The sequence below is a fragment of the Salvelinus alpinus genome, chromosome 7 (genome assembly GCF_045679555.1).
Source record: "Salvelinus alpinus chromosome 7, SLU_Salpinus.1, whole genome shotgun sequence".
Classification (NCBI taxonomy): domain Eukaryota; kingdom Metazoa; phylum Chordata; class Actinopteri; order Salmoniformes; family Salmonidae; genus Salvelinus; species Salvelinus alpinus.
In genome coordinates, this window is record NC_092092.1 from 43,387,909 (window position 1) to 43,448,856 (window position 60,948).

The 60,948-nt window shown below is 42.7% G+C and overlaps 1 protein-coding gene across 2 annotated transcripts; it reads left to right on the forward strand.

The window, feature by feature from the left end:
• The first annotated feature begins 15,228 nt into the window (after positions 1 to 15,228).
• Positions 15,229 to 60,680, forward strand: zdhhc9 (zinc finger DHHC-type palmitoyltransferase 9). 2 transcript variants are annotated; one of them, XM_071410437.1, is made up of 9 exons: positions 15,229 to 16,193; positions 35,499 to 35,659; positions 47,420 to 47,578; positions 49,180 to 49,317; positions 51,460 to 51,508; positions 52,218 to 52,320; positions 58,137 to 58,240; positions 58,698 to 58,785; positions 59,310 to 60,680. In XM_071410437.1, the coding sequence occupies exons 1-9, from the start codon at positions 16,030 to 16,032 to the stop codon at positions 59,514 to 59,516; spliced, it is 1,173 nt and encodes a 390-aa protein (XP_071266538.1). In that variant the 5' UTR covers positions 15,229 to 16,029; the 3' UTR covers positions 59,517 to 60,680. The 2 variants fall into 2 exon arrangements, with proteins under 2 accessions (XP_071266538.1, XP_071266539.1); XM_071410438.1 differs by lacking the exon at positions 47,420 to 47,578 and having other exon boundaries at positions 15,892 to 16,193; positions 51,460 to 51,506; positions 52,216 to 52,320; positions 59,310 to 60,090.
• The last annotated feature ends 268 nt before the right edge of the window (positions 60,681 to 60,948 follow it).

The following is a 60,948-nucleotide window of genomic DNA, read 5'->3' on the forward strand; positions in this document are numbered from 1 at the left end:
CCATGTGTATATACTGTACAGCTGAACACCACACACACACACACACACACACACACACACACACACACACACACACACACACACACACATATATATATATATATATATATATATATATATATATATATATATATAGACACACATATACATACATAGACAAACACACACACACACACAGTTGAAGTCGGAAGTTTACGTACACCTTAGCCAAGTACATTTAAACTCAGTTTTTCCACAATTCCTGACATTTAATCTGAGTAAAGTTAGGATCCCCACTTTATTTTAAGAATGTGAAATGTCAGAATAATAGTAGAGAGAATGATTTATTTCAGCTTTTATTTCTTTCATCACATTCCCAATGGATCAGAAGTTTACATACACTCAATTAGTATTTGGTAGCATTGCCTTTAAATTGTTTAAATTGGTCAAGCGTTTCGGGTAGCCTTCTACAAGCTTCCCACAATAAGTTGGGTGAATTTTGGCCCATTCCTCATGACAGAGCTGGTGTAACTGAGTCAGGTTTGTAGGCCTCCTTGCTCGCACACGCTTTCTCAGTTCTGTCCACAAATTCTCTATAGGATTGAGGTCAGGGCTTTGTGATGGCCACTCCAAAACCTAGACTTTGTTGTCCTTAAGCCATTGTGACACAACTTTGGAAGTAGGCTTGGGGTCATTGTCCATTTGGAAGACCCATTTGCGACCAAGCTCTAACTTCCTGACTGATGTCTTGAGATGTTGCTTCAATATATCCACATAATTTTCCTCCCTCATGATGCCATCTATTTTGTGAAGTGCACCAGTCCCTCCTGCAGCAAAGCACCCCCACAACATGATGCTGCCACCCCCATGCTTCACGGTTGGGATGGTGTTCTTCGACTTGCAAGCCTCCCCCTTTTCCTCAAAACATAACGATGGTCATTATGGCCATACAGTTCTATTTTTGTTTCATCAGACCAGAGGACATTTCTCCAAAAAGTACAATCTTTGTCCCCATGTGCAGTTGCAAACAATAGTGTGGCTTTTTTATGGCGGGTTTGGAGCAGTGGCTTCTTCCTTGCCTAGCGGCCTTTCAGGTTATGTTGATATAGGACTCGTTTTACTGTGGATATAGATACTTTGTGCCTGTTTCCTCCAGCATCTTCACAAGGTCCTTTGCTGTTGTTCTGGGATTGATTTGTACTTTTCGCACCAAAGTACGTTCATCTCTAGGAGACAGAACGCATCTCCTTCCTGAGCGGTATGACGGCTGCGTGGTCCCATGGTGTTCATACTTGTGTATATTGTTTGTACAGATGAACGTGGTACCTTCAGCCGTTTGGAAATTGCTCCCAAGGATGACGCAGACTTGTGGTCAACAATTTATTTTCTGAGGTCTTGGCTGATTTCTTTTGATTCTCCCATGATGCAAGCAAAGAGGCACTGAGTTTGAAGGTAGGCCTTGAAATACATCCACAGGTACACCTCCAATTGACTCAAATGGATGTCAATTAGCCTATCAGAATCGTCTAAAGCCATGACATAATTGTCTGGAATTTCCCAAGCTGTTTAAAGGCACAGTCAACTTAGTGTATGTAAACTTCTGACCCAATGGAATTGTGATACAGTGAATTATAAGTGAAATAATCTGTCTGTAAACAATTGTTGGAAAAATTACTTGTGTCATGCACAAAGTAGACGTCCTAACCGACTTGCCAAAACTATAGTTTGTTAACAAGAAATTTGTGGAGTGGTTGAAAAATGAGTTTTAATGAATTCAACTTAATTGTATGTAAACTTCAACTGTATATATATATATATATATACACACATATATACATATACGTACACACACAAAATAGACACACACACAGTACCAGACAAAAGTTTGGACATACCTACTCATTCAAGGGTTTTTCTTTATTTATTTTTCTTATTTGAGCTGTTCTTGCCTTATTACGGACTTGGTATTTTACCAAATAGGGCTATCTTCTGAATACCACCCCTACCTTATCACAACAAAACTGATAGAAATTCCACAAATTAACTTTTAACAAGGCACACCTGTTAATTGAAATGCATTCCAGGTGACTACCTCATGAAGCTGGTTGAGAGAATTCCAAGAGTGTGCAAAGCTGTCATCAAGGCAAAGGGTGGCTACATTGAAGAATCTAAAATCTAAAATCTATTTTGATTTGTTTAACACTTTTTGGTTACTACATGATCCCATATGTGTTATTTCATAGTTTTGATGTCTTCACTATTATTCTGGGCCACTCAATTGATGCCATTCCTACGTTGTCTTGTCTGTGTGCTTAGAGTCGTTGTTCTGTTGGAAGGTGAACCTTGCCCCAGTCTGAGGTCCTGAGCAGGTTTTCATCAAGGAATTATCTGTACTTTGCTCCGTTTATCTTTGCCTCGATCCTGACAAGTATCCCAGTCCCTGCCGCTGAAAAACATCCCCACAGCATGATGCTGCCACCAGCATGCTTCACCGTAGGGATGGTGCCAGGTTTCCTCCGTGACCAAGGCCTTCTACCCCAATTGCTCAGTTTGGCTGGGCGGCCAGCTCTAGGAAGAGTCTTGGTGGTTACAAAATTCTTCCATTTAAGAATGATGGAGGCCACTGTTTTCTTGGGGCCTTAAATACAGTATACATTTTTTGGTACCCTTCCCGAGATCGGTGCCTCGACACAATCCTGTCTCAGAGCTTTACGGACAATTCCTTTGACCTTATGACTTGGTGTAGATTGATGAAAAAGGCTTTAGAAAAGGCTGTAAATTAACAAAATATGGAAAAAGTCAAGGGGTCTGAATACTTTCCGAAGTAAATGTATGTGTGAGGACGGTTGGACGTACTGTCAAATTCTCTAAAACGGCGTTGGTAGAGAAATTAACATTCAATTCTCTGGCAACAGCTCCGATGGACAATACATTTTAGAGTATTTTTTTATAAATATTTTTTTAAATATATAATTTGGTTTTTGGAACTCAGATGGCGTCTCAATTTATTGTTAGTCTAACCAGCTATCATACTAACCAGGCACACAGGGCACGTGCCCAGGGGCCCCCACCTCCAGGGGGCCCCCATTGATTTTGTTAGTCACTCTCACTCAGATGTCATATGAACATGACATAAGTCATGGCATTCGCTTGTAACTGTAAACATTCCTCCCCACCACATGGCAAAATGTGTAGAATTGCAGGAAATTAGCTATAAAACTGCACACAACAAAAATCTGTAAAGCAAACTCATTTGTTTACTTTTTGTTAATAAAATAGTTTATTTCCTACACTGATCACTCACTCTGTACGTATTAAGTAATTGTTTTTAATCCCAGGGCTAAATTAATGTGAGTTAATGTGTAGCGGCTAATTGTATATAGCTAATAGGCAATGTGTTTGTAGATAGACTGAGGTTAATGAAGCTATAGCTACCGATGTGATATTGGCTGGGGTCATTTTACCTTGGTTTTGCTGTTCTCCAAATATCATTTTAGGTCCGTCCGGACCTCACTAAAACTCAGATCCTGGTTACGGCCCTGACAGGGTCCACGAACACACGCCCCTTCTCTTTCCCTCACAGCCTTGTCAGCAACGTCATGGCCACCAGTCCAAATCCCACAAGGTCTCCCTCTCTCTTGCCTCACAGCGGTGGTATATCACTCATCAGCATTGACATGTGTTGGCAGACAGACTGCTGGCAAGAGACCCAGGTGACAGAAGGAGAAGAGGGGGAGGGGTGGAGAGATTATTGGACTTGTGACAGGGCAAGTTTATTGGACAGCAGAGGCGGGTGACGACCTTCCACTCTGTCCCACACAGACCGGCCAAGCGGGAGATCTACAGCCACCATGGCCTCATCTCCAGCCTTTAATAAAAATGTCAATAATTCATTATTTCATGTTAATATCTATGCTGTCCTTCGTTATCGTTATTATCTTAGCTGTATGCATGCATATGCCCACTTCTCTAAACATTTTAAGCCTATTCAGATGGATCGAGCTACTCATAAACGTAAACCGTTTTGACCAGCTGTTTTGTAACAATGTTCATTGTATTTCAATGGTGCTTATGTGGTGCATACCCAGAACGTCAACCATTAGAGCAGGGTTTCCCCAAACTCGGTCCTGGGGTCCGTTTTGGGTTTTGTCCGAGCACTACACAGCTGATTCAAATAACCAACTCATCATCAAGCTTTGATTATTTGAATCAGCTGTGTAGCAGAGGAATGGACCCTTGTCAGTATGTCTTTTGAAACATGACAATAGAAATTGTAAGGGGACAAATCATTCCATATTTGTTATTGAATAGACTAACAACTAACTTTTGAAAGGTTAGTTCACAATCTCATCGGTTACTGGAAGCCATGTCCCAAAATACTCATTCAATTAGTATTAATATTGTGTGTGTTTGTGTGTATAGACAGTGTCAGTGCAGTTTGTGTTCACTTATCTGTTTCTTGCTGGCTGTATTGTAGGGCATTGAGGGATGCCATTGAATTTCAACTAGATTTCTAACCGTCGTGACATAACTGCAGTCTACGTACACTGACTAAATTTTTTTAAATGTTATTTACAACTATGGTTGTCAAAAATGGCTGTTTGTAGAACACAGTTTGTGTGGACAACTTTTCTGCACTGATCCAACACTAACACAGGCATAGACTGTATCCCAAATGGCTCCCTATTCCCTATGGAGCCTAGTGAAAAGTCGTGCACTATAGGGAATAAGGTATCATTTGAGACGCAACCATTATTTTTCATAAATTTTTCAGCTCCAACTAAGTCATCATGCAGTTTGGTTGTGGCAAGGATTCTCACACTAGAGCTCATAGCTGCCATCCAGAGATAGCAACCATTCATCAGCTAAATCAGCATTTCTTACACAGGAGGCTGCTGAGGGGAGAACGGCTCATAATAAATGGCCGGAACGGTGCAAATGGAATGGCATCAAACATCTAGAAACCATGTAATTGCTGTATTTGATACCATTCCACTGATTCCGCTCCAGCCATTACCACGAGCCCGTTCTCCCCAATTAAGGTGCAACCAACCTCGTGTGATTTCTTATGCCGTTTTTATACTGGGTAATTACAGTATCGATCACTTGATAACATCAAGCAGTACATCATCAAATAACATAGATGAAAATCATCAAATAACATAGATGAAGCTCTTTAAAACAGACTTGAGTGCTGGTTGTCTGGAAAGTAAGTAGGATATTATTTTTAAATTGTGCTGTTTTCCTAATGAAAAGCTGAAGCGTTTCAACATAGCTATTTTTCAAAGCTTGTGAAGCACCTTCTTGTGTCTGTGAGCACATGCCTGCATTCACCAGGTGAGCAGTATCAGGGATGTGTTCATTAGCCACCAAACAGAAGACAACTGACTGCAACATGGAGGTACTACTTGGACTTGTCCAAAATGGAAGTTTCATTTTCGTTTTCCGTTGCAAAACATTTTGCTACAGTTTGCCCTAATGAACACGACCCAGGTGTGCATCTGCGTAACAAAAAATAGTGCAGAGGGAGTAGACCACAGGAGGTTGTGGCACCTTATTTGGAGAAGACAGGCTTGTGGTAATGGCTGGAGCGGTATTTGTGGAATGGAATCAAATACATCAAACATGGTTTCCAGGTGTTTGATGCCATTCCATTAGTTCCGTTCCGGAAATTATAAGCCGTCCTTCCCTCAGCAGCCTCCTGTGGCGTAAACACAGGGCTGTCATCTGAAATTGACAGGACAAGCACACAAGTTGACAAGTCAATTGTAAAAAAAATATGACTGAATAACAAAAATAATTGGACAGGCTATGAACTGAATAAGCCACAGAGATAATACACTGCTCAAAAAAATAAAGGGAACACTTAAACAACACAATGTAACTCCAAGTCAATCACACTTCTGTGAAATCAAACTGTCCACTTAGGAAGCAACACTGATTGACAATACATTTCACATGCTGTTGTGCAAATGGAATAGACAAAAGGTGGAAATTATAGGCAATTAGCAAGACACCCCCAAAAAAGGAGTGATTCTGCAGGTGGTGACCACAGACCAATTCTCAGTTCCTATGCTTCCTGGCTGATGTTTTGGTCACTTTTGAATGCTGGCGGTGCTCTCACTCTAGTGGTAGCATGAGACGGAGTCTACAACCCACACAAGTGGCTCAGGTAGTGCAGTTCATCCAGGATAGCACATCAATGCGAGCTGTGGCAAAAAGGTTTGCTGTGTCTGTCAGCGTAGTGTCCAGAGCATGGAGGCGCTACCAGGAGACAGGCCAGTACATCAGGAGACGTGGAGGAGGCCGTAGGAGGGCAACAACCCAGCAGCAGGACCGCTACCTCCGCCTTTGTGCAAGGAGGTGCACTGCCAGAGCCCTGCAAAATGACCTCCAGCAGGCCACAAATGTGCATGTGTCAGCATATGGTCTCACAAGGGGTCTGAGGATCTCATCTCGGTACCTAATGGCAGTCAGGCTACCTCTGGCGAGCACATGGAGGGCTGTGCAGCCCCACAAAGAAATGCCACCCCACACCATGACTGACCTATCGCCAAACCGGTCATGCTGGAGGATGTTGCAGGCAGCAGAACGTTCTCCACGGCGTCTCCAGACTCTGTCACGTCTGTCACGTGCTCATGTGCTCAGTGTGAACCTGCTTTCATCTGTGAAGAGCACAGGGCGCCAGTGGCGAATTTGCCAATCTTGGTGTTCTCTGGCAAATGCCAAACGTCCTGCACGGTGTTGGGCTGTAAGCACAACCCCCACCTGTGGACGTCGGGCCCTCATACCACCCTCATGGAGTCTGTTTCTGACCGTTTGAGCAGACACATGCACATTTGTGGCCTGCTGGAGGTCATTTTGCAGGGCTCTGGCAGTGCACCTCCTTGCACAAAGGCGGAGGTAGCGGTCCTGCTGCTGGGTTGTTGCCCTCCTACGGCCTCCTCCACGTCTCCTGATGTACTGGCCTGTCTCCTGGTAGCGCCTCCATGCTCTGGACACTACGCTGACAGACACAGCAAACCTTTTTGCCACAGCTTGCATTGATGTGCCATCCTGGATGAATTGCACTACCTGAGCCACTTGTGTGGGTTGTAGACTCCGTCTCATGCTACCACTAGAGTGAGAGCACCGCCAGCATTCAAAAGTGACCAAAACATCAGCCAGGAAGCATAGGAACTGAGAAGTGGTCTGTGGTCACCACCTGCAGAATCACTCCTTTTTTGGGGGTGTCTTGCTAATTGCCTATAATTTCCACCTTTTGTCTATTCCATTTGCACAACAGCATGTGAAATTTATTGTCAATCAGTGTTGCTTCCTAAGTGGACAGTTTGATTTCACAGAAGTGTGATTGACTTGGAGTTACATTGTGTTGTTTAAGTGTTCCCTTTATTTTTTGAGCAGTGTATAATGCTTGTCACTTTGCCATAAGTATAAAAGCAGTGTCTAGAGACATCTAGTGGCCAAAGTGAAGCATGTTTCCAGAAGTCATTGACCTAATGCCAAAGATGTAGGACAGAGAAGCAATATCTCTCAGCCCTTTGGTTCGTCAATACACACAATAAAGTATGACTTTTGACTTATATTGCTACTTAGTTGTCATAAAACACTGCCTGAAGATAGTCAGTTCTAGAGATAAGAAACAGAAAAGAGAGAGCATTATAATCGGGACCACGTTCACTTTTGCAATGCGTTAAAAAAATGTATTAATCGTTCCGAGATTCATCTATTCATGTATTAATCGGCCCATAAATCAACGCAAGCGTTTTTGAAAACATACGAACAAAAGTCATAGCGACATTTTTGTTGTCAAATATTTGCTGCAAGAAATACACTGAGTGTACAAAACATTAAGAACATCTGCTCTTTCCATGACATAGACTGCCCTGGTGAATCCAGGTGAAAGCTATGATCCCTTTTTGACGTCCACTTCAATCAGTGTATATCAATGGGAGGAGACAGGTTAAACAAGGATTTTTAAACCTTGAGACAATTGAGACATGGATTGTGTATGTGTGCCATTCAGAGGGTGAATGGGCAAGACAACGGGGTATGGTAGTAGGTGGCAGGCGCATCGGTTTGTGTCAAGAACTGCAACGCTGCTGGATTTTTCACACTCAGCAGCTTCCTGTGTGTATCAAGAATGGTCCACCACCCAAAGGACATCCAGCCAACTTTTTTCTTTTTTTTTGTTTGAATTTTTATATTTTTTTTAGGGGTCCAGCCAACTTGACATCCAGCCAACTTGACACAACTGTAGGAAGCATTGGAGTCAACATGGGCCAGCATAGCTGTGGGATATTAGGAAGGTGTTCCCAAGTGGTCCCGTGTGGCTCAGTTGGTAGAGCATGGTGCTTGCAACGCCAGGGTTGTGGGTTCATTCCCCACGGGGGGACCAGGATGAATATGTATGAACTTTCCAATTTGTAAGTCGCTCTGGATAAGAGCGTCTGCTAAATGACTTAAATGTAAATGTAAATGTGTTCCTAATGTTTGGTATACTCAGTGTATAGCCTATTACTTTTGTCTCAGTGATCTATGTTGTTTTTGTCACGCCTGCTACCGGGCGCCAGGCTTCCCAGCATCACGCACTCCTTCACCATCATTACGCACTCCTGCCACCATCATTACGCGCATCAGCAATTATTGGACTCACCTAGACTCAATCCCCTGTGTCATTACCTCCCCTATATATGTCTGGTCCCCAGCTCTGTTCCCCGCTTCCGGATTAATTGTCGAATGTTGTTGTGTAACCGTGTGCTGACACTGGTCCTGTCTCGTTCCATGTCTGTTCCTTATTAAACGTTGACTCCCCATACCTGCTTCTCTACTCCAGCGTCGGTCCTTACAGTTTTCTTTCATTAGGTCATAGTTTTTGTCTTTTTGATCATAGACCCCAGCGAGCTCTGTAGCATTGTTTGTAAGATACAGCTGTGCATGTGCTGAATGCTAAATATGGATTCTATGCAACGGCAGATTAAATATATTTCATAACAAAAAAAACAAAAAATTCAGAACTGTTACATATATGAAGCAAAGGCACAAATGAAGATTAGCTGGGCGCTGTTTGACAAATCCAGATTACCATCTCACACAGAGATACTATTTTTGGATTACATGCATGCAGTATGTTATTTCAGTACAATTCTGCCACCTACTATAAAAATCATTAACCAAAACACATCTGTAGGCCTACATATAATACAGCCTGGTCTCATAGACTAGACGTAACATAGTAAATGTAAATCTGAAACACTCAAATGAGTATGATATGTTACGTTTGGTATAGTTAGATAGGCACAACAAATTGTAATTTGTAACATATCATAAAAAATGGATGATGGACATCCACGATTAATACATATCAACCGAAACATAACATATAATTATATGTGGAGTGTTGTATTACATTTAATATGTTACGTCTACCCCTGAGTCCATGTTGCATAATAACATAACAATGTGCACAATCAATTCAAAATAACATCATAGGCCTTAATTCATATAGCCCATCACCCTCCTGTAGTCTAAATCTGAGAAGATCTATAGATTTAAGCAATTTTGTAATTGAGTCACAATACCTTCTGATAGGTTGGTTGGAATTGTTTTGACATATTGCTTTAATAAAGCAAGATGTAAGTTGAGGAGACACTGCTGACCAAAACACAATGATTGATCTTCGTTTCCAGACAGAGAAATCGCCGTTTGCAGACAGTATCAATCCGCCCATCGAGTTCAATTTGATCATAGTTGACCTACATTACAGAACTGACTAGCCAGCCTACTGATGAACCTAATTTCACTGTCTGTGGGTCCTAGTTAGGCCTGTCTGTTTTAAGCATGAAAGTGAGAGTCAGAGGACCGGTGATGTCTGTGTATGCCTACATGTACTGTAGGCTACTTCAGAGACAGAGTAGGCCTCCTTAATGGGGTCCAACTTGAGCGCTGTTCTGACTCCTGTGTCGCCCAGCCCAAGCAAGTTAGATTATGTTCAGTTGATGGCGACAAATAATATGATACCAATATGAATATACAAATAGGCATGGCAAAGGAAAGGGTTCAAACGGACGCGGGCAAACCTCGGCATGTCAAGAGACTAGGCTACTCAATCCATCTCTCACTCTCATTTAACTGATTTCCCACCAATCCCTCACACTTGAGCAATCAAGCACCTGGCACCCAGCTTCTGCTGCCCATAGGGATGGGATACTTTAAAGACTTTAAAGCCTTCCTGTAACACATACAATGCATTTAAGAATTATTACATGCAATGTTAACCAGCATATAAACCCACCAGTCTTCCAACTGCAGTTCAGTGAGGCTATCCTGAGCTTCCCTGTACCATCAGAGAACCTGGACTTAGTCACATGAAACTCAAACCTGAAAGAAATTCCTAACATTTTAAGATAATTTGGACAAGAAGTGAGTATGTTAAATGGTTTTTTTTCCTGGGTCCTGAATTGTTATAACTATGTCTAACCACTAGAGAGAGCCACCTGACAAGGCCACAGAAGCGCTAGACACTTTTAGACATAGTTGCCTCCCACAGGTCAAAATTGGAAACGCACATCATCAGATTCCAGCCTCACACCCACACACATGGGAAAACCTCAATTGTTTTTGATCGCCTTCTGCCTCCTCTCCTCCGTCCTCTCCTAAAATGCGCTTTTATGAGAACTCTTCTCCCCTCCCGCTTCATCAGGCAAATGGGTGGAATCCCAAAATAAATGTGTAAATTGATCAAAACTAATGTAACTAGGCGTGGAAGACATTTGATAGATACAAGGATAAGTAGCGTACCGCTTTTAAATGTGTGCATGCTTTTCTCCTTTGAGAAAACAACAGCTGATTATGAGTGGGTGTGGCGGATGTTGAAACACTTATGCGCTAGCCGCCGGGAGGATGCTCTTGTGCGTCCTGTGCTGAAGTAGATCGAGAAGAGGAGGACACTCCTCTTGTTCGCCTACTCACGAATTTACACTCTCCTCAACAACTTGACCACTTCAGTTTCAGGGTCACGGAGGAGAGGAGGACGTAGGAGTCGAGGAGAGGACAGATTTTTCCCAATTAAGAATCTCCCATAGTTAAAGACAGTACAATGGTACATCCAAGGGTGAAAAGGTTCTACCTGGAACCAAAAAGGGCTCTCCTACAGGGACAGCCGAAGAACCCTTATGGTTCTAAGTAGCCTAGAGTGTAGCCTATGATGACATCATTGTCGTTACAAAAGGTCTACCCAATTAGATGGATATGTTAGCATCCTATGTAAGGTAACATTTTCAACAGACAGGTTAAGGGGTATATCAATAACCAACAGTATCATTGATATATCCCAGGAAATTAAGTTGAGTTGTTTTATGTAAATTGTAGTTCAGTAATCAGACACTAAATGATTGAATGTACAAAGAATATACACTGAGTGTACAAAACATTAGGAACACCTTACTGATATTTAATTGCACACCCTTATGCACTCAGGACAGCCTCATTCAATTCATTGGGGCATGGACTCTACAAGGTGTTGAAAGCATTCCACAGGGATGCTGGCCCATGTTGACTCCATAGTTGTGTGAAGTTGGCTGGATGTCGTTTCGGACCATTCTTGATACACACGGGAAGCTGTTGAGCGTTAAAAACCCAGCAGCATTACAGTTCTTGACATACTCAAACCGGTGTGCCTGGCACCTACTACCCCATTCAAAGGCACTTACATTCGCCCTCTGAATGGCACACATACACAATCCATGTGTCAATTGTCTCAAGGCTTAAAAATCATTGTTTAACTTGTCTCCTCCCTTTCATCTACACCAGGTATTCCCAAACCAGGGGTATGTGCAATGCCGTCGGGGGTACGGCAAATAAAAATGTGATTTACATTTTTTAAATTTTTATTCTTCACATTTTCAAACAGTACATTTGTATTTTCCAATGGGGCTATACATTTGGGTGAGGTTTTTTTCTCGCCTGAGTAGCCTCGTTTCACTACCAAAAATAAAATTAAACCATCTAGTGTTCAGCGAAATAACAACACAATGTCAAATACAGGTAGCCTAGTCAAATAATTAACATCCAATCACATTAACCGTTACTCTCTCGCGGGAAACCTTCACTCTTGCACAGACATTTAGAAACAAAATATAACAATTTGAAAAATAAGACACAGGAGTTTATTGAGCGACAATAAAGACGACTTTGAGTAGCAAGACATGTATAAAAGCAACAGATACCATTAATAATAAGGGGCTAGAAGTGTCTTATATGGTGAGCTACCAAGTGGCTAGGACAGGCAAGCCCCATACTATTGAGGATAACTTAATTATTCCTGCTGCCGCAGATATGGCTGGGACAATGCTGGGGGAAAAGGCTCAAAAAACTATACAGACAATGCCTTCATCAAACAACACTGTTTCACAACGCATCAGTGACATGGCAGGAAATGTTTTGAAACAATTACTGCTTCGCATACAAGCCAGTGAATTATATGCGTTACAGCGGGATGAGTCAACAGACGTGGCGGGCCTGGCACAGCTCCTGGTATATGTCCATTACATTTATGGGGGGTCAATTAAGGAAGACATCCTCTTCTGCAAATCAGGACAACATGAGAGGATATTTTTTAAGTACTGGACAGCTTTGTGACATCAAATGGACTTTGGTGGTCAAGATGTGTTTGTATCTGTACTGATGGAGCAAAAGCCATGACAGGGAGCCATAGTGGAGTGGTAAATCGCGTGCAAGCATTTGCTCCCGACACCACTTGGGTACACTGCAGTGTCCACCGAGAGGCTCTTGCTGCCAAGGGAATGCCTGACAGCTTGAAAGACATTTTGGCGACTACAGTGAAAATGGTTAACTTTGTTAAAGCAAGGCCCCTGAACTCTCGTGTATTTTCTGCATTATGCAATGATATGGGCAGCGACCATGTAACGCTTTTACAACATACAGAAGTGCACTGGTTATCAAGGGGCAAAGTATTGACACGTTTTTTTTTCATTGAGAGACGAGCTTAAAGTTTTCTTTACTGACCATAATTTTCACTTGTCTAACCGCTTGCATGATGACGAGTTTCTCACACGACTGGCCTATCTGTGTGATGTTTTTTCTCGCCTGAATGATCTGAATCTAGGATTACAGAGACTCTCCGCAACTATATCAATGTGCGGAACAAAATTGAGGCTATGATTAAGAAGTTAGAGCTCTTTTCTGGACAACACACAGGTCTTCCATCATTGTATGATTTTCTGTATGCAAATGAACTCAAGCTTACGGACAATGCCAAATGTGATATAGCAAAGCACCTGAGTGAGCTGAGTGCGCAATTACGCAGTTATTTTCCCAAAACAGACGACACAAACAACTGCATTCGTTCTCCCTTTCATGCCCTGCCTCCAGTCCACTTACCGATATCTAAACAAGGGGTTCTTTGAAAATGGAATTTAAACAGAAGCCACTCACAGATTTCTGGACAGGGTTGCGCTCAGAGTTTCTTGCCTTGGCAAATCGCGCTGTTAAGACACTGATGCCCTTTGCAACCACGTACCTATGTGAGTGGATTCTCGGCCCTCACTAGCATGAAACCTAAATACAGGCACAGACTGTGTGGAAAATGATTTAAGACTGAGACTCTCTCCAATACAACCCAACATTGCAGAGTTATGTGCATCCTTTCAAGCACACCCTTCTCATTGACCTGTGGTGAGTTATTCACAATTTGATGAACAAATAAGGTTTTATATGTAAGATGGCTAAATAAAGAGCAAAGTTATTGATTATTATTATATTAATATTTGTGCCCTGGTCCTATAAGAGCTCTTTGTCACTTCCCACGAGCCGGGTTGTGACAAAAACTCACACTCATTCTTATGTTTAACAATTGTATTGTATAGTGTGTGTGTGTGTGGCAGGCTTACAATGATGGCAAAAAAACTACTTTGAGAGTGCGCTGACCCTGATGCTAGAGGGGGTACGCAGCTGGAGGTTGAATGTTTGAAGGGGTACGGGACTATAAAAAGTTTGGGAACCACTGGTCTACACTGATTGAAGTGAATTTAACAGGTGACATACATACGGGATCATAGCTTTCACCTGGATTCACCTGGTCAGTCTATCTCATGGAAAGAGCAGGTGTTCCTAATGTTTTGTATACTCAGTGTACGTGGCATAACCTATTCCAGAGTATGTTTTCTGTTTTGTTTTGTGTTACATCAATTAACAGAAACATTATATATTCATGCCTGTTTTCACCCCACTGTTTGGAGAGGGTAAAACAAAAGCTTACAGGCTGACATCCAGTGATAGATTATGAATCAGAAAACAACTGTGTATGATGATATCGTAGTAAACATGTAACCTGAGTTGTATACCGCTCATCCATGGCAGCCTCTGACAAGTCATATATTACCTATGATCCTCTTGCGTGGATTGAAATAGACAGAATCCTGGCTGTGATGGTGGAGACAAAGTGGTTCTGGTTCTACTTGTTTACTGCCTCCGGAGGAAGGGGAGGGGGTCTGCCCAACCCCCTCCCTCCCATCTCTTCCTCTACTTCCTTTACAACCCTCTCATCCTCACTGGTGTTGCTCCTGATGCTCTTTAAGCATGCATTATGTCCTGCACAGTGGATCTCCGGAAGTGCTGCAAGGATTTGCTCATTTGCCCAAGTTGTGAAAATGGGGACTTTAAACTAAATGCTGATCAATAATCATTTCCCCCTATTTGTTGACCTTTGATACTATGTTTCCATGGACTAATTTTACTGTAAAGGATAGAGATATTCTACCTATGATATTATGTTCATGAGTAGGGCTAACATACATATGTGTGCTTTGCTCTCTATGGAGAATGCATATTACAGTCATAATTGCCCCAAAATGTTTTTTTTTAATGATTGACAATGATAAAAGACACTCTAGCCTAGAAAATAAACTAGATAATAGAATATAACACATTAGAAAACGATAGAATGGAGTGGAGTATAACACAATAGAAATGAAAAAAATTGAATTAATTATTCCTGGAAGACAAAACTTGCTAATATTTTGTGGCTGGGAATATTTTCATCATTACTTAATTCGAACATTAAGGATGTTTTAACGCTATACCGTAGCCTAACGCCAATGTTTCAGGGCACTCACGCTCCTTTGTTCGTTTCTATTTCACTGTACCTGTACTGCCTCTTTAAGAGAAAACATTTCAATCTAGGCGTGTTCTCTGCTCCCATTGATTAGGTACGAGCCAAGCTCGCATCCTGCGGTAAAGCACAGCGAACACACCTTATTTTTAGGCTACGATTATTTATATGCTATTTAAGATAGGCCTATTGTAGTTATTTATTTTGATTAATAATGAGACTTATTGAATAGCAACCATCATAAACCAAACCTGTGTGGTGCGCGCGTATGATCAGTGTTATCGAGATGGTATGAACGTCACTCGGTCAAGGTCCACTCCCGATGCGAGTACCAAGACTGGATTGCTTTCCTATGGGCCGAGAAAATCTGCCTCCAGTTGTTGGATAAAATTCAAACATATTCCATTATTAAAGGGATCATTTGTGAACCTGATTACTGTTCTATTCTACAATGGAAGCCCTCTGGCACTGGAAGGAGGTAGCCACACTGAAAAGAGAACTTTCATTGACGAAAATATGGATGCTTGGATTTTGTGAAAATGTATGACACAAACGACAAGTGATTCATAATCATCTCATTTCAGAGCAATTAACGCGGATTGCCGAAGAAAGAAATGCGTTGCATCAGACTGAATGGACTGTAGGCTTATTGATGGCGCTTTACTAGGCTACCAGATTTAAATCAACAAAACTTTTTTTTATCATAGGCATATTTGTGAGCTTCTGAATCATTTGGAATCGCCCGTTTCAGATGTAAAAAAAAAAAACATCTCGCGGATGTTGTGATTCTGCCTGTTACAAGGCAATTGACTTTACCGTATCATTGTCGTTTTGAAAGGCAAGGAAATATTGTCATTTGGGCTACATACTGTGGCCTTTACACATATGTCACTATACTGAGTTGAACGTAATCTGTCATTATGTCGGCGGTAATGATTGCAAGGAAGGTACGAAAATGGGAAAAGCTCCCGGGGAAAAACACTTTCTGCTGCGATGGACGCGTAATGATGGCCCGGCAGAAAGGCGTCTTCTATCTAACCGTTTTTCTCATCGTCGGCACCTGCTCCCTGTTCTTCGCATTCGAGTAAGTATAGTTGTATCTCCATTATTCATTTGGGCGATGATCAAACAATATGTAAATAATTAGGGCGTGTTTTCTCAAGAAATCCTGAACATGCACCATCAGTACAATTGTCATAAAATGTTTTCTAGGGTGAGGTGCAGGGCCTGCTCTACCCTTTTGGGGGCCCTAAACTAGATTTGGTTGACCCCCCCCCCCCCAAAAAAAATTATCCTTTAAAAGTGCATTTCCTGCAATTCTACACATTTTGCCATGACTTATGCCATGTTAATGATATCTGATTGAGCGTGACTAGCAAAATCAATAGAGGGCCCCCTGGAGTTCAGGGCCTGGTTGGTATTTGGCCATGATTACTATAAATTTAGTTAGCTGGCTAGACTAACTTACCAATTCAATAATTGTTAGCTGACATGGCAAAATTGAGTGACTGTAATATAACATGAGAAATATTGCTGATGCACAACCAAATTTCTGACTTGCACCTTGTGTATTCTACTATTCTTACTTTCAACAGTAAGTTGAGACCCCGACTGAGTAAAGGGGGGGGGGGGGGGGGGTGAAGACAGCTTATGCCTGGAGCCCAGATGAGGCGCTTTTCCAATAGGCCTGAAAGTCAGATGCAAATAATAACCTGTAGTAGGCCTAAAATATAGGTTATATTTACGCTGTACCAAGTTATGATTGAATAATGTATGATTATTATAATAATGTTATGGGTGCTTATATTTGTCCTGTTTCACAAATGTACAAGTGTGTATTAAAATGCATCTGTGAAATTGATTTGATAACATTTGCATATCCCAACTCCCCTGAGACACCCTCAGTGAGTCTGGTCACGGCCAGGGCCTGACATTATCAATGGAGACGCTGAAGCAATTAGGATTCAAACTAGCGACGTTTAGGTTACTGGCCCAACGCTTGCCTAAAACATCAGACTGTTACCATGGTTAGCCCATGGATATTCAGTCTGAAAGAAGTCTGCCTAAAAAAGACAAGGGTCTTGTTCATGCTGTTTCGTTTTGGCGGTAGGAGGTAGAGATACGGTATCCACAGGAAAGTGTTGTTTACCCACATTTTGTTTGTTTGTTTTTTGGCACCGGTAGGTTCTGTCACTTGTATTTTCGATCTCCTGAGGCATTGCACGTGATGCACAATATGTAAACTATAGCCGAATCTAACCAAACGTAGTTGACCGACACAGTTTCCTCGTAATCAGCTGGAAGTTTTTTTTTAAATTTGCCAGCTGACAGCATGGGACAACGTTCAGTTAGCCTCGGCCCTAGTGACGGTAGGGTTGAAAACGCTTCCCTGTGGATATTTTGTCTCAAATTACCTCCGACATAGGGACAAAATCAGCGCACAACAGGTAAAGTCATTTGAAATGAAGTATGTTCAACATTCTGACTTGTCTCTCTCAAGCTGTTGCGTGGCATGGTCTCTCTCAAGCTGTTGCGTGGCATGGTCTCTAGGCTTGCCATTGTGAACTACACACATTGTATGGTTGTACTCAGTGTCTGATTTTGATTCTCCGAATTATATACCATTTCCAGTCTTTCGTAATAAAATAGACCACAAAAAACACCCACAATTCATCATCATTACACTATTGTTCTAAAATCAATCATCCTTTTCACCCTCATCATTCAGATCAATCAAATTCAAATCACCCTCTCCATCATTCAGTTCTTTGAAGTCACATGCACCATTATCAGTTTGTAAATCGCACATTCATCCATTGATGACAGAACAAAATATTTGAATTTTAAGTGTATTTTGTTACTAGTTTTTGCTTAGTAGCCAGAGCAATGCTGCCGTGCGAGTGGTCATGTGCTGAATGCATGGAAGCACTGATATTCTTGAAATTTGGAAATAAAGCTGCACCACGAGGTGCAGCTATAACACACTGTTACATAAATCAGGTTTTTAAAGGACCAAAGAGTTTGTTTAATTCATGTTTTCATTTTTGCCATGGAAAAAATATTGCGATATAAAAAAACATTGCGATATGTGACCGACCAGCTCAAATAGGTCTTATGTAGCAAAATTTTTAATTTCGTTTTTTACATTGGATAGAAGTAGAGACTCAGAGCTACGAAATGGTATATCATACACTACAGTTTTGCTACATTTTGCTTTTAAAGTTGATAAACTTGTAAACTCACTTTTGAGAAAATGGCCTTTGAATGTTTTGGTACTACTACTGGAGAGTATGATAGAAAAATTATGTATTCTCCTTATTTATTGGACATGTAACAGTTATTTACTTAACAAACAGTAAGATATTTCTGTCCTGCTAATGCTGTGTTTTATGGTCTCTACTCAAGCACCCTGCAGCTAATCTGGGTGTATGGTTTTACTAGACATAGCTTGAGCTGACAATGACTTGGTGATAAAAACCTAAAAGCTGGCATTCCATAGACAAGATGTGGTGTGTGTGTGTGACCCGAGATATCCTGGAAGAGTTTAGAACAATGTCTCATTGTTTCATCTTCCTGGCATCTGGGAAACTTAGCCGGGTTGGGGGTAAAATACCAATCTGTGTAGATCACCAAGGTGGCTTATGGGAGATGGAACCATTGTGACTAAGCATTTTTATAATATAATATCAGTTATTTTCAGTTACTCTGTCCCGCTGTCAAGACTTTTGGGCTGACGGTTTCATTATTGCAATAATTAATCGATATTAAATAAAGATGATTGTTTGAAGAAATTCTCTCTCAGTACCGCATTTCCACGACAAGAGCCCTTTGTCTACATCCATTCAGCGTCGTTCACTCTTAAGCTTTAGCCCCATCTATTTAAGGGTTGACCCGAGCGTTCTGTACTAACAGCAGTCAAGCACCCCTGTAAAGATCTTTATTATACACAGATCCAAAATAGCTATTGATAACAAATGTGTATTTTGAGGTTGTAACCGAGACTCTTGACCATTTATTTTGGGACTGTTCTTATGTCAGAATATTGGAGTGAGTTAGAAGATTATTTTAAAATAAATGACTATTAATGTTAATTTGAAAGACTCTGATATTATGTTTTATTTTGATACACATTATATGGACCTTATTTAACTTTCATTGTTTATTTTTCATGGCAGAACCTTTATCAATAAAATAAAGTGGGCGGAGAACAAACCCCTCTACATTGTTTGAGAGAATTTAAATATGATTTAGAAATTCAGTACATGTAAAAACAAAAAAGCAATACGTACCATAACTTTTTGACAATTTGAAAATATATCTCTATGTAATACCCTTGTCTGTTAGGTTTAAGTATTTTTGTTTTTATATTTTTGTTCATAATAAAAAAAAAACATTTAAAAAAGCAGTCGGGCACCTAAGCAAACTTGCTAGCTTCTTCCAGACACAAATGAGAGAACAGCTCACTGTACATTACTCACCCTAGCAGAGCTGGTTAGGCTGTTATGTTATCCAGAGCATTGGTGACTGCAACTGTGCTGTCAGATTGCCTGTTTGTAAATGCAGAGCGTTTCGCTCTCAAAGCGTGCAAGCGTACACTGGAAGCTCTGGCCGCTAAGTAGGGTTGATCTGAGCGTTCTGACCTCACAACGGCAGTCAAGCACCCAAGCTAACATTGGCTAGTTTGCTAGCTACTTCTGGACACATAATGAGAGAACACCCCACTGACCATTTTACTCACCCTAGCACAGAGCTGGTTAGGCTGTTTTTATGTTATCCAGAGAGTTGGTGACTAACTGTGCTGCTGGCAACAATTTAATTACGCTTTTTTGTCGACGTTTACTGACACCGACCATATTCAACGGGTGTTGAGCGTTCGTAAATTCACCAGTTATTCTGCGCTCTCGCACACTCTGACGAGAGTCTTTTGTTAAGACATGTAGCTAGTCAAGTAAACAATTAACCGTAATCCCATGACGTTACTACCCTGCTTGAATCTGCAGGTAGCTCACCAACCAGGTTCAATGTTAGCTAGCTAACATTGGGCTATAACTAGTCAAGCAAATGGGTCTGAGATACAAAAAATAAGATCATACTCAACTTTAGCTGGTGAAACAGCTAGCTAGCTAACAGTACACTTTTACTTTAAAATGGAAACTTTCTGTCAAAATTATAAATGTATAATATATGAAAATGTAGCTAGTTAGACTATCTTACACATATACATCATTGATGGACGCGTCTCCTGTCAGATGCCATGGTTTCCCTTAGTTTGAAGATGTAATCCAGAGACAGGTGGTTTCTCCATCTCCTTAGCTATCATACTAGAATTCCATTGATTTCAAAACTCGGTCCTCCAGAAAGTGGAGAGCATACACGTAACGTTAGCTAGCTAACAGAACACTTTAACTTGACATTTAGGCTTATGCAGTTAAAAAAAAGCTGCGTTAGAGAGGATTACCTGACATACCGACCAACTCAAATAGACAAAAACCTTTCTATATGGCTGACCAATCCGAACTCCTCTCGGCATGTCCAGCCCACTCATTATCTCAACCAATCATGGCTAGCGGGAAGGTTGCTGTCTTTTTATGTGGCTAAACCAACTAGGCTCGTAACTTTTTTTATTTGTATTTACAGATGGCATAGTGGTTTGTTATTAAAGCACATGAAAGTACACATATTCGAAAAGGCATTTCTGCCAAAAAAATGCATTTTGATAAGAACAAAAAAGTTTACGTTCAAACGGCTCTCCTGCGACATATGCCTAGTTTACTGAAACGGGTCACATATTTTCCCGGCCCTAACCTATATGTATAGTGCCTTCGGAAAGTATTCAGACCCCTTGAGCTTTTCCCACATTTTGTTAAGTTACAACCTTATTCTGGACATGCTGTTTTCAAGGAGCGGGACTCTAACCCGGAGACTTTTAAGAAATCCCGCCATGCCCTCAGACGAACCATCAAACAGGCAAAGCATCAATACAGGACTAAGATCGAATCGTACTACACCGGCTCCGACGCTCGTCGGATATGGCAGGGCTTAAAAACTATTACAGACTACAAAGGGAAGCACAGCCAAGAGCTGCCCAGTGACACAAGCCCACCAGCTTCTATGCTCGCTTCGAGGAAAATAACACTGAAACATGCATGAGAGCATCAGCTGTTCCGGACGACTGTGTGATCACATCAGCCGATGTGAGTAAGACTTTTAAATAGGTCAACATTCACAAGGCCGCAGGGCCAGACGGATTACCAGGACGTGTACTCTGAGCATGCACTGACCAACTGGCAAGTGTCTTCACTGACATTTTCAACCTCTCCCTGTACGAGTCTGTAATACCAACATGTTTCAAGCAGACCACCATAGTCCCTGTGCCCATGAACACTAAGGCAACCTGCCTAAATGACTACAGACTCCTAGCAATCACTTCTGTAGCCATGAAGTGCTTTGAAAGGTTGGTCATGGCTCATATCAACACCATTATCCCAGAAACCCTAGACCCACTCAAATTTGCATACCGCCCCAACAGATCTACAGATGATGCAATCTCTATTGCACTCCACACTGCCCTTTCACACCTGGACAAAAGGAACACGTGTGAGAATGCTGTTCATGACTACAGCTCAGCGTTCAACACCATAGTGCCCTCAAAGCTCATTACTAAGCTAAGGACCCTGGGACTAAACACCTCCCTCTGCAACTGGATCCTGGATTTCCTGTCGGGCTACCCCCAGGTGTTAATGGTAGCCACGCTGATCCTCAACATGGGGGCCCCTTAGGTGTGCGTGCTCAGCCCTCTCCTGTACTCCCTGTTCACTTATGACTGCAAAGCCAGGCACGACTCCAACACCATCATTAAGTTTGCCGATGACAACAGTGGTAGGCCTGATCACCGACAACGATGGCAGCCTATAGGGAGGAGGTCAGAGACCTGACCATGTGGAGGACAACAACCTCTCCCTCAACGTGATCAAGACAAAGGAGATGATTGTGGACTACAGGAAAAGGAGGACTGAGCACGTCCCCTTTCTCATCGACGGGACTGTAGTGGAGCAGGTTGAGAGTTTCAAGTTCCATGGCGTCCACATGACCAACAAACTACCATGGTCCAAGCACACCAAGACAGTGTGAAGAGGGCACGACAAAACCTATTCCCAAAACCTAAAGATTTGGCATGGGTCCTCATATCCTCCAAGTTCTACAGCTGCACAATCAAGAGCATCCTGACGGGTTGCATCACTGCCTGGTATGGCAACTGCTCGGCCTCCGAATGCAAGGCACTACAGAGGGTAGTGCGTATGGCCCAGTACATCACCGGGGCCAAGCTTCCTGCCATCCAGGACCACTATACCAGGCGGTGTCAGAGGAAGGCCCTAAAAATTGTCCGACTCCAGCCAACCTAGTCATAGACTGTTCTCTCTGCTACCGCACGGCAAGCGATGCCGGAGCGGCAAGTCTAGGTCCAAGAGGCTTGTAAAACAGCATCTACCACCAAGCCATAAGACTCCTGAACATCTAATCAAACCCAGACTATTTGCATTCCCCTCCCTTCTACACTGCTGCTACTCTTTTATCTATACATGGTCACTTAAACTCTACCTACATTTACAGATGAAGTCGAAAGTTTACAAACACCTTACCCAAATACATTTAAACTCAGTTTTTCACAATCCTGACATTTTATCCTAGTAAAAATTCACTGTCTTAGGTCAGTTAGGATCACCACTCTTTTTTTAAGGATGTGAAATGTTAGAATAATAGTTGAGTGATTTATTTCAGCTTTTATTTCTTTCATCACATTCCCAGTGTGTCAGAAGTTTACATACACTCAATTAGTATTTTGTAGCATTGCCTTTAAATAGTTTAACTTGGGTCAAGCGTTTCAGGTAGCCTTCCACAAGCTTCCCACAGTAAGTTCGGTGAATCTTGGCCCATTACCCCTGACAGAGCTAGTGTAACTGAGTCAGATTTGTAGGCCTCCTTGCTCGCACACGCTTTTTCAGTTCTGTCCACACATTTTCTATGGTATTGAGGTCAGGGCATTGTGATGCCACTCCAATACCTTGACTTTGTTGTCCTTAAGCCATTTTGCCACAACTTTGGAAGTATGCTTGGGGTCATTGTCCATTTGGAAGACCCATTTGCGACCAAGCTTTAACTTCCTGACTGATGTCTTGAGATGTTGCTTCAATATATGCACATAATTGTCCTGCCTCATGATGCCATCTATTTTGTGAAGTGCACCAGTCCCTCCTGCAGCAAAGCACCCCCACAACATGATGCTGCCACCCCCGTGCTTCACGGTTGGGATGGTGTTCTTCGGCTTGTAAGCCTCCCCCTTTTTCCTCCAAACATAACGATGGTCATTATGGCCAAACAGTTCTATTTTTGTTTCATCAGACCAGAGGACATTTCTCCAAAAAGTACCATCTTTGTCCCCATGTGCAGTTACAAACTGTAGTCTGGCTTTTTTATGGTGGTTTTGGAGCAGTGGTTTCTTTCTTGCTGAGCAGCCTTTCAGGTTATGTCGATATAGGACTAGTTTTTACTGTGGATATAGATACTTGTGTACCTGTTTCCTCCAGCATCTTCACAAGGTCCTTTGCGGCTGTTCTGGAATTGATTTGCTCTTTTCGCACCAAAGTACGTTCATCTCTAGGAGACAAAATGCGTCTCTTTCCTGAGCGGTATGACGGCTCCGTGGTCCCATTGTGTTCATACTTGCGTACTATTGTTTGTACAGATGAACATGGTACCTTCAGGCGTTTGGAAATTGCTCCCAAGGATGAATCAGACCTGTGCATGTCTACATTTTTTTTCTAAGGTCTTGGCTGATTACTTTTGATTTTCTCATGATGTCAAGCAATGAGTCACTGAGTTTGAAGGTAGGCCTTGTGATACAGTGAATTATATGTGAAATAATCTCTGTAAACAATTGTTGTAAAAATTACTTGTCATGCACACAGTAGATGTCCTAACCAACTTGCCAAACCTATAGTTTGTTAACAAGAAATTTGTGGAGTGGTTGAAAAACGAGTTTTAATGACTCGAACTTAAGTGTATGTAAACTTCCTACTTCAACTGTTCATATTACCTCAATTACCTCGACACCGGTGCCTCCGCACATTGATTCTGTACCGGTAGCCTCACTATTGTTATTTTACTGCTGCTCCTTAATTATTTGTTACTCTTATCTTTTTGGGGGGGGGGATATTTTCTGAACTGCATTGTTGGTTAAGGGCTTGTGAGTAAGCATTAATGCATTACGGTGCATGTGACAAATACAATTTGATTTGATTATTCTAAAATTGTTTAAATAATTTTTTTTACCCCATAATGACTAAGCGAAAAAAGGTTTAAAAAAACAAACAAAAACAAAAACAGATACCTTATTTACATAAGTATTCAAACCCTTTGCTATGAGACTCGAAATTGAGCTCAGTTGCATCCTGTTTCCATTAGGCATCATTGATGTTTCTACAACTTGATTGGAGTCCACCTGTGGTAAATTCGATTGATTAGACATGATTTGGAAAGGCGCACACCTGTGTCAGAGCTACGGTGAAGCATGGTGGTGGCAGCATCATGCTGTGGGGATGTTTTTCAATGGCAGGTACTAGGACACTAGCCGGGATCGAGCAAAGTACAGCGAGATTTATTGGTACTCATTGTGTATTATTCCTCGTTATTATTCTTCTCTGCATTGTTGGGAAGTGCCTGTAAGTAAGCATTTCACTGTTAGTCTACACCTGTTTACGAAGCAAGGGACAAATAACATTTGATTTTGATGATACTCTAGCCGATGGACTCAAGTTTCACTATGTAATTCCACTAGACAGGGACCATTACTGCTAAGCTACTAGACATAATGTAATCATCTAGTGGACTGCTGAGGAGCTACGGTAGTGGCTGTAGACTGCAGCTTCCTGAAGCCTCTGGGCCTACTGTGAGTGCCAAGCCCTTCCCATCTCTGTGTGCACTCACTGGGAGTTTGGGTTGTGTTAATTAGGCACCACATGGAAGAAAGCGGAATGAAACTGGGAGGGACTTTCTGGACTCCAATCAATAATATTCTATTTTAAGTTGCAAAACGTCTTAAAAGATTTTTCCCTAATGAACAGACCAAGTTCTCAGCTGAGTCCCCACAGAGGGAACCGTTGTCCGCCCCAGGGCCGGAGTTGAGACTGATACCGATTCCACTAGCTTAGCGCCTGAGGTTGGACCAGGCCCAACAATGACTAATGGCGAGAGGGTTGTTAGCGGTTAGCACGCTACGTTCATATTACAATTGTCCCTCATGGGGGGACGCCTGAATATTAACATGGATATTGAGCTGGGGAACAGTAATTCAAAACTCTCCATTACGGAGCAATTTGAGACGTATCTAATCTAGCCCCTTGATGGGCTAATGGAAATTTGCTGGTGAAAGAGGCACAGTGGTTTTGATGCTTTTCAAGCGTCATGTTTGAGAGAGTAGCTCACTACCACTAACCAACAGCTACAGGCACTCCTCTATCAGAACCTGAGAAGTGATACCTGGGATTTTTCACTTGCACTATAGTATATATTTTAAGAGATTAAGAAATGTCTAACATGGATGTCTAAATCTTTTAAAATGGCATCGATCACAGGGCCAAAAAAAGTCCATCTTCACCTAAAGAGATGTCTCTACTTAGATTCCCATGGATCTAGCGTTGCCCCATGTGCTGTATGTGCATGTACAGTATGGCATGACAATAGAGGAGTTGGCGACAGCACATTATGGAACAAGGCTGCCATGGATTATCTATGGGACAGATTCTTCAGCTGGAAACAGGGAGCGTCTCTGTGATTCTGGTTGGTGTCTGGCAAAGGTTTGACATTCCTCATTTAGCAAGAATGTTACTGTCGGCTAAACTAGTCTAACGGGAGTAGAGAGCGTTCACGGAAGCTGCTTTTGGTGGCTGTGCTTTCATGGTTTACACCAATAAGACACTGGTCAGTATAATCATCATTGGTGTAGCATCTTCTCTGCACTGAATACATATACTCTTTCAGAGGGGAGACAGGTCTAATCCTGCATGAATTTATTAGACAACAGCAGAAGAAAACGGTGTGAAACTGAGGTCTTATCTGAACTTGTCCATTAAGAAATTCTCCTTTTTTTCCCCAAAAACATTTTTGAAAAGTTTTGCTTTGTGTACCCTAATGAACTTGCCTGACCACTCATCCTGAATTTAATTCTGCTGCTCTATCGATCACGCCATTGTCTGAAACTGCCATCCTAGAAGTTGTTTGTGCAGACCTCAAAATGAGGGGGCAATATCCAAAACAAATGAATCAGCGATTGGATAGTCTCTAAACAGTCTAACCATTTTAGAATATCAAAGTTCTGTTTCGAGGACCAATCAGAACAGTCAATGTGTTTGCATTCTTGAAAATGTCAGGGAGGAAAGCCAATCCAGACTCATCGTGGAGAAAAAAACGCTAGTTTGGCTGGAGCAATATGGATGGGAAGTCAGGTTACTAATAAACACAAACTAGTTCTGACGGCTCAAGGCCGAACAACTTCAGTGGAATTCTATGATTGCATTACTCTCTGACCTCCATCTTAGTTCTCCACCCACTCACTTTCCTTCCCTTGGGAATCAATTCACTGCATTAGGGCCCTTCTTTTAATGTGGATGTAGGATTAGAAAGAAGCAACAGGGCATAGATAGGGGAACAGAGAAGCAGTGTCCTCATGAGCGGGCTGGACTCAGTCCAACAACAACAACCAACCAACCGGGTAGCCCTCTTATTACTAATCTCCAACCATCAGCAGTCCAGAGAGAGAGGCGCTCCCCCTGAAGAGTAGCTGTGGAAATGAGCAACAAATACACAACAGATGAGCCTAATTGGTAGAAACCATTGGTAGGATGAAGCAGGCTTTTTCCAGCGTTGATTCATATAATAGGATTCACGTCTTGTTGTGGTCTTTGTATGTGGGCTTACTATTTCCTCGGTGACCCTGCTCAGTAACATTTCACCATTTTGTCATAATAGAATTTCAGACATGCACTTCAGTGGTGTTTGTGCTTTGAATGGGAGCTTACCTCTGTGGCAGAGAGCAGGGTTGTGTTTATTACGGCATGTTTTTCAAACATTTTGCAACAGGAAATGGAAATTAGCGTTTCTTATTGGACTAGGTTCCTCAGTTTGTCTGTTTTCTTCCATTTGGTACCGAATGAACAGGCTCAGGCTTTGATAGCAGTAGGGATGTGTGAGTAAAATCACCGGGGGAAGCCAATCCAGGGGGGAAAAAAGCAATATTACAACCTATGTGTTGTGATAATTGCGTTGTTTACTCTATAACCTGTTAGTACATATGCCTTGACACTGTAATGCACTACATGACTATATTTCTGTATGGACCAGGCTTTGTGCACGGGGGCATTGCCATGCGGAAACAGGAAAGGGCCTTCCCCAAACTGTTGCCACAAAGTTGGAAACACAGAATTGTCTAGATGCATTGTATGCTGTAGCGTTAAGATTTCCCTTCACTGGAACTAAGGGGCCTAGCCCGAACCATGGAAAAACAGCCCCAGACCATTATTCCTCCTTAGCCAAACTTCACAGTTGGCACTATGCATTATGGCAGGTACCGTTCTCCTGGCATCCGCCAAACACAGATTCGTCCGTCGGACTGCCAGATGGAGCGTTATTCATCCCTCCAGAGAACGTTTCCACTGCTCCAGAGTCCAATGGCGGCGATCATTTACACCACTCCCGCCGACACCATGTGCAGTGCCAAGCGATCTTAGGCTTGTGTGCGGCTGCTCGGCCATGGAAACCCGTTTCATGAAGCTCCCGACTAACAGTTATTGTGCTGAAGTTGCTTCCAAAGGCAGTTTGGAATGAGATGTTCGACTAACAGGTGTCCACATACTTTTGGTCATGTAGTGTACATTCAGCCCCTTGCGAATTGAAGAAAATGTGTGAAACAGAGATGAAACACAAAATAATAAAACATTTTCGGTACATTTTTTGGGTAAGCCTGGCTTCCCTTGGCATCCATGAATACATGCCAGTTTGCTAGTCATTTAGCTCTCTGAACTGAAGGCCTGGCTGTACGTGTCCTCATGGACCTGCTTACTGTGCCTGTGATGTTCCATGGCTCAGCTCTCCAGAGTGAGGGGGGAGGGTGTGTATGTGCATGCGTGAGTGAGTGATGAAGCAGGAGCATGGCACACAAGGGCAGTGTATCATCTGTGTTTGCCCATGTAACTGAGAAAGAGAGCGTGTGTCCTGTGTAGGTGGGTGGATGGCGTCCGTGGTATGTACCTAGCCTAGCAGAGCGGTGCTTGTCCGCTCCCTATAATATTTTGTGTGTGTGTGTGACGAGGAAGGAGGGCAAGAGAGAAGCACACTGCCAAGTGCTGACCTTGCAGTCTGACTCTGGCCAGAGGATCTAGTAACAGGCCCCCCAGGCATCCATTACTTTCTCTCTCTCTCTTTCTCGCGTGCTTGCTCATATATGCTATATATTGTTTTACCATCCTTGTGGGGACCAAAAAATGGATTCCTGTTCAAAATCTGATTTTCCCTTAAGCCCTAAAACCAAATCTAACCTCTCATTGTAACACTCTCCCTAATTGTAACCCTTCTGGATTTTCCCTCCGTTTCTCTGTTTTCATTCATTTGTCTGTTTTCCTGCCTAATAAACACGAGCCATGAAGTAAAATCCCTAATTTATATTCAGCTTCTTGGAAACCATTCTGCATCTAGCGCCCATAACAATGAGCACGGTTGTGTTCAGTAACAACAATGTAACAACATTTCTAAAACGGAAAATGAAAATGATTTGTCAAGGTTTTTGTGCCTAATGAACATAACCCAGTCAATGCGCTTATTTTTATTCAGCTGGGAAAACCTACTGTTTCTACTTCCAATAACAATGAAATGGAGTCTTTGTTGACTAAAAGCTTGCTTGTTAAAGGTTGTGTTTATGTGAATTTGAGTGAATTTCAGTGAAATGATCCTGTTCGTATCTGTACTTCAATAGAAGCAGGCGAGCTAGGGACGCACACTTAATACATATTTTCCTCCTCATCAAAGTGCTGTGTAATGGATGACAGCTGCCGCTATTCTCCCAAGAGATGTCTTCTGTCTGATGTCAAATTTTAAAGGCCTGGACTCAGGTGCGCGTACTGCCTCGTAGCCACTTTGGCAGGATTTTGGGTCTTAAGGTTTCAGTCCCTTCCCAATTTGCAGATCAATGTGTATTACATCCCAAATGGTCAGAAGTAGTGCAGTGTAGGGGATAGGGTGCTATTTGGGACACAACCCATGTATTGCAGTTGCTTGTTGGGCCCTTTTAGTATTGTGGAAAATCTGTTCCTTTTTCCTCTCTCTGTCAGAGGTCACTGGTGTGGTATTTCATGTTTCTGTAATCAAATCGTTATTATCTGACTAATTCAACACTTTGTTCTGCTCCACTGTGTTACAACTTTGTGTTGCTGATTCAACTTTTTTCTGACTACTAAGATCAGACCGTTTTCAATTCCAACCGCACATAAATTAAGATTGTCCTTAAGTTTACTAAACAATTGTAGTGTTTTAAGTTAATTATTCAGCTTTAATGTAATTTTATAGCACTAAACTGCACCTTTACTGTAGGTTGGGATTATTTATTATTGTTTAAAGGGGTGTTTGCAGCCAGCACTTTGTCTTGTGGCCATAGCTGAAAGTCTCAGTCTCAAGCAAATATGTCCGGAGGATAACAGGGCACACGCATTGTGGAAAGTTCATATAGAAATATACTATCTAGAACAAACATGACATGCAGAATAAGAAATCGTGTACTACTGAATGTGTTGAGATGACTGTGAATGAGAGATCACTGGGGCCTCTATTATGGAACTATTTCCTGTGGGCATCTGAAAGAGAGAAGCAGCAAATGTCATTTGTGGGCTCTCTGTTTCTCACCAGCGCCCAAGAAAGAGTGAGTGAGACAAAGGGACAGAGGGAGAAAGTTGTAGGCAGACATCCTTACAAAAGATATACGTTTCACAGCTGGCCCACTGCAGATCTGCTAGCGCAGCATTATGGTACATAATTCAATGGTATTGTGATTTCACGTCTGCTCTCCAATGGACGCCTAACGCCGACGTAAAGTTAAAAGACTGGGTAGGAAGTACCTAGGCATGACATCTCCCTCTGATGCTCAGGCACGGTGGTGTTGCTCAGCATGAGGACTACTAATATTTGAAGTCTGCAACATCTCTACTTTAGAGAGAGTTCCACTTGCGAAGTACATGATGGGCCAGTTTCCCTGACACAGATTTAGCCTAGTCCTGGGTTAAAATGCATGCTCAATGGAGATAAATAGTTGTTTTGTCCAGGAGTGGGTGTAATCTATGTTCAGGAGGTGGGGCAGATACAGTTAAAGTCGGAAGTTTACATACACTTAGGTTGGAGTCATTAAAACTCGTTTTTCAACCACTCCACAAATTTCTTGTTAACAAACTATGGTTTGGCAAGTCGGTTAGGACATCTACTTTGTGCATGACACAAGTAATTTATCAAACAATTGTTTACAGACAGATTATTTCACTTATAATTCACTGTATCACAATTCCAGTGGGTCAGAAGTTTACATACATTAAGTTGACTGTGCCTTTAAACATCTTGGAAATTCCAGAAAATGTAATGTCATGGCTTTAGAATCTTCTGATAGGCTAATTGACATCCATTTGAGTCAATTGGAGGTGTAACTGTGGATGTATTTCAAGGCCTACCTTCAAACTCAGTGCCTCTTTGCTTGAAATCATGGAAAAATCTAAATGAATCAGACAAGACCTAAGAAAAACATTTGTAGACCTCCAAGTCTGGTTCATCCTTGGGAGCAATTTCCAAAAGCCTGAAGGTACCACATTCATCTGTACAAACAATAGTACACAACTATAAACACCATGGCACCACGCAGCCGTCATACTGCTCAGGAAGGAGACGCGTTCTGTCTCCTAGAGATGAACGTACTTTGGTGCGAAAAGTGCAAATCAATCCCAGAACAACAGCAAAGGACCTTGTGAAGATGCTGGAGGAAACAGGTACACAAGTATCTATATCCACAGTAAAACGAGTCCTATATCGACATAACCTGAAAGGCCGCTCAGCAAAGAAGAAGCCACTGCTCCAAAACCGCCATAAAGCCAGACTACGGTTTGCAACTGCACATGGGGACAAAGATTGTAGTTTTTTGGAGAAATGTCCTCTGGTCTGATGAAACAAAAATAGAACTGTTTGGCCATAATGACCATCATTATGTTTGGAGGAAAAAGGGGGAGGCTTGCAAGTCGAAGAACACCATCCCAACCGTGAAGCACGGGGGTGGCAGCATCATGTTGCGGGGGTGCTTTGCTGCAGGAGGGACTGGTACACTTCACGAACAAATCTGACTCAGTTACACCAGCTCTGTCAGGAGGAATGGGCCACAATTCACCCAACTTATTGTCGGAAGCTTGTGGAAGGCTACCCAAAATGTTTGACCCAAGTTAAACAATTTAAAGGCAATGCTACCAAACACTAATTGAGTGTATGTAAACTTCTGACCACTGTGAATGTGATGAAAGAAATCAAAACTGAAATGAATCATTCTCTCTACTATTATTCTGACATTTCACATTCTTAAAATAAAGTAGTGATCCTAACTGACCTAAGACAGGGAATTCTTACTAGGATTAAATGTCAGGAATTGTGAAAAACTGAGTTTAAATGTATTTGGCTAAGGTGTATGTAAACTTCCGACTTCAACTGTAAGTCTCAAACTTTGATAATTGAGCCCGTTTCATCGACATCACAACACGAAGGGAACAGTTCTTGTTACTTAACGAGTCCTGTACATATCCTCTCCCCTGTGTGTGTGTGTGTGTGTGAAGTTCAATGGTTCAAAGTCTAGATTAGAGAGCCCTCATGCAAATGTTCCTTCCTCTCCAGTAGTTAAAAGTTGGCAGTGAACTTCTCACTCTGCATCAGTTAGCTATTATAATTGGTACCAGAGTGGCGCCTTTGCATTGCAAACATTTCCAGGGGTGATATGTTATCTCTGCTTTCAAGAATTGGCTGTTACAAGCTCAGGCTCATGTGTTAGGAAAGTGTGTGGTAACTTTTACAGCATGCATGATGGGCTCTTGGTCCAATTCTAAAGGGATAGAGCAGCGAAATTACAGATTTAGATACCGGTATCTTAAATGAATTGTGTTGCTCAATGACTTGATTAATTCAAATGTATGTTTTAGTGCGACGTTCCAAATGCCTGTATCGCAAGAATCAAGGATTTTATATATTTTTGGGTCCCAGTGAGGGAGAGGAAGAACAAACAAAATAATGTATTAAGGGAATATATTAAGAATTACATTAAATAATCTTGACATATTTCCCAGAGGCAAATAATACTGAACTCAGAATCTGATGAGTGTTGAGTCTGAACGTGATTTGACTACGCTGTTGATGTAATAAAAATACATGGCCATGCTTAAATTTGACTGGTTTATCGCATTGTTTTTTAATGATTGACACAAGAAGGAAAAATAACCACTAGAGCCCGACCGATATGCGATTTTTGGATCCGATTTTTAGAGTGGAAATATTTACCGATAACCATTATATCTGTAGATGTATTATTCTAGCTGGAATGGGGGGGGGGGGGGGACTATGGATTGTGCTTAAAACAGCCCTACAAAGATAAGCAGACATGTGAGGAAAGAACATTTTTTATGTAAGCACCACAAAAAAATTCGGATCGCCAGAAATACTTTTTTTCATTTTTGAAGAACTGTTACTCTAGTGAAAGGAGGATAAACCGCACGGATTCCAGCCAAAAAAAATGCCTAGGCTCTGAAGACTGAGCTGCCTCATGCTAGCCAGCTGGAAAACAACAACACAGGACACATTTTCAATGTATTGGTGTTTGGTGTTTTAATCAATAGTAGGGCTGTAGCCACTGAATTAGTTCACTTTCTTCTCCGACTGGTGTAGTTATGTTGGGATTATGTCCGGGCTTTTTTTCTCCACTTTTTCTCCGCATCTTATATCGGTCCTTTTCGGTGGATTAAACGTTGATACAAATATTATCGGCTAATATCGGCAGATATCGGTCAACCCATTTTTAAATCGGCCGGGCTCTAAGAACCACCCAAAGCCAAATGTATGGCTCTGGTACCACCCTGGTTTTGGCTACTGGTAATGTCCAGGAATTCCAGGTGATGACAGTGTGACTAGAATGCTCAACCAGTCATCAGTGCTGGAATTATACATAATTGACAGACTGCGAGAGGGCTGAGACCAAGCTTCCTTTTCCTGCCTGCCTCTCCGTTCTCTTAATTCACTTCCTGTCCTCTGTTGTCTGTGATGACTCTGCAGTAATTGAGCAAGCTCTAGGCAACTGTCTCGGGGCTTGAACCAGTGGAAATCTATATTGATTGGATGGATCTCTCCCTTTTTATAATTTTTTCCATTAGTGTAGAAAAGGTAGCCTGATCCCAGATCTGTTTGTGCTGTCTTGCCATCTCATATGGTCGTTGTCAAGGCAAAGGAGTTGAACACACCGTAAAAACAGATCTGGAACCAGGTACTGGGGGGAACTTATCGGACCTGTCCTGCAAGTATGGCACCAGTATGCAGACTTACCTGTCTAATCTACATAGTGCCTTTTGCTCTACTAAGAGTTAAAAGGAATAAGTCCTGCAATCAAGTCAATCTGCATAATGTGAAAGGAACAGGTGGACATTGTTACCCTGTTTTTTGTTGGCTCACTCTTGTACACTGTAGCTACACCCCTCCCTTTAACCTCTTCCTCCCTCTTACAGTATGTTCCCACTGGTGTAGGCCAGTGTTTGAGTCAGCATAAAATGGCACCCAAACAAAAAGAGGAAATTGAACATTTTAAATGGGAACTGAAAATGACAGTCGGTGTCCGGGGCTTACATCACAACAGCATTTGTACCAGACTGAGTGGGGAGAATGTTTGTTTTTGAACTAGAAAGTATTTTCTTGGATTGATAATGTTTTGGGATTTTGTAGGGAGATCTAGTCGTTATACATCTGGATCCACTAGAAATCTGGTGTTTTGAAAAAATGATTTCCTTTACCTCTTTCATAATCAAACCTATATCCTGTTACACCAGGGTTTCGCAAACTCGGTCCTCCGGACCTCAAGGTGTGCACATTTGAGGTTTTTGCTCTAGGACTACACAGCTGATTTTTCAACTAATCATCAAGTAGTGTTATGGCACAAAAAACCAAAACGTGCCCTTTGGGGATCCCGAGGACCGAGTTTGGGAAACTCTGCGTTACACCATTTGCTCACTGGCACTGATAAAAACAATCATGATGACTCATCACCCATGTGCTGTCTAACATGCAATACTCAGGATTTCTGCCCTGTATGACCACCTCTCCTTTCCAATGCTCCCTTCACAATGAATTCTATGTGGCATGTATAGCTCACAAGGTATTAGAAATGTGCTGATAATTCATTATGAAGATGGGAAATGTTATCGTAATGTATTACCCTTACATTATGGATGTGGGATCTCTTCGCACGGGGAAGGAGGAGAGAAGTGCAGCTTTTCTATTAATAGCTCAATGCAGTGGCCTGTGGCGCTTACCAATCTGCCGCAGCACTTTACAGACCACCTTCGCCACCGTGACGGGAAAAAGGCCTTTTTTTAGAGGGGCATCCTGGCTGCAGAATGGTATCCTGACTCTATTGTCAGTTTACACGTGCCAATTGGACTTATGTTAATGCATCCCCCCCCCCCCCCTACAGAGAGTGTGAGCATTCAGAAGAGTAAACACGGTCTCCGGCTGTTGTTGATTCTTGGGCCATAGCTGCAATGCGCGTGTGTGTGTGTGGCCCTAGGGGAAGGGTTGCAGACCAGACGGTCCGAACGGCACGTTGCAACAGTGACCTTCTGAACACTGCTCTACAAGAATGTGTACCGGCTTGTTTCTCAGTGCCGACTGTGCAGCGCTTTTGTTGACAATTATGGGACGCTAATAGCCTCTCGTGTATAAGCAGAGGGATTCTTCCACCCCTGGTGTAGTTGTTATCTCCGCAGCCATATTGTTGTGCTGCCATAAAAGGAAAAATAGATTAGCTCCTGGGTCATGTAAATCCATATTTTAGTTTTGGTATGAAATTGAATGAAAGAAATTGTAATTTTCCACTTAATTCATGAGAATTTGCATCAACATAACTAAACAGAATAATCACCATGGCACGAACTATCCTGCTTTAGCTTAACGTTTTATGGGTCAATCGCATTATAATCACTCAGGAAGGAGTATTAAGAGAACACATTGTGTGGTACTTGTGTGTTTGCTTGAATATTGCTATTAACCTATGGTCCTCTTATCACATCTGCAGATGCCCATACCTGGCAATCCACCTGTCCCCTGCCATCCCGGTCTTCGCGATTGTCCTCTTCCTCTTTGTCATGGCCATGCTGCTAAGGACCAGCTTCAGTGACCCGGGGGTGTTGCCGCGCGCACTCCCCGAGGAGGCCACCTTCATTGAGATGGAAATTGGTGAGTAGTTGACCCATACCTGTGTCATCATAATAATAATTCACACCCATGCCTCCATCATTCTTCCATAAGCCCTGTCTAGAAAACACCCTTAGGCGAGGGTTCCCCTACTGGTGGCTGAATTTGGCCGGCGGCCGAAATTATAGTTTTCGGATTTGAGCATATTAATGACCTAAGGCTCGTATTTCTGTGTGTTATTATATTATAATTAAGTCTATGATTTGATAGAGCAGTCTGACTGAGCGGTGGTAGGCAGCAGCAGGCTCGTAAGCATTCATTTAAACAGCACTTTCGTGCATTTGCCAGCAGCTCTTCGCTGTGCTTCAAGCATTGCGCTTTTTATGACTTCAAGCCTATCAACTCCTGAGATTAGGCTGGCAATACTAAAGTACCTATTAGAACATCCAATAGTCAAAGGTATATGAAATATAAAATGGTATAGAGAGAAATAGTCCTATAATAACTACAACCTAAAACTTCTTACCTGGTAATATTGAAGTCTCATGTTAAAAGGAACCACCAGCTTTCATATCTTCTCATGTTCTGAGCAAGGAACTTAAACGTTAGCTTTTTTACATGGCAGATATTGCACTTTTACTTTCTTCTCCAACACTTTTTGTTTTTGGATTATTCAAACCAAATTGAACATGTTTCATTATTTATTTGAGACTAAATTGATTTTATTGATGTATTATATTAAGTTAAAATAAGTGTTCATTCAGTATTGTTGTAATTGTCATTACAAATATTTATACACTGCTCAAAAAAATAAAGGGAACACTTAAACAACACAATGTAACTCCAAGTCAATCACACTTCTGTGAAATCAAACTGTCCACTTAGGAAGCAACACTGATTGACAATACATTTCACATGCTGTTGTGCAAATGGAATAGACAAAAGGTGGAAATTATAGGCAATTAGCAAGACACCCCCAAAAAAGGAGTGATTCTGCAGGTGGTGACCACAGACCACTTCTCAGTTCCTATGCTTCCTGGGTGATGTTTTGGTCACTTTTGAATGCTGGCGGTGCTCTCACTCTAGTGGTAGCATGAGACGGAGTCTACAACCCACACAAGTGGCTCAGGTAGTGCAGTTCATCCAGGATGGCACATCAATGCGAGCTGTGGCAAAAAGGTTTGCTGTGTCTGTCAGCGTAGTGTCCAGAGCATGGAGGCGCTACCAGGAGACAGGCCAGTACATCAGGAGACGTGGAGGAGGCCGTAGGAGGGGAACAACCCAGCAGCAGGACCGCTACCTCCGCCTTTGTGCAAGGAGGTGCACTGCCAGCGCCCTGCAAAATGACCTCCAGCAGGCCACAAATGTGCATGTGTCTGCTCAAACAGTCAGAAACAGACTCCATGAGGGTGGTATGAGGGCCCGACGTCCACAGGTGGGGGTTGTGCTTACAGCCCAACACCGTGCAGGACGTTTGGCATTTGCCAGAGAACACCAAGATTGGCAAATTCGCCACTGGCGCCCTGTGCTCTTCACAGATGAAAGCAGGTTCCCACTGAGCACATGAGCACATGTGACTCTCGGATGGTATCGCGCCGTCCCAACCTTCGCTCTCTCTCCCCCGCTACTCTCTCCTCTTCCATCCTATCATCTCTTCCCTCTGCTCAAACCTTCTCCAACCTATCTCCTGATTCTGCCTCCTCAACCCTCCTCTCCTCCCTTTCTGCATCCTTTGACTCTCTATGTCCCCTATCCTCCAGGCCGGCTCGGTCCTCCCCTCCTGCTCCGTGGCTCGACGACTCATTGCGAGCTCACAGAACAGGGCTCCGGGCAGCCGAGCGGAAATGGAGGAAAACTCGCCTCCCTGCGGACCTGGCATCCTTTCACTCCCTCCTCTCTACATTCTCCTCTTCTGTCTCTGCTGCTAAAGCCAATTTCTACCACTCTAAATTCCAAGCATCTGCCTCTAACCCTAGGAAGCTCTTTGCCACCTTCTCCTCCCTCCTGAATCCTCCTCCCCCTCCTCCCCCCTCCTCCCTCTCTGCTGATGACTTCGTCAACCATTTTGAAAAGAAGGTCGACGACATCCGATCCTCGTTTGCTAAGTCAAACGACACCGCTGGTTCTGCTCACACTGCCCTACCCTGTGCTTTGACCTCTTTCTCCCCTCTCTCTCCAGATGAAATCTCGCGTCTTGTGACGGCCGGCCGCCCAACAACCTGCCCGCTTGACCCTATCCCCTCCTCTCTTCTCCAGACCATTTCCGGAGACCTTCTCCCTTACCTCACCTCGCTCATCAACTCATCCTTGACCGCTGGCTACGTCCCTTCCGTCTTCAAGAGAGCGAGAGTTGCACCCCTTCTGAAAAAACCTACACTCGATCCCTCCGATGTCAACAACTACAGACCAGTATCCCTTCTTTCTTTTCTCTCCAAAACTCTTGAACGTGCCGTCCTTGGCCAGCTCTCCTGCTATCTCTCTCAGAATGACCTTCTTGATCCAAATCAGTCAGGTTTCAAGACTAGTCATTCAACTGAGACTGCTCTTCTCTGTGTCACGGAGGCGCTCCGCACTGCTAAAGCTAACTCTCTCTCCTCTGCTCTCATCCTTCTAGACCTATCGGCTGCCTTTGATACTGTGAACCATCAGATCCTCCTCTCCACCCTCTCCGAGCTGGGCATCTCCGGCGCGGCCCACGCTTGGATTGCGTCCTACCTGACAGGTCGCTCCTACCAGGTGGCGTGGCGAGAATCTGTCTCCGCACCACGTGCTCTCACCACTGGTGTCCCCCAGGGCTCTGTTCTAGGCCCTCTCCTATTCTCGCTATACACCAAGTCACTTGGCTCTGTCATATCCTCACATGGTCTCTCCTATCATTGCTATGCAGACGACACACAATTAATCTTCTCCTTTCCCCCCTCTGATAACCAGGTGGTGAATCGCATCTCTGCATGTCTGGCAGACATATCAGTGTGGATGACGGATCACCACCTCAAGCTGAACCTCGGCAAGACGGAGCTGCTCTTCCTCCCGGGGAAGGACTGCCCGTTCCATGATCTCGCCATCACGGTTGACAACTCCATTGTGTCCTCCTCCCAGAGTGCTAAGAACCTTGGCGTGATCCTGGACAACACCCTGTCGTTCTCAACTAACATCAAGGCGGTGACCCGTTCCTGTAGGTTCATGCTCTACAACATTCGCAGAGTACGACCCTGCCTCACGCAGGAAGCGGCGCAGGTCCTAATCCAGGCACTTGTCATCTCCCGTCTGGATTACTGCAACTCGCTGTTGGCTGGGCTCCCTGCCTGTGCCATTAAACCCCTACAACTCATCCAGAACGCCGCAGCCCGTCTGGTGTTCAACTTTCCCAAGTTCTCTCACGTCACCCCGCTCCTCCGCTCTCTCCACTGGCTTCCAGTTGAAGCTCGCATCCGCTACAAGACCATGGTGCTTGCCTACGGAGCTGTGAGGGGAACGGCACCTCCGTACCTTCAGGCTCTGATCAGGCCCTACACCCAAACAAGGGCACTGTGTTCATCCACCTCTGGCCTGCTCGCCTCCCTACCTCTGAGGAAGTACAGTTCCCGCTCAGCCCACTCAAAACTGTTCGCTGCTCTGGCACCCCAATGGTGGAACAAACTCCCTCACGACGCCAGGTCAGCGGAGTCAATCACCACCTTCCGGAAACACCTGAAACCCCACCTCTTTAAGGAATACCTAGGATAGGATAAAGTATCCTTCTAACCCCCCCCCCCCCCCTTAAAAGAGTTAGATGCACTATTGTAAAGTGGTTGTTCCACTGGATATCATAAGGTGAATGCACCAATTTGTAAGTCGCTCTGGATAAGAGCGTCTGCTAAATGACTTAAATGTAATGTAAATGTAAATGTGACAGACGTGACAGAGTCTGGAGACGCCGTGGAGAACGTTCTGCTGCCTGCAACATCCTCCAACATGACCGGTTTGGCGATGGGTCAGTCATGGTGTGGGGTGGCATTTCTTTGTGGGGCCGCACAGCCCTCCATGTGCTCGCCAGAGGTAGCCTGACTGCCATTAGGTACCGAGATGAGATACTCAGACCCCTTGTGAGACCATATGCTGACACATGCATTTTTGTGGCCTGCTGGAGGTCATTTTGCAGGGCTCTGGCAGTGCACCTCCTTGCACAAAGGCGGAGGTAGCGGTCCTGCTGCTGGGTTGTTGCCCTCCTACGGCCTCCTCCACGTCTCCTGATGTACTGGCCTGTCTCCTGGTAGTGCCTCCATGCTCTGGACACTACGCTGACAGACACAGCAAACCTTTTTGCCACAGCTCGCATTGATGTGCCATCCTGGATGAACTGCACTACCTGAGCCACTAGTGTGGGTTGTAGACTCCGTCTCATGCTACCACTAGAGTGAGAGCACCGCCAGCATTCAAAAGTGACCAAAACATCAGCCAGGAAGCATAGGAACTGAGAAGTGGTCTGTGGTCACCACCTGCAGAATCACTCCTTTTTTGGGGGTGTCTTGCTAATTGCCTATAATTTCCAAATTTTGTCTATTCCATTTGCACAACAGCATGTGAAATTTATTGTCAATCAGTGTTGCTTCCTAAGTGGACAGTTTGATTTCACAGAAGTGTGATTGACTTGGAGTTACATTGTGTTGTTTAAGTGTTCCCTTTATTTTTTTGAGCAGTGTATATAAAAATCGGCCGATTTTAATCGGTATCGGCTTTTTTTGGTCCTCCAATAATCGGCATCGCCGTTGAAAAATCATAGTCGGTCAACATCTAGTAGAGACCAGAGCTTCAGCCTGTTGTTTAATTCATGTTTGTTATGCTTTATATCGCTAAAGGGTCATCATCCATGCTGTTCTGAGCTCATCCCCTAGTCAGATTTTTTCTCCAATCTGAAGTGTACTGTTTCAAGCCTTGACGTGGTTTAAATTAATCCGTTTGGCCCTACAGTGACGCATTGTGACGTTCTCATTATCTAAACAACAGTAGCACAGGCACTAATTATGAAGGCACAACCAAATAGGAGGGTTTTGCAGACAATCTTCCTATGTTACTTTGTATAACCTAGCCAGATGTGGGTCTGAATGAACTTGCTGCACATGCATGTAATGGCTTTTGTTTGATTACCTGACCACTCCCTAGTGGACTATCCACAATTTTGCCATTATTTCAGCCAGCTTCTCTTTCCTATCTCTTGAGGAAAAAGGCTGTCTGCTCTGCAATAGCCATGCCACAGCCCAACCCTCCCTCCCTCTCTAGCTGTTCAGTGTGCAGCCTCTCTGTCTGGGCGGTGAAGATTCACATTGCCCTCCGTGTCTCCATTCTCTCTCGTTACGGTCTAGAGGCGTGGGTGGGGGACTGGTAAGAGGTCCTCTCCAGATGACAGAAGAGGGCTGTAAATGATTGCCACTACTGCAGGTGGTCCACTGGAAGTGCCTGGGCTGGCAGCACTCCCTTTGTCACGGCATTGACTCGAGTGTTCCAGTCAGAAAACACTGAGATGCATGCTAACAGCTATTGGGCTAACATGCTATTGCCTATTGGGACAATATGCTCCCTTTGTGACGGCTCTGACACAGGCCTTCCAGTCTGACTCCATAGAGATACATGCTAATGGTTATTTAGCTAACATGCTATTTACTGTTGGGCTAACATGCTATTTACTGTTGGGCTAACATGCTATTTACTGTTGGGCTAACATGCTATTTACTGTTGGGCTAACATGCTATTTACTGTTGGGCTAACATGCTATTTACTGTTGGGCTAACATGCTAATGAATTTGGGATAACGTTCTCATGTTTGGGCTAATAATGGCCGCAATGGCACTACTTAGAACAGCGAGGCCGTTCAGTTTGTGTGACATTACCTTGTTTAGCATATGGAGTATGTTGAGCCACAGATTGTGTTTTGTTGGCGTGCATCGATCTTTCCCTGATAACAGATTTTTCGCTCCTCCCAAACTTGTCTTCGTCATTGTAAACTAGTACAGAGCTCACACACACACCACACCTTCGCATAAAATGACAAGAGATAAATCGCTCAAATGCCAAAAATAAATCACATCCTCATCAAGCTGTTCAAACGTGTTTGTACAAGAAAAAGAAACCACCAACTTCATTTCAGCTTGCCTTTAATTATCAAATCTTATTTGTCACATGCGCCGAATACAACAGGTGTAGACTCTACCATGAAATGCTTACTTACGAGCCCTTTCCCAACAATGCGGAGTTATAAGTAAGAAAGATTTGGACACAATAAAATAATGAGGCTATGTTTTCATGCACACTAATAATAATATTAAACTGATTATGGCAGTAGGCAGAGAAAGGAAATAGTCATGTAAAAACCTTACCCTGCTTATCTTAAAATTGAAGTAAGCATACGCTGATTAAAACACCTGGTTTTCTGAGCAATCTTTTGAATTATTAGGACATGTAAACACCTTAATCACCGTTCCAGTCCTATATTCGATCTGCACATGTGCCAGCAGTGGTAGCCTCTATCTTATGCGCGAGTAAAGTGAGTTCAGAAAAACTGAAAGTATTCATCTTAGAAATAGATTTCACATCCAAACTTTATATGTCCGAACAGACTTCGCAATAATATGGTCACTGTAGTAAAACGTTTATTTTCCGCATTTATCAAAAGTCCCGTCAAGTAGTCTGATTTTGATGTGTCCATGTAAACAGGATTATTAGGGAAATTGTTCATCTTGCAAAGCATGTTTTAATTAAGCATGTTTTAAATATTTTAAACTATTGCATTAATCTGACTATCCACCATAATCATATTATTGTGTGCATGTAACTGTGCTCACTGAGTGTACAAAACATTAGGAACACCTTCCTAATATTGAGTTGCACCCCCTTTTGCCCTCAGAACAGCCTCAATTTGTCGAGGCATGGCCTCTACAAGGTTTTCGAAAGCATTCCACAGGGATGCTAGCCCATGTTGACTCCAATGCTTCCCATAGTTGTCAAGTTGGCTGGATGTCCTTTGACCATTATATATACACACGGGGAAACTGTTGAGCGTGGAAAACCTGGCAGCATTGCAGTTCTTGATACACTCAAACCGGTGTCCCTGGCACATACTACCATAGTGCGTTCAAAGGCACTTAAATATTTTGTCTTGCCCATTCACCCTCCGAATGGCACACATACACAATCGATGTCTCCTCCCCTTCATCTACACTGATTTGATTTGAAGTGGATTTAACAAGTGACATCAATAAGGGACATCCAGCTTTCAACTGGATTCACATGGTTAGTCTGTCATGGAAAGAACAGGTGTTCCTAATGTTTTGTACACTCAATGTACAAGGAGTACTGGTACCGGGTACGAGGTAGTTGAGGTAATATGTACATGTAGGTAGGGGTAAAAGTGACTAGGCAATCAGGATGGATAACAGAGTAGCAGCAGTGTGTGGGTGGTGTCAATATACGTGTGTGGTGTCAATATACGTGTGTGTTGGAGTGTGTGGGTAGAGTCCAGTGAGTGTGCATGAAAGGGGGTCAATGCTTGCGCTCCAGTACCATTGTAGCAGAGAGTGGCTTGGTTGGCTGTAGTGTTTGACAATTTCTAGGGCCTTCCTCTGACACTGTCTAGTATAGAGGTCCTGGATGGCAGGGACCGTCCCCAGTTATGTACTGGGCTGTACAGTTGGATGCCAAGCAGTTTCCATACCAAGCAGTGATGCAGATAGGCAAGATGCTCTCAATGGTGCAGCTGTAGAACTTTAAGAGGATCTGAGGGCCCATGCCAAATCTTTTCACCCTCTTTAGGGGGAAGAGCCCTCAGCCCTCCTTTTCCTGTAGTCCACGATCCGCTCCTTTGTCTTGCTCATGTTGTGAGAGAGGTTGTTGTCCTGGCACCATACTGCCAGATCTCTGATCACCTCCCTATAGGCTGTCTCGTCATTGTCGTGATCAGGCCTACCATCGGCAAACTTTTATAATGATGGTGTTGGAGTCGTGCGCGACCACGCAGTCGTGGGTGAACAGGGACTATGCACACACCCCTGAGGGGCCCCCGTGTTGAGGGTCAGCGTGGCGGGTGTGTTGTTGCCTACCCTCACCACCCAGGGGCAGTCCATCAGGAAGTATAGGATCCAGTTGCAGAGGGAGGTGTTCAGTCCCAGGGTCCTTAGCTTAGTGATGAGCTTGGAGGTCACTATGGTGTTGAACACTGAGCTATAGTCCATGAACAGCATTCTCACAAAGGTGTTCCTTTTGTCCAGGTGGGAAAGGTCAGTGTGGAGTGCAATAGAGATTGCGTCATCCCCCCCAGAATGTGTGCGGTTTAATGTGCTATCTTTTGCTAGTGTGGCAGGCGGTGGCATTTGTGATGGAACGTGGGGGTGTGTTAGTGGGAGGCAGATGGGCACGGATGTTTTGAGCCCAATGATGTGTATAAAACCCCTGACAGGGAGCGCTGTAAGATGGCTACACGCCACTGGCTACAGACACCTTAATGTATACTTCTAAATTATATTATGTGAGCAAAAATAAATGAAAATATGCCTTTATAAAATATTCACACCCTGTGAGTTTTTCCACATTTTGTTGTTAGTGGGATTAAAATTATTTTGACATTTTGTCAACGATCTACACAAAATACTCTAATATCAAAGTGGAGGAAAATGTTGTACATTTGTAAAAATATTGTTAAATAAAATATACAGTATTTAGGCTTGCCATAACAAAGGGGTTGAATACTTATTTTAAATACATTTGTAGAAATGTATAAAAACATTGACATGAGTATTATATGTAGGCCAATGACAACAAAACTTTCGATTGAATCCAATTTAAATTCAGGCTATAACACCAACAAATGTGGTTGTGAATACTTTGAAGGCACTGTATATATACAATACATTTTTGGAGAGTACTAATGTTACTGTCCCCACTACAACAATAAAATACTTAAATACATGTAATTTTGTCCTTGAAACATTTAATTGAAATACTGTAGAATTCCATGGAGGACTGCTCCATGGGCTTCCGAGTGGCGCAGCGATCTAAGGCACCGGATCTCAGTGCTACAGGCGTCACTACAGACCCTGGTTCGATTCTGGGCTGTATCACAACCGGCCGTGATTGGGAGTCCTATAGGGCGGCACACAATTGGCCCAGCGTCGTTAGGGTTTGACAGGGTAGGCCGTCATTGTAAATAAGAACTTGCCTAGTTAAATAAAAATGCCGACCAGTGGTTTCAAACCCTCTCAATGGCCAATACATAGCATCAGCAATCTAATGTTTTATATACATCATTGGTTGAGGTTGAGCTCTAGAAGCCAATATTGTGATCAATGGCCAGCTGCGGTGCTGTCACTTGGCCCGTTAGTGGCTAGCTCCTAGAGGAATGCTAACAGTATAAGATCCTCCTGGAATACATAATGAAATTGGGCCGATGAAGATCGGGTTTTCCCAAGGGACCGCATGTATGGTCTCATTCCCCACTGTTGTGCTAGTGTAACCGATGTGAAATGGCTAGCTAGTTAGCGGTGTGCGCGCTAATAGCGTTTCAATCCGTGTAGTTGAAGTAGTTGAGCGATGGGTAATGATGCTTCGAGAGTGGCTGTTGTCGGTGTGTGCAGAGGGTCCCTGGTTCGAGCCCAGGTAGGGGCGAGGAGAGGGGCGGAAGCTATACTGTTACACTAGCTAGCTACATTAATTCACAAAGCAATGGTTTTAAGTAGAAAGTGGTTTGATTCACTTGTGATTCGATTTGTTAAAAGCCTGGTGTTTCTTTTAAATGTTTGTTCACAATGTGAAGAAGACATTTGACCGCCATCTTGTGTGCTGTACACTATTGATTTGGCCTGTTCAGTGTTGACTTTTTTTCATCAATGGCGGTAGCAAAATCCTTAAATATATTCTGCTTCCTTACTAGCGTCTTGCAACTTTAACCATGCAAAGACTTTGGAAGTGTTATGAGGTGGTATGGCCTCAATGCTTTCGAACTGTAAATGTTCTATTTGGGTCAAGTTGTGCTGTCTCTTCACCTATCCTAACAGTAATTCCTACTGGCAGTATTCAGTCATGTTATTCCATTTATTAAAATGAACCATAAAGGAAAGGTTCAACCATTTTGAATGTATTATAATGTTATATTTTCTGATTGATCTATCGATTTTCTGGATCAATTCATGTTTTCATGTGTATCTGAGTTATTGACGTAGCAACGTGATAAAGTCGCTCACACTGGATGTTAATAGGAATACGACTTTTAGATCGCGAAAACGTCTAATACGTGTCAGATTTCAATACTGGCTGATTTTCATAACTCGGGAGGATGTCTTCTCTCGAATGAGCAATTTATCAATACATGTTTTTATTTAACGTAGGGTATAGCACATTTTTCCTATTTTTCTGTCTCTAGTCTAGTGACTTGCATGGTGTCGTTGCCAGAGATATTATAGAAAGGCGATAGGAATCCAATGAACAGAGGAAGGTGTTACGCCCCACCAGGCATGACTGACCAATCGCGTTCACGTTGTCATGCTGCGTCTTGCGGTTGCTAAGCTATTCGGCACGCAATCCCTTCTCAACGTGTATATGTCGAGAAACGTGCCTATCACGATTCCAACGCTATACGATACTACAGATAGCAAGTTCATTATTTCACATCTCACATCTCATGTTTTATACTTATTGTTGACGAAATTCGTGTTAATGTTGGGGTTTTGAGCTAGCGCCCAATAGACTCACATTGAAGGGGAGAGCTTCTTGTCCCAGAATCGTCCAGAATGCACTGAGCGGCCCATTGACGTAGCATGGCAACGTTTTCCCATCTCCTCAAAAGTATATAAATTATGCTGTTGAGCATGTTCGACTCCACTCTGAGGCACATCGATATTCAGGTTGAACATGGTGAGATTGTAGACTCCTAAATTGATAGTGCAGTTTGGTTAGGCGATTTTACAGTTAACCAGCAATGTTACATGCGGATATTGTCTTTGGTGTTATTGGCTAGCCAGCCCATAGAGAGCATTGCAACAGATTCCCACAGCTATTTCTCATGTTGCTATCAACGTCATAACCCCAAAATGAAAAATTTGTGCACAATAAGTGTTATTTAACACTGTAAATTTAAAGGAAGAAGTGGATTTTTCCTTTACAGTAACATGAATCTCTTAAACAGGTTTACATACCCTAACACAACAAGACCCATCGTCCCAGGTCCAGGTTAATAAGTAAAAATAACAGTCCTGCTATGATAAAACATGGTAAATAACTGACCGGTGTGTGTGGAACCTTGGGCTGTAGCGACTGTGTTATTCACTGACATTCTCAAGGTTCGACGATTCACATTTGTGTGTGCTTCCAAAGCCCTTCATTTTTAACCTCCATTTTGGCTTTAAACTCACGGCTTCACTATGTAGATATTCAACCCAATTGGAACCTCGATTTCCACCGGCTTTGAATACAATACTTTGAAGTGTGGCGATGGAGCTAGCAACAGGCAATGCAATAGAATTGATGCTCGACTATATGATTATGTGTGTGGTAGCGGCACTCTGGGTCAATTGTATTTAGTTGACTTAATGTAATTGTATTTAGTTGACTTAATGTAATTTGCCTGTGGTCGATCTATGACTCCTAACTTGTTAAATGCGGATCATCATCATCCATGATTAAGACATGTCTGAAGCCAAATGATCATTATTCTTGGTTTAAAGGCAATTTAGGCTTAACCTGTATGTGAAACTTGCACTACACAGTATGAACATGAATAGATATGACTCCATTGTTAACTGAGTATGATCCCAAATGGCCACCCTTTTGTTGTCTCAGAGGCGGCTAATGGGAACGTCCCGGCTGGGCAGCGGCCTCCACCTCGGATCCGCAACGTCCAAATCAACGGGCAGATCGTCAAACTGAAGTACTGCTACACCTGCAAGATCTTCCGACCGCCTCGCGCCTCACACTGCAGTATCTGTGACAACTGTGTGGGTAAGAGCGAGCACTCTTCTCCCTTCAGTCAATTCATCTTATTCTTGTCATGAAAGAGACTCGGTCTGAAAATAACATACACATTTTACACATACATTTCAATTCAATCAGAGACGGGGTATTGTTTGAAAACGAGCTTTTTTTTATCAGCGTGTGAAGGACACATTCTGCTGATGTTTGCTCAAGCCTTGACCTTACCTACATTTATTTTTCAGTGTTTTAGAACATTTTATTGGAAATAGTTTTAATCTGAAGGTTTATTGATAAGTTCTATATCCGGAGATGGACATTCTATAGCTGAATGGGTTTCCATTGGGGATTTGGAATGCTGGCGTATTTTATTCGTTCTCCCCAGTTCTCTACAAAGCACTCTTTGGATTGTTGCTTGAGGATAGTTTTTCACGTGTGTGCATGAACATGTCAAGCCTTCGGCAGAATAACAGTATTTTGGCTAGTCATGATTGAACCATGCATTTGGCCTTTAAACATCAGTTATTGTGTATGACCCCCCCCCCCCCCCCAATCTGTGTGGGGCCAGTGCACTTGCTGCAGTCTGTATCACACACAACCAGCATGACACAGCAGCCTGGGCCAGCCAGCCAGCCTCCTTATGGGAAAGGTGGGGCTCAGGCCCCTCCACTCTGCAGTAAGGGCTCAATATGATCAATGAATTAATAAAGGCTGTCGGTTTAATGGTCATCCAGTCTTTGCACAGGAGTTGGACAAAACAAAAGACATGACCTTTCTTCAATGCAATTAAGTCTGTTGCAGTATTGTAGTGAATAAAAATATAGATTTTTCACATATTGGAGTAAAACTAGTGGGTGTGGTTAATAGCTGGAAGGAAGGTGTTTTCAATGAACCTGTGTGTGTGTGTGTGTGTGTGTGTGTGTGTGTGTGTGTGTGTGTGTGTGTGTGTGTGTGTGGTGCGTTGTGCCATACAATATTTAGTAGTTGATTATACACACTGGGCTCCTTTCTATATACAGTACATCAACAGATCATATTTATGGTTTTTCCTCATTCCAGATATGCTTCAATGCAGAAGTGCCCCACCTGCATGCTGTCATCATATATATTTGAACGTGTACGTGTTGTCTGCCACAGGGAGAAAAGTGTAAAGCAAGATTTTTTTCCTCTGTAAAGCTGTCTGACCCTGGATAGCTTCACTCTGGCTCTGGTCCTAGTGTAAATGAAGAAACAGTGGTCACTATATTTAGATCAGTGAAAAAGGAATTATAGGGAAACGGCTCTTATTTCCTGTCAAAACTGTGTGCATGTCTTTGAGGGATTGTGACCTATTGTAGCAGAGGACATGGGCTAATAGCTACTTTACCTTTGTTGAACTTGGTTCTTATTGTCAGAATTCGTTTTCAATGACTACCTAGCTAAATTTAAAAAATAAAAATTTCATTTTTGTTCAGCCTTTAACCAGCAGAACTTTGGGGAAGGGTCTATCCAACGCACTCATTTACATCTCCAAGTTAAATTGAACTTAGTTTGTTTCTGTGTCTGTTGAAATGTGCATTTGATCCCGTGGCCACAGAACCTCTTCCCTCTCCTCTCCATCTTTGACCTCCTCCCGCTTCTCTTTTCTACAGATCGTTTTGACCATCACTGCCCCTGGGTGGGCAACTGTGTGGGCAAGAGGAACTACCGCTACTTCTACCTGTTTACTCTGTCCCTGTCCCTGCTTACCATCTACATCTTCACCTTCGCCATCGTACACGTGGTGATGCGTGAGTACTGTTGTTCCTTCATAGTTTACAATGAAGAATACAATAACAAAAAGCAAATGTAGATTCAGGTCAGTTTCAGACCATGACAGTACTTTAAGACTGTGTTTACAGATTGGGCGATAGGAAATTCACAGGTGTGTGCGGGAAACCGTCACTCTTGACAGTTGAGAGAATGTAATCGATCTGGAAGGGTCAGTGAGAGAGTGAGGGATGCGGACTAAATATGATGAAAAAGAGACCTAGTTCAGCTGAGGCTTGACTGGAGCGTGAAGTGACATGCAACAGTAACTGCCTGGATGACCCACTTACACACACACACTTCCCTTTGGTCTGTTCCTATATGTGGGACTTTACAGACAGCGAGATGGCAGGGAAAAGCAGAGAGTTACAGTCAGGATAATTGGCTCCAGGCTTGTGATCTTAATTCAAGCCACAAGCCAAGCCACTGTCAATGACATTCCTAATTTTAATGAATAGTTTCTTTTTTTAATGGTGGAGCGAGTGAGTGAGGGGAACATGTAAGTGTATGTCTTGGAGCTTATTAGGAGAGTATGTGTGTGTGTGTGCGTGCACACTCTTGTACCGTGCCTTTGGAAAGTATTCAGATCCCTTGACTTTTTTCACATTTTGTTACGTTATTCTAAAATGAATTAAATAAAAATAAATCCTTAGCAATATACACTCAATACCCCAAAATGACAAAGCAAAAACATGTTTTTAGAAATTTTTGCTAATTTATAAAAAACAGAAACCTTTACATAAGTATTCAGACCCTTTGCTATGAGACTTGAAATTGAGCTCCGGTCCATCCTGTTTCCATTGATCATCCTTGAGATGTTTCTACAACTTGATTTGGAGTCCAACTGTGGTAAATTAAATTGATTGGACATGATTTGGAAAGGCACACACCTGTCTATATAAGGTCCCACAGTTGACAGTGCATGTCAGAGCACAGATCTGGGAAAGGGTACCAAAACATTTCTGCAGCATTGAAGGTCCCCAAGAACGCAGTGGTCTCCATTCTTAAATGGAAGAAATTTGGAACCACCAAGACTCTTCCTAGAGCTGGCCGCCCGGCCAAACTGAGCAATCGGGGGAGAAGGGCTTTGGTCAGGGAGGTAAGCAAGAAATCGATGGTCACTCTGACAGAGCTCCGGAGTTCCTCTGTGGAGATGGGAGAACCTTCCAGAAGCACAACGATCTCTGCAGGTTTCCACCAGTTAGGCCTTTATGGTACGGTGGCCAGACGGAAGCCACTCCGCAGTAGAATGCACAGAAAAGCCTGCTTGGAGTTTGCATAAAGGCACCTAAAGATTCTCAGACAATGAGAAACAAGATGCTCTGGTCTGATGACACCAAGATTGACCTCTTTGGCCTGAATACCAAGCATCCCGTCAGGAGGAAACCTGGCACCATCCCTACGGTGCAGCATGGTGGTGGCAGCATCATGCTGTGTGGATGTTTTTCAGCGGCAGGTTCCTGGGAGACTAGTCAGGATCGAAGCAAAGATGAAGGGAGTAAAGTACATAGAGATCCTTGATGAAAACCTGCTCCAGAGCACTCAGGACCTCAGACTGGGGAGATTTAGGTTTACCTTCCAACAGGACAACGACCCTAAGCACTCATCCAAGACAATGTAGGAGTAGCTTTGGAACTAATCCCTGAATGTCTGAGTGGCCCTGCCAGAGCCCGGACTTGAACCTGATCGAACATCCCTGGAGAGACCTGAAAGACCTGTGCAGCGACGCTCCCCATCCAACCTGACAGAGCTTGAGAGGATCTGCAGAGAAGAATGGGAGAAACTCACCAAATACAGGTGTGCCAAGCTTGTAGCGTCAGACCCAAAAGACTTGAGGCTGTAATCGCTGCCAAAGGTGCTTCAACAAAGTACTGAGTAAAATGTCTAAATACTTATGTAAATGTGATATTTCAGTTTATTTTTAATATGTTTGCAAAAATGTCTAAAAACCTCATTATGGGGGTATTGTGTGTAGATTTATGAGGGGAAAAAACAATCAATTTTAATCAATTTGAAAATAAGGCTAACTAACAAAGTGGAAAATGTCAAGGGGTCTGAATACTTTCCGAGTGCACTGTATGTGCTCCACAGAACATTCTTTAACTATGTGCTCCTCTCTACAGGCTCGGTGGACTCTGGGTTTGTGAAGACACTACAAGACACACCTGGGACATATCCTTTCAGTTCCACATAAATCTACAGTTCATAATACCATCTGTTTATAGACCCATAGGGCCACCGTAGTTTACTTTTTAAACCTAAAATAATCAGACATTCATAATTATCATAAGATAGACAGATTTTAGTTTGAGTCAAATCATGTTAAATGGAGTCATCCCTGAGGCATTTAACATAAAATGATCTAATAAATCAGTAGTGATTGCATGTTCGACAAAGACCTATCATTGACCTGTGGACTTACATGCTGACCAGACCGGACACGTTGCGTGCGCGAGCATCGCAAAATAAATTTAGAAATCCATGTTATTCAATTATTGCACCCACACTGGTCGCGCGCCAACGAGCGTCTGCGATGCCAAGGGCTAAAATAGAACTCCTATTTCTGACGCATACCCACGTGGGTGATTGAAAGACTAAATGCAACAGCAAGCTAGCTAAATAGGACCAATTAGCTAGCAAGTGCAAGCTAACTAGCTAAATTGCCATACATGTTTTAAATGCTTTTCGACCTGTCCCCAAATGAATGTCATTGGTTCAGAGTATGTTTTGATATTTTAACCTGCGTGTCGTAATCGCGTTTGATGTAGGGGGACAAAATACATTTGTGCACGATGGCGCACGCGCGCAGCCAGTTTTGGTTCCGTGTTAGAGCTTGTATTACTGTTACTGTATCTGTCCTGTTTCTTTAACCCCATCCCACTGTGCTGGAAGTGTTGGTCTGCTTCTTCACCTTGTGGTCAGTAGTGGGACTGACGGGCTTCCATTCTTATCTTATCTCCCTCAACCAGACCACCAATGAGGATGTGAGTATATCTCTTCTCTACCATTCACTACTCTTATTACAGGGGCTGTGTCTCAACAGTTTAAACTGTCTGCCTTTCCTCTTTTATCCAGCACTGGTGATTATGGAGATAAGGAAGGACGTTTTAGATTATTTACACAGCTGGTAGTCTCAGAAATCATGAGGGATTCTCTTGGTAACTTCGAAAAGGGAAAAAAAATCCAGGAAGGGTCCTCCTCAGACTGACAACTCTCCCAACAAATCATGAGATTGGGTAGGCGGGGCTTAAAATGCAGACAGCAATTGTGCTTATGAAAAAGTCTTACCATAGCCTGTAGGCAGATGACAGAACGTTGCAATTTGAAACCAAAGTTTGCAGGCCAAACCTTTGCAGTAGTTTTATTCAAGGTTGACGCAAACTAGCCACTTGCGAAATGCACTTATTCAAAATATTCGAGATACTATTTTGTGTCTGGGGGATGTTTACGCTAGGGCAACAAGCGGATAAGGCAGTGACGTAAGAAGGATGTCCCACCTTTCCTCTGTGCTAAACTGATGTTGTCTAAGTACAGGCGTGCATGCTGGAACATTGGCACGTTGTAGGAGGCAGCTCGTCTCTGTAGAGACTACAGTCGGGACTCGAGTTAAAGTTTTTACATTCCCACAGATCTGGGATCAGATTAACGCTACCCCTAATCCTAACCTTAACCATAATGCAATAAGACCTGACCCTGTGTCAGTTGTTAGGAGCTGCTTCACGCCAGGGTTCTGTTTAAATGCTGAAAGTGGAGTGCTGGCATGGCTGGAAAGATAAATATACACTCAGGGTGGGTGATGTAAACACTCCAAAGTTCTCCAGTCAGCTGTCACCTTGGCAACCACACACCCTTTTTTTCCCTTTATAGCCTGGGGGGGGGGGGGGGGGGATTCAATCAAATACACCATGGCAATATTTACTTAGTGTCTTTGTTTTCAAATGCAGACACAGACTTCTTATTCTGATGAATGCAAGGCTCTGAGGGAAATCTACCTGTACTAGTCGTAGGTTTTTATACAGTACCCAAGACCAGTGTGATTTTATGACCATGGGGGGAAAAGCTTTACTGCCTAAATATGGCAATGCAGAAGTGATTCAATTCTAATTTCAAGTTTGATTAATAACTACATAGCAGTCTTAGACACTCAAATCCATTGGTATTACATAAACAATAAATCATCAAGTTTACAAAAACATATTGAATAGTGAGGGCAATTCCATGGTAACATAATGACAAAACCATTAAACAAACGTTTAACAAACCATACAACTCTATGCACAAGGACTACTTTCAACCATTTCCAATGAAAATTGTACAAAAACACATTTACTTGAACAACTGTGCAGATGTACATTTCTGTAACAGAATGATGGTAAAAAATGTTTTTCCAAAAACTCAGTTAAATATCTATTCTGAATTAAGATTCAAAGATGTCCGCAAAAATAATGGGATGTAAAAGCTATGATATGACACCTTGAGTTTGAAAAAAATCTATTTTGGTAAGTGAAGTGGATTAACACCTGATAACAGAATGACGGTAACCGAATAGGTCCTGATTTGTACTATACAGAAATGCATCATGATGGATATGCGATGCGTTCGTTGATGTATCCTGAATAGGTACACAAAGGTAGAAAAATGTAATTTCCTCCTTTACATGTTTGGGTATTTTTTGACACATTAGTTATTGAGGTATTTGTATTGTTTTGTACATTCAGTGTATATCTGAGGTCTAACCTCCTGAAAGGACCTGTCTAGTATATTTCTGAACACCCTTAAGGATTTCTGTTTCCATTACATTCACCAGCAGGTAGGGTTTCAAAGGTAGGGTATATTACTGGAAATCTAAGTTTACCAGTAACAACCAGAATTTTGGTAACTTGTGGCGGGAATTTTATCAATGACATCTACTGGCCTTTTTGGGTACTTCAGGTTATCCCAGGAGTCTGTAATTATCTCTGGCCCCCTGTGTGGCCTTATCACCTGTAAAATATATAAAATAAGATTACTTTAAAATAAAAAATATAACAAAGCTGTAAAGCATCATCCTAACTATAAACCATGAACATAGTAAATACTATTGATGTCTAATATGAGGGTTTCAGCATGAAATATTCTTTATATATTTTTTACACATTTATTTTACTATGTCAATAGGTTATGTTGTAAATGTTTTGGTGCCAATCTGGTTGCAGTTGTGAAAAAATTCAATAGCTAGAAAAGTTGCAGAGTTCATTGAAATGAATGCCATTGTTGATTAGATGCTTTTTGTCATTAATTAGGCAATTTTCTCTTGAACCATATGGTCTGTCTACTAGAAACTCCTGGACAATATGTGCACTACATGACCAAAAGTATGTGGACACAGCCTCCACTTTCTGGGAAGGCTTTCCACTAGATGTTGGAAAATTGCTGTGGGGACTTGATCTTACGCTTGTGTGCGGCTGCTCGGCCACGGAAACCCATTTCATGAACCTCCCAACAAAGTTATTGTGTTTGGAACTCCGTAGTAAGTGTTTCAATCGAGGATAGACTATTTTTATGCGCTTCAGCACTCGGGGGTCACGTTCTGTGAGTTTGTGTGGTCTTACCACTTCGTGGCTGACCCATTGTTGCTCCTAGACGTTTCCACTTCACAATAACAGCACTTACAGTTGACTGGGGCAGCTCTAGCAGGGCAGAAATTTGTCGAACTGACTTGTTGGAAAGGTGGCATCCTATGAAGTTGCCACGTTGAAAGTCACGGAGGTCTTCAGTAAGGCCATTCTACTGCCAATGTTTGTCTATGGAGATTGCATGGCTGTGTGCTCGATTTTATAAAACTGTCAGAAACAGGTGTGGCTGAAATAGCCGAATCCACTAATTTGAAGGGGTGTCCACATACTTTTGTGTGTGTTTTTGTCTTGTTTTTGTTCAAGTATAAATTACCTAAATTACTGTGGATTACCTGTTAATTTCCAAAGATTCCGCTAACTTTGGTACATTTTGGGTAACTTTGCAACCCTACCAGCTGGATACTTCATGCATTGATAACTCTTTGTGTGAAGAAATATTTCCATTTTGGAGAAATATATCCTAGTATCACTACCCATCAACACAGAATTGTGTTAAAGAATTTGGTCATTTTAATGACAATATGCCCTGTATACATGCATATTAACATACCTATCTTATACTTTAATCGGGAATTTTAAAATCCCTCACCAGATATTTTTTGTAGGTCAAGTGTAACCCTGTGGGATTACAATCTAAAAATGGAACCGTACTTTTGAATAAGGTATTTCTAAAGGGAAATTATTTTAGTAGGGGGAGGCAATACTGAATATCTCCTATTTTTAAAAAAAAATGATAACCAGATAGGCAGTGTCTGAGATCTGTCTGTAAGGGCGTGGTTTGCATTTGGCAGAAGTAGGGTTGGGGTCTAATTCCATTCCAATTCAGTCAATTACAGAACTGAAATTACAATATACCTCATTGAAAAGAAATGAATGGACTTGGATTTCAGTTCACTGAATTGAAATGGTATTTACAACGTGTAGAAGAGATGGCATAATAAATGTATTCCTTGCTACAGTGCCTTCAGAAAGTATTCACACCCTTTGCCTTTTTTCCCACATTCTGTTAAAGCCTGAATTTAAAATGGATTACATTTAGATTTTGTGCCACTGATCTACACACAATGTCAGTGTCATTTTGTTTTTACACATTTTTACAAATGAATTTCAAAAATGAAGCTGAAATGTCTTGAGTTAAGAATTCAACCCCTTTTTATGGCAAGCCTAAATACGTTCAGGAGTAAAAATGTGCTTAACAAGTCGCATAATAACTTGCATGGACTCAACATAAATTGTTATTACCCCATCTCTGTACCCTACACATAATTGTGTCTGTAAGGTCCACCAGGGAGGTTTTCCAATGCCTCACAAAGAACGGTATTTTATTTGTATTTTTATTTCACCTTTATTTAACCAGGTAGGCTAGTTGAGAACAAGTTCTCATTTACAACTGTGACCTGGCCAAGATAAAGCAAAGCAGTGTGACACAACAACACAGTTACACATGGAATAAACAAGCGTACAGTCAATAACACAATAGAAAAAAAAGAACGTCTAAATTCAGTGTGTGCAAATGGCATGAGGAGGTAAGGCAATAAATAGGCCATAGTAGCGAAGTAATTACAATTTAGCAAATTAACACTGGAGTGATAGATGTGCAGATGATGTGCAAGTAGAAATAGAAATTCTTTAAGGAATACCTAGGATAGGATAAAGTAATCCTTCTAACCCCCCCCCCCCTTAAAAGAGTTAGATGCACTATTGTAAAGTGGTTGTTCCACTGGATATCATAAGGTGAATGCACCAATTTGTAAGTCGCTCTGGATAAGAGCGTCTGCTAAATGACTTAAATGTAAATGTAAATGTAAATACTGGTGTGCAAAAGAGCAGAAAAGTAAATAAAAACAATATTGGGATGAGGTAGGTAGATTGGATGGGCTATTTACAGATGGGCTATGTACAGCTGCAGCGATCGGTTAGCTGCTCAGATAGCTGATGTTTAAAGTTAGTGAGGGAAATAAGTCTCCAGCTTCAGCGATTTTTGCAATTCGTTCCAGTCATTGGCAGCAGAGAACTGGAAGGAAAGGCGGCCAAAGGAGGTGTTGGCTTTGGGGATGACCAGTGAGATATACCTGCTGGAGCGTTTAGTTTTACTAGCGTTTAAGAGCAGTTAGAGGCCACGTAAGGGGTGTTGTATGGCATTGAAGCTTGTTTGTAGATTTGTTAACACATTGTCCAAAGAAGGGCCAGATGTACACAGAATGGTGTCGTCTGCGTAGAGGTGGATCAGGGAATCACCCGCAGCAAGAGCGACATCGTTGACATATACAGAGAAAAGAGTCGGCCCGAGAATTTAACCCTGTAGCACCCCGATAGAGACTGCCAGAGGTCTGGACAACAGGCCCTCCGATTTGACACACTGAACTCTATTGGTAAAGGAGACACTGAATATCCCTTTGAGCATGGGGAAGCTATTCATTAAGCTTTGGATGGTGTATCAATTCACCCAATCAATACAAAGATACAGGTGTCCTTTCTAACTCAGTTGCAGGAGAGGAAGGAAACCTCTCAGGGATTTCAAAACAGAGTTTAATAGCTGTGATAGGAGGCAAATGAGGAGTGAAAAGGACGTTTGTATAAAAAATATTCCAAAACATGCATCATGTTTGCAATAAGGCACTAAAGTATTACTGCAAAGCATTTGGCAAACAATTCAATTTTGTCCTGAATAGAAAGCATTATGTTTGGGGCATATCCTACACAACACATCACTGAGTGCCTCTCTATATATGTTCAAGCATAGTGGTGGCTGCATCATGTTATTGGTATGCTTGTAATTGTTTAAGGACTGTTGAATTTTTCAAGATAACAAAAAAAAATTGAATGGTGCCAAGCACAATCAAAATCCTAGAGGAAAACCTGGTTCAGTCTGCTTTCCAACAGACACTGGGAGGCATTCACCTTTCAGCAGGACAATAACCTAAAACTCAAGGCCAAATATACACTAGATGTTCCAAAGTGGCCTTGTTACAGTTTTGACTTATTGGCATGAAAATCTATGGCAAGACTTAAAAATGTCAGTCTAGTAATTATCAACAATCAACTTGACAGAGCTTGAAGAGTTAATAAAAAATGTAATTCCAATTTGTAACAGAAGAAAAAGTCGAGGGGCGTGAATACTTTATGAAGGCCTACTGTTTTGTTTAATGTTTTTTTTACGGGTGGCTGTATTTTGTGTTTTACAGATCAAAGGCTCATGGTCGGGAAAGAACCGGCTGCAGAACCCCTACAGCCACAAGAACATTGTCAAGAACTGCTGTGAAGTGTTATGTGGGCCTGCATACCCCAGGTACTCGTACAGTAGGAGCACTAGCTGCCTTATCTGTGCTCATAGGATTAACTAGTGTAGAAAATACTCTGTTGCTGTGGTTTTTGTTGTTTTACCCTCTCTCCTCATGGTCTCTTTCTCTCTTGCTTCTTCTCTTTCTTTATCTTTATCTTCCTCTTGCTAACTTCCCTCTACTATTCTTCTTCTCTATAGCCACCCTCTGGTCCTCCTGCCCTTTCCGACCCTCCCTCGTCTCACTCTCACTACTTTCTAGTTCGCGTAGTCTCTAATATTATTCCTCTCTCATACTGTAGCCTCCCTTTATCCTCCTCCCCCTACCTCCCTCCTATTTTTTTTTCTTTTCTTTTTTTTCTCTCTTTTTTTTTTGTCTTTGTCTTTCTCTCATTCTCTCGCTCTCTCCTTTTCTGTTCGGTGGTGAATAGGGTGTTGTTGATGACTGTCTGTCTCCCCTTGGCAGTGTCTTGGACAGAAGAGGACTGACGCAGGATGATTTGCCTGTTCCCGCATCCACTGCCACCCAGAGCAATCCAGTGCCACAGACCACAGTAAGCGCACGCACGCACGAACGCATGCACACACACAGATTTACTGTCGGGCACTAAAATGGTTTCAGCTTGCCAGACACAAAGCATTAGTACAGTGAACGTGCATAAAATATAGCCTAAATCAATTACATAGAGGGAGGAGAGCAAAGGAGGTGAACGGGGTGAACAATGTACTGTAGAGCAGAAACCGTTTTCCTTTTTTTTATTGAGATACTATTAATGTACTCAGCATCTCACAGTTCTGTAGACATTTTGTGTCTGTACAGATGCTATTTTGTACTGGTGTCTAGTCTATCCTACTATAGCCATTTTGTACATTGCAATGTCTACAGTTGCCATCTACTGTTGCAGTATTGTACCTCACTTTGTCTGTAGCCATTTTGTGCCTCACTTTATCAGTATATTTTTACCGGTGCAATATCTTGCCTTTTCACATCCCCTGAATTCAAATACAGGGCAGCTATCAATAGTTTACAGTCTTTGGCTACTATTCGTATCCTTATTGTTTCATGTTCCCTCTGTAGAAAACTACAGCTCCACTCATCCCCAACGAGCACACCCCCGACGACGCCAAGCCCAGCATCGCAGACTCGGCCATCGCCCACGCAGAGAAAAGAAGCCCCTCCCCCAAGAAGGAGAAGCCGCCCACTCCCACCAAAGTCCCGCCCCTGGCCTCACCTGAAACTGACGTGGAGGCCTCCGTCATTATCGCCAAGGAGAAGGCGCTCTAGCTGCGTGGTGGGGGTGGAGACTCCTTCCTTGCCCCGCCCAAAGTCAGTTTATCAATAAAACGCTCTGTCTGGACCTGTGAGGAGACACTTTAATCAACCTCTATACGAGTGAAAAGCATCTATCTGCCTGTAATGAGTGGGGAATGACCGCAAGGCTCTGACTCCCTGCTCATTCCACCAGATATGTAGAGTTGGTGCCCACACCAAACCCTGCCTCCCCCCTAACTCAGTGACTGCAGGACTGCTTGATTGACATTCACTCTCCAGAAGGGTGGGGTTGGGTATTGGGGGCTGGTGGCTCAGCACCTTTCTCGTTGCCCTGAACATTGTGTGGAAAAACACAAGAGGATGGTGAAACTGTGGGAAGAACTGCGATATCACTGGATGCAGATGACTGTTTATCCCCGGGTAGTGTGAGGCTGAGGGTGTCCTAAAGTGTGCACCGTACCCAGGCGCCTCTGGCTTATGGCTACCTGTGGACTCGCTCTGATTTGTTAATTCAACTTTTTCTGTCTTTTTTGTTTTGTAGCTGTGATGATGACTTTTAAAATGTGAAAAAGCCAGTTCTAACATACTAGCTTTTGTGTTGTAAATCCTCTTAACACATACACACTATTAGACCGTTCTCATCTTCTCTACTGAACCACACGAACAGCCCCCTATGCAATTAATGGGAAAGTTGGCCGTTTGGATAATGAGAATATAACGACTGACAACTAGTTTAGGGTGTGTTTTAACAGTAAAACATAGTGGCGAAAGGAAACACTTACCATCCTTTATGGTTGAGATGGAGGCAATATCTCAGCCACCATTTTGTCTCTTCCGGGAAGTGAAACTACACTACCTGATTCCCACTGATATTGCTGCATCTAGTTCTATCCTAATTAACATCTCTGACTAGATTTGTTGAGATGAAGGTGCAGCCTCGGCTACCGTCCTTCCATTTTTATACTGTTATAGCAAAAAGGTAAAATATTCTGGAATAGTTGAACATCCACATTTCCGCAGACCGTTTGCAGGGGCACGCTCAGAGTTCCTGTATCTAGCATTAGAAATAGACACTTTGTCACTGTCCCAGAGTGTGTCTGGGTAGGCGTGTGTGCCAGTGTTGGGGGCATTTCAATTCAGTCAATTCAGAAAGTAAAATTAAATAAATTTTCCAAGGGAAAAGAAAAAAGAAAAAAAGTTGACCCTCTGAATTGACTGAATTTATATTGGAAACCCCAACCTGTGTGTGTGTGTGACGGAGAAGGCCTGATTGCTGCTGACAGTAGACACTAGTTACAGTGCCTTATCAAGAAGCTGCACTATCACATGCGACTATAGCTATAAGGTTGTCTGTCTACAGAGAGACCCTTAGACTCCAGTTCATGACTCAGCACTCCAAATCGTACATTGCAGACTGTCCAACGAGAAATAACGTCGCTTTTTT

Excerpts from the sequence above, each read along its gene's own strand:
- zdhhc9 (XM_071410437.1), top strand. The coding sequence starts at position 16,030 with ATGTCGGCGGTAATGATTGCAAGGAAGGTACGAAAATGGGAAAAGCTC. Across the intron at positions 35,660-47,419 it reads CTTCATTGAGATGGAAATTG|AGGCGGCTAATGGGAACGTC; the intron begins GTGAGTAGTTGA and ends TTGTTGTCTCAG. Across the intron at positions 58,241-58,697 it reads TGTGGGCCTGCATACCCCAG|TGTCTTGGACAGAAGAGGAC; the intron begins GTACTCGTACAG and ends TCCCCTTGGCAG.